We start from the raw sequence: 72,089 nt of genomic DNA, 5'->3' as shown, positions 1-72,089 counted from the left end.
ATGCTTTGAAAAGATAGCTGGACACCAGAGAGGAACAAGAATGGAACCATGGAGACAAGTTAGGAAGCTCTTCCAACCATTTAAATAAGAGATCGGGAAGGTTTAAGCCAGAGGGTGGAGATGAAGGTTGTGAGAAGTCAAAAGTTTCTTAATGTACTTTGAAAGTAGAACCAACGCATTTTGTTGGTGAATTAACTCTGCAATGGGACAGAAAGGAAAGAGAGAGATTGGCCCAGAGATTTGTGGTCTCAGCAACTAGAAATGTGAAGTAGGCATTACTTCGATGAGGAAGTGGTGGAAGGAGCACATTTCATGAGACTAAATCAGGTGTTGTAAACTTTGGGATGTCTGTCATAATCATAATTCTAAGTGTATAGAAGGGTCTGGCATTCAGGGCTGTGCTAAGGTGGGGACTACAATGGTACAGGGGTAATTTGAATCCATTGTCCTGGATGAGGTCACATAAGGAGTTGAGTATCAACAGAGAAGAGGCTTGAGGATAGAACCCTAGCATGGTCCAGTACTAGGAGTTCATAGTGAGTGAAACAGTATAAAAATATCAGTATTACAGATGAGGCAACTAAGTATTAGGGAAGTATTTGGGAAGTATTAATTAATATTTTCCAAATGAACAAGGCTGAAATAATAATATGCTATAACCTATTAGAAAGGCCAGGAATTAGTGTAAGAGAACTAAATTTAGGCAGAAATCAATTCTATTGTGTGTGTGTGTATGTGTGTGTGTATATTATGGATGATCAGACAAACACAGAGAAAGAGTGTAGGTAAAGTGAATAGGAGAAAGCACATATAGTTAAAAAATTAGGAACACAAAATGTTAAAATAAATGATATAGTGGAAACTTCTGAAATAAAGAAAAAAATATTACCTAATTGTTCTGTTAAGAGATAAAGGAAATAAAGCTAAAGAGAAACAGATGCAGACTTGATATATTTAAAGACTAAGAATAAGAAGAAAAAGGAGAGAAGAAAAATTAAATGGATGAGAGAAACCAGAGCAGTGAAATATTATGTCAGGCAATGGTTGGTGGTAGTATCAATGGGTGGGTAAAAAATGAAACAGGGGCACCTGGGTGGCTCAGTCAGTTAAGCATCTGACTCAGGTCATGATTTCATGGTCATGAGATTGAGCCCATGTCGGGCTCTGTGCTGAGAATGGAACTTGCTTGGGATTCTCTCTCTGTCTCTGCCCTTCCGCTATTCATTCTCTCTCTCTCTCTCTCTCTCTCTCTCTCTCTCTCTCTCTCCTCTCTCCTCTCTCCTCTCTCCTCTCTCCTCTCTCTCTCTCTCTCTCTCTCTCTCAAAAATAAATAATATTAAAAAAACTGAAACAGATACAATAATGACACAGATGATAGATTTAGCATACAAGTACAAAAGTTACTATAACTATATTATATATTTTCAAGAAGTCATAGGAAGAATTTACCACATTTAAGTAGAGAGATGGGAGAAATAGGAAAGATCCAAGCAAAACTTCTAGAGAGGAAAAATAGGTTAGAGATTTTCTAAAACTTCACTGTATTGGATTAACAGCAGACTAGAAAATTCAGAGGAAATGTTAGATAACCTGAAGACATAAAAATAGAAACGATCCAATAAAACATGTGCTTATTTATCTTCTGTGAATCTTAGATGATATGTCTATTCAATTATTTTGCCCATTTCTTAGTTGGGCTTATTTTTTTATTGATTTATATCAGTTTTATTTATACACTATGAATACAAGTTCTTTATCACATAAATGATTTAGAAATATTTTCATTCAATCTGTGATTTGTTTTACTATTTTCTCAACTGTGTGTTTTTATGAGAATAATTTTTTAAGTTTTTTGTTTTGTTTTGTTTGTTTTGTTTTGCTTTGCTTTGTTTTTTTATTTATTTATTTATTTTTTTTTGAGAGAGACAAAGCATGCACATGAGCAGGGGAGGGGCAGAGAGAGAAGGGGAGAGAGAATTTCAACGAGGCTCCATATTCAGTGCAGAGCCTGACTACAAGGTCATCGCATGAGCCAAAATCAAGAGCCAGATGCTTAACCAACTGAGTCACCAAGAATGAATTTTGCCCATGAATTTTTACTTTTGATGAGATTCAATTTATCATTTTTTAATAAATCATGCTTTTTGTTTCATATAGGAAAGATCTTTGCCTAATTCAAAGCCACAATGATTTTCTCCTGTTTCTTCTGTGGTTTTAGTGCTTATATTTAGGACTAAGCTCCATTTGAAATTAATTTTTGTGTATGGTATCAGGCCAGGACTGAATTTTAATTTTTGTGTATTCAATTGTCCAGCACCATTTCTCAAAGTTTTTCTTTCTTCATTGAATTTTTTAAATACATTTCACAAAAGCTAACTAACAATAAATATAAAAGTTTATTTCTGGACTTTATTCCTACACAAACACCATACTGTTTTGGTTACTGTAGCTTTATATAATTTGAAATTGGGAAATGTAAGTATTCAAACTTTGTTCTTTGTTTTATTTTTTGGCTCTTCTAGTTCTTTTGCATTTTTATATAAATTTTAAGGCTAACCTGTTGATTTCTACACATAGCCTTCTTATTTCTGATTAAGATTATGTGAATCTATTTATCAATCTGGAGGGAATTTCCTTTTTACTGATATGGGGACATGAAATGTTTCTGCTTTATAGACATTTAGACTTTTATTAATTCCTGTCAGCAATATTTGTTGTTTTCAGTGTATAGTTATTGTCCTTTTGTTGTTGTTGTTGTTAAATTTATTATTAAGTGTATTTTTCTTTGTGGTGCTGTTGAAAATGTAATTGTTTTCTCAATTTTATCTTCTGATCTTTGTTTTTATTGATAGCATAGAGAAAATAACTGATTTTTGTATATTAATCTTTTCCTTTGCATAGTTTCTAAAGCCATGTATGAGTTAGAGTAGCTTTTTGTTGTTGTGATTAGTTTTCTTGGGATTATCTACATGCAGAATTCTGTCATCTGTGAGTGAAGACAATATTACTTATTTATTTCTAATTTAGGTGCTCTTGTTTTTTCACCTTTTCTCAGCATGGGAATACTGTACCTAGTATTAACACTAGAAAAGCCTCCAATATACCAGCAAAACCTTCTATACAGTACTGGATAGATGATGAAAGGGAGTATAATTGTTTTGTTCTTGAATTAGGGGATAAGTTTCCAAATTTAGCAAATAAAAATATAGAACACTCAGTCAAACTTTGATATATCATATAAACAATAAGTTAAAAAAAATGTTAATGTTTGTTTATTTTTGAGAAAGAGAGTGACAGAGCATGAGCAGGATAGGGGCAGAGAGAGGAAGACACAGAATCCAAAGCAGGCTCCAGGCTCTGAACTGTCAGCACAGAGCCTGATGCAGGGCTCAAACTCACAAACTATGAGATCATGACCTGAGCGGAAGTCAGACACTTAACCAAATGAGCCACCCAGGCACCCCAACAATAAGTTTTTTTTAGTATTAGTGTGTCATATGCAATATTTGAGATCTACAAATAGATCATATTTATACGAAAATCCTTGTTGTTTATCTAATATTTAAATCTTATTATCTTCTATTTTATCTGGCACTGCTATGTGAGTAAAACACTGGGAAGTTTTCATTAAATATAATTTTAACTATATACCTTTTGTAGATATCCTTTAACAGTTTAAGGAATTTAATAGCTACAAGTGTTTATCATAAATGTCTGTTGTATTTTGTCAAACAATTTTTTTCATATTTATGAAATGATTAAATGACTTTGTTCTTTATTCTATTAATAAAGAATATTACATTAGTTGATGTTTAGGTGCTAAACTAATCTTAGACTTCTTGGATAATTTCTATTTGGTCATTGTGTATAATTCTTTATATATATTGCTATATTTATTTGCTAATATTTCAGTTAAGATTTCAGAGAGTGGAGCAAAATATTTAGAGTGTTAAGAAAAAAAAATACCAACCTAGAATTCTGTACTCTGCAAAATTATCATTGAAAAATGAAGAAGAAATAGAGACTTTCTCAGACAAACAAAAATATAAGCGTTCATTGCCTGTAGACCTGTCTTGCAAGAAATGTTAAAAGAGTTTCTTTAGAGAGAGAGGAAATAATATAGCTCAGAAATTCAGATCTACATAAGCAAGGAAGAGCATTGAAGAAGGAATGAGTAAAGGTAAAACACAAACTTTTATTAGTTTATTCAAAATAATAACAGCAAAAGTGTAGTGGATTACATATTCTCATGGATATATTTTATGGATATATATGCATACATATGCTTATATATAAGTAAAATGAATGACAGAAATGATACAAGGGATAATAGAAAGGAAATAAGATTATTTTGTTTTCATAAGGTATATACATTACATGTGCAGTGATATAGAAATATTTGAAAGCGACTTTCATTAGCTATAAATGTATATTGAAAATTATATGTATCCACTAAAAGAGTAGATCTAAGAAAGAAGTGAAAATTGAATCATATAAAATGCTCCACAAAAGGCAGAAAAAGGGTAGAAGACAAAAATAGGAACAAAAAAGGACAACAAATAGAAAATGGTAAAAAGTATGGTAGACATTAATCCAGCTATTTCAATAATATTTTTCAATATCAACGATCTAAATGTACCAAGACAGAGATTGTCAGATGAATGAAACAAACAAACAAAAAAACAAGACCCAGGTGTATGTTGTCATTTTAAATACAAATACATACATAGATTAAACACAGATGGATGGAGAAATATAGAAATCTAACACTAATTAAAGAAAGCAAGAATAACTGTATTAATATCAGACAAAGCAGACTTTGAAGCAAGAAAAGTTATCAGGGACAAAAAAAACTATTATATAATGACAACAATTCTCCAAGAAGTCATAACAATCTTTGATCTATATGTACCTAACAACAGAGTATTAGATTATGTGAGGCAAAACTGATAGAACAGCAAGGAGAAATAGATGAATCTATTATCATAGTTGGAGATTTCAACACTCCTGTATTAGAAATGGAGAGATCCAGCAGGAGAGAAAGTCAGTAAGGAAATAGTTGAGCTCAACAACACCATCATCACCTTGATATAATTGGTACTTATAAATTACCTCATGCAACAGCAGAATGCATAATCTTCTCAAGCTCACAGGAAACATTCACCAAGATAGACCATATTCTGGTCCACAGAATATACCTTAACAGATTTAAGAGAATAGAAATCATGCCATGTCTTTTCTCAGATAATAAAGTAATTAGATTAGAAATCAATAACAGAAAAATAACTGGAAAATCCCAAAACACATTGAGATTAAACCACGTATATCTGAATAATACATGAGTCAAAGAAGAAACCTCAAGAGAAACTTAAAAATATTTTGAACTCAGGGCACCTGCATGGCTCAGTCTGTTAAGCATCCAACTCTTGATTTCAGCTCAGGTCATGATCTCACAGTTCATGAGTTCCAGCCCGAATGAATATACTTGGTATGATATGATAATGATGGATACCTGTCATTATACATTTGTCAAAACCTATAGAGTGTACAATACCAAGAATCAACTATAATGTAAGCTATGGATTTGGGTGATTATGATGTGTTAAGGTAGGTTTATCAATTGTAACCCATGTTCCACTGTGGTGGGGAATACTGATACTGGGGGAAGCTATGCATATGGGTGGGTAGGGGGTGTATGGAAAAATCTCTGTATCTTCTTAATTTTGTTGTGAATTTAAAACTGCTCTCAAAAAATCCCTGTAGGAAACTAATTCTCTAAAACTACTCTGAAAAAATAAGTTAAAAGAAAGTCAATATAAAAAAAGTATACATTTGTCAAAGTTCTCACAGGACATTTACCAAGATGGAATATATTCTGTGATCTAAAAACCCTCAGCACATCTAAAAATATTAAAATCAAACAAAGTACATTCTAAAATCACCAGAAATTAAATTAAAGTCAATAGCAGAAGGACAACCATAACATATTAAAATATTTGCCATCCAAATTATAAACTACTAAGTAACCCATGGATTAAAGAAGAAATAAATAAAATGGGAAATTAGAAAGCATTAATTACTTAATTAAAATTAAAACATACTGGGGCGCCTGGGTGGCGCAGTCGGTTAAGCGTCCGACTTCAGCCAGGTCACGATCTCGCGGTCCGGGAGTTCGAGCCCCGCGTCAGGCTCTGGGCTGATGGCTCAGAGCCTGGAGCCTGTTTCTGATTCTGTGTCTCCCTCTCTCTCTGCCCCTCCCCCATTCATGCTCTGTCTCTCTCTGTCCCAAAAATAAATAAACGTTGAAAAAAAATAAAAAAAAAATTAAAACATACTATTTCAAAATGTGTGAGGAGGAATTTAAATAGTGCATGTCACACAAAAACCTATATTAGAAAAGAGGAAAGACCTGAGATCAATGATCTAGATTTGATGGTAAGAATATAAAAATAAGATTAATTTATATTCCAAATTAGCAGAGTACAGGGACCAATAAAGATAAAACCGGAAGTAATTGAAACAGGTGAAAGAAAAGCAATAAATAAAATCAATGAAACAAAAATACAGTTTTTAGAAAATACAAATAAAATTGGAAAACTATCCAGAATGATCAAGAAAAAAAGAAGAGAAGGCATATGTCTAATACCTGCAATGACAGAGGTGAAATTACTTCAGATGCAACAGACAGGAAACTGATAATAAGGGAGCCATATAAAAACTTAATGTCAATAAATTAAACTTCAACTAAATAAACATATTCTTTGAAAGACAAAGCTGCTAAACGTCACAAGAATAAATCATTTTCTTGAAAATACCCGATTAAGAGATGGGCAAAAAATGTGAACTACTTTATCCAAAAAGATATATGAATGGAGAATATGTACATGTAAATATTTTCAAGGTTATCGGTCATTAGGAAAATGCAAATTAAAATTACTGTGAAATACCAAGATGTGAAAAGTGAATGTCTAAAATTAAAATATATATATATGTATATGTCCATCCATATATATTCATCTTACCAAGTATTGATATGATGTATAGCACCTGAAATTTTCTTACACTGCCCTTGGGGAAGTAAAATGACACAACCACTACGGAAAATAGTTTCATGAAATGTTATACATGCACATATTATATGACACAGTATTTCATTTATATGTCACAGCATATGTTCACACAAAAACTGGAAACAGCCTAAATGTCCATTAACAGGTGAATGGATTAAACATTTTTGGTATTACCCACTTTACTCAGCAATTGAAAGTAATACACTACCGACATGGCAACAACATGGATGAATCTCAAAATAATTATAGTGAGTCAAAAAAATAAAAAAAAAGAATGTATACTGTATATAGTCCTTTATATAAAATTCTAGAAGATGAAAACATATCTATAGTAACAGAAAATAAGTCATTGTTTGCTTGGAAACTGGATGAGTGTGTTGCCAGTGTCAGGAAGGAGGGATTAAAAAAAAGACTTAGAAACTTTGGGGGTGTGATGTATTTATGCATCATCTCCATTTTGGTAATTCCGTGGAGATAGACTTTTATAAAATGTATCAAGGGGCTCCTCGGTGGCTCAGTCTGTTAAGTCTCAGACTCTTGATTTCGGCTCAGGTCATGATCTCACGGTTCCTGAGTTTGAGCCCCATGTCAGGCTCTGCTTGGATACTCTCTCTCCCTCTCTCTCTGCCTCCTCCCTCTTGTGTGTGAGCTCTCTCTCAAAAATATATAAATAACCTTAAAAAAAGTATCAAATTGCACCCTTTAATATGGGCAATTTGTTTTATATCAAAAATAGAGCTATAAAATTTGTTAAAAAATTAAAATTGCATTTACTAAGAGAATACTCATTTTTTTCATCATATGTATTTCACATTGTGTTATGTTGTTTCACAAAAATTGCTTATACAGATCTTTATCCCATGGACATTTTCCTTTCATTATCAATACGTATTTGAGAGCTAACTAGTTGCTTATCTATGCCAAGTATCTGGGTACAATAGTATCTTTAGGAAAAAAAAATTATTTTAATATTCAAATTACTATTTAAGTTAAACTTGTTCCTCTCTGTCATGTCCCCATTCTATTACTGAATTTTTGCTTGTTCTAAGATACATAACTGTTTTATCCTGTATTTCAGTTTGTTACTCCAATGTCTCTTTATTTACCTAAATTTGAGCTACTATTTACATATTCTGCCCTGTCCTCCTATCATTGAAGATCTCTCAGCTGTCACTTATGCCCTATCGGTTTAGAAACAAGTGTCTGAGCTCAGACCCCATGGTACCCCTTCTCTCTTGCTGCCTGACTCTGGAATCTGCTTCTTGGTCACTTCTAGATGTTGCTAGACTCCTGTTAGTCTTTCTCGTAAATATGTTGTCATGTCTTGCTAGCTATCCCTCATGCATATTGTTCGAATTCCACCCATTTTGTGGCACTATCCCTTCTAGACACTGCTTTAGGTCTAACTCACAGTCACTAAAAGACAACTCAAGTTCTCAATATCATATGCCCTTCATAGGAAATGTGGAGTTCTAGGTCTCAGAGACTTGTAAGTTGACCAATTTCGTGGATGCTCATTATCTCATGTCACATTAGATAACATGTGACTATTAATAAACTTATTGAAGAGCCTCAAAAATGGATAAAAATGATGTTAAAATGGGTCAAAATAATGTTATTTATTTACTTTATTGGGTTTCTCATCCTTAATTTTGAGTAAAACACAGTAATACAAAAATATAATTAGATCAGTATTGGGGAAGTTTTACTTATATTCCATGAAGAAAAAAATAATAAATGCCCAGTTCTGCAAATACACAGCACAATTTTAAGAACTCAGCCTTCATCTGTTCAAATTTAAATTAAGGCAATAATGCCCTAAAGAAATTGATAGGATGTAAATTCCCTGTGGGAACAGAATGACCAAGAAGCAGATTTTTAGTCTGAATTTCCTCTAGGCATTATTTTCTTAATTGAAACTTGGAATTATGAAGGGTGGTTTTTAAATTGATTATGTAGGTTTCTCATTTTTAACATCAGCATTTCAAAAATTGCAAATGACACCTGCATAGTCAGCACCAGTTTAGATAAATACTGTGGTGTGCTGTAGGTCTGAATAACCCATTCATTTAAATCTCAAAGGGAATGGAGCTAAGTATTGAAAAAGACTATACACAAATACTCTTTTGAGAGCAAATGTTCTTGGTGGTTCATAATTGAGAGATTGGGAAATTATCATAATACTTAAAATGGATCTAGAGCTTATTAAATGTATATAATCAATAAATAGTACTTGCAAAATCCTACCCTTGGGCATGTTGTCTGACAGATATTTATACCATAAAAGGGAAGAAGGGGGTAGACTTTATAAATATCAGTTAAACCTTTAGATAATATATGCTAACATCATCTGATTCACCTGTGTGAAGAATACTATAGTAAACCTTTTGGAAATCTTGTTAAGTTTATATTAAGTTAGATGATTTTATGTAAATTTTATGATAAACAGATTTTTAAAATGCATTATCTCTTTAAGAAGCAGCAGTTGAGTTGGTTTAAAGACATTTTTGAGGCATTTTTAGAAAAAAAGTAAAACTTCAAAGAGTTGGGGCTTAGGCCAGAGGTAATAGTCAAATTAAAAGTATGTAAATCAGTATGTTGGAAAGTAGCATCAAAATGTTTTATATATTTTTAGGGATTTATAAATATTAGCACAATTGTAACAGACATCTTTCCTCTCTTAAGCTGTCCTCATTAAAAAGCTGATACATTAGAGATCCCCACCAGAAGATGTGACTCTCTGTGCCACGAAAGTGTCATAGAGAATATTCTTATAGATACCAACCTTGAAAGCACAAGATGAAGCCCGCTCCCTAAGAAATTAAACATGGGTAGTTAAAGTTTCATTTGATACTCAATTGTCCTGAAATCCTAAGTAACCTATATGCAGGGAAAAATAAATCAGTGACCATACGGACAAATCAGTTAGTTCCAGGGACAAAACTGACTGATAGTTGCCATTTGCCAGTCTCAACTTACCTCTAAGAAAATGACCAGCAGTGTCAGCGGCACCTCATAGTCAAAAAAATGTGGACTGTGAATAGAAATCATTTGGGGCGCCTGGGTGGCACAGTCGGTTAAGCGTCCGACTTCAGCCAGGTCACGATCTCGCGGTCCGTGTGTTCGAGCCCCGCGTCGGGCTCTGGGCTGATGGCTCAGAGCCTGGAGCCTGTTTCCGATTCTGTGTCTCCCTCTCTCTCTGCCCCTCGCCCGTTCATGCTCTGTCTCTCTCTGTCCCAAAAATAAATAAACGTTGAAAAAAAAATTAAAAAAAAAAAAGAAATCATTTAATAAAATGATGGAGACAGAAGGGTTTTGAAGTAAATGGATAATGAGTAACTTCAGCCAACAAACCTCAATAACTCATGTATGATGACAAAACTTTAAAAAAAATTGTAAATTGAAAGGAATTTGGTGGATAAATAGAAAAGCACACAAAAGAAAAAGGAAATTATTAATAAAATCAGAAGAAATGGAATTCACACTTCTTGAAAAAGTGAGGGAAAAATCCTTCCTGTGAGAAGAAAAATGCAAACAATTTTGAGCTGGAAAGGGAAAAAATGAGAGAACTTACGTGAATTCCCTAATTTCCTCAATATAGTAAGATGGTTGTCATTTGTATAGAACAAAGGGTCACATTGTTGGAAATTAGAAAATGAATTAAATAAATTTTGGAAAATATAATAGATAATCCATTATAGAAATCGAGGAATTGATTGGAGTATACATTAAGTATTGCCAATTTTAGTTTTACTTCAATACGTTTAGTGTTGATGGTTTTTAGTTAGTCCTTGATTCTCAACTGCAACCTATTTATCCAGTTTACAAGTTAATGAACCTTGATTATAATCAGCATCAATATCAATATATTCAACTTACTTATAATGGACTCCCTCAAGTGACTCACATTGAACTTTGAAAAATGGACAGATCTGAATACTGAACATCAGGTTACAAATAGGACACCCTATCTGTTCAACCTTTAATATATCAGAGGAGGTATTCAATAGAGCAGTACTTAAAATCTTGTGATTTGAACAATATAGGTTAAAGTTTGACATAGCAATTTAATAAGATGAGGCCAAGGTCACCCCAGGTCAATTTTTGAAGCAAGGTACTAAAGACATACAATGTTCTTGATGAAAAAAAATCACCTTAGACCATTTCTTATATGGCTGAATGCTACATTAGCGTAGTGTTAAACAAAAGGTAAAAAAGTCAAGAAAACTGACTTTGTAAAGCACAAAAATCTTCTTATGGGGGCATTGTAGCGCAGCAACCCTAATGCATTAGAATGAAATTTTAAAGTGCTTATAAAATGAGAGTGTGATCTAAGCAGAAAAGCATGGAGGGTTAATGGGATTTGCTGTAATCTATAGCAAAAGCTAAGATCCTGCAAAGGAGAAGGCTTACCAGTGGTACACAGACGATTTCAGAGCCTGTGATCTACTACTCAGAAGACAGCTGCCTCACAATTGATTTGATTCATCAGTATTTGACAGAGAATTAGCCAATGAACTATTTTGTTCAGAGGATTTGAGAAGACTGAGAGAGCATATAACTGGAGTATTTATGGGATTTTTTTTTCCACACGTAATTTTGATCCAATAACATTTTTTTGAAAGTGTAATCAGTAAAATTAAGAGTGTTTACTCCTACTCCCTCACTTATGCTGCTTTTGTCTGCGTTAAGTTTGGAGCAACAAGACAGTGTAATAGTAAGGGAGTAGGAAGTGTATTTATCAATTGATAACCATCACAAGCTGATTCCTGGGCTCCTTGGGCTCGGCTCGTGTAAGCTAAATCTTTTCTCTCATGTCTGCTGCTATCTGTTCTTTGATGACACCCCGCCACTGGTCATTTCTCACCTGCAGTTCTGTTTTTAACGTGGAAAGACACAATTTCTCCATCTGGTCACTTACAATTGCTTCCTTTGGCATCCAGCTTCTTTTTACTGAGTTCCTTGACCTCTGGGCAGCCTTCTTGGTTGGAATCCAAAAGAACCTCCTGCCAGCTCTGTCTTAAGCACTCCACATGTGATCCATAGAAAACAACAACACATATATCCTTTTTTCCCTTTTCTCCTCCTTCCACACAAAAACAGCATTGGCTGTTGCCAATTCTACAACCTCTCTTTATTGTTAGACGATTGGCCAGCCACAGATTTCATAAGCATAAATCAGAAGCCCCAAGGTATAAACCATTTTCTCAGAGTGTTGCATGTTTCTAAGGCTTCAAGTTATTATTTCTTTACAGGGATGGGAGGGAAGGAGATTCAGAGAACACCAAAGCTTTCCCTAAAAATCTCCTTCTATGTTACATACAGACTATATGTCATAGCATAATATTATATTAGATAATAATATTATCAAATAATATTGTGTCAGTCAAAATAAACAGTTAAAAACAAGGAAACTGAAAAGAATTGGCTACAAGAAAATAAAAGAGCAATGCAAGATCAAATAATAAGTATTTAATTAAATTCCAATTTCATATTAAATTTAGTATTCCATACATCTGAAAAAAAGTACTTGGCACTTGGAAATATCTGCCACATGTTTTCCTGGGATTCAATCAAAACAATTTCAATTTGCATGTAAAGAAAGAGGGCAACTATTTGATGTATTTGAACAATATTTCAGACAATTTTTATAACATTTAAATATATAAGAATTGATAAAGTAACTGATTTGTTGAATAATGATGTAAGAAAGAGGTCAGAGAAAATAAATATTATTTATTTATTTTTTTAATGAAATAGCACTATATTTTTTCTGTATAGGCAGACTTTTTTGTAATTTCAAGTTTTTATTTAAATTACAGTTAGTATACAGTGTAATATTAGTTTCAGCTGTAGAATTCAGTGATTCATCACTTACATACAACACCTAGGAAATAGCACTATATTTTAAAGTTTAGTGTCAAAAAGGAACTTTTCACTTAAATACTTTCTTATCTTAAATGGTATGTCTGGGTTCAATTCTTTTAAAACACTTTGAAATCTTTTTGCTCACTGTACTTCAGATTGGATAATTGCTGTAAATAATCTTTTGATGGTTATTCTTTCTCCTGCCATCTCCATCATGCTTTTTAGCCCAGAGTGTTTTTTATTTCAGATATTATAATTTTCCATTCTGTTGTTTTTGTATTTTCCAATTCTCTGCTAAAATTTTCAGTCCTTACATTCATTGTGAACATGTCTTTCTTTCATTTTTGAGTACAGTTGTAACATAGCCTTTAAGATCCTTATCTGCTAATGGGTGCCTGGGTAACTCAGTTGGTCAAGTGTCTGTCTTCAGCTCAGATCATGGCTTTGGCTCCGGTCAGGATCTCAAGAGTCCTGGATTCCAGCCCCACAGTAGGGCTTTGTGCTTACAGTGCAGATCCTGCTTCAGATTCTCATCTCCCTCTCTCTCTCCCCCTCCCTGCTAGGGCTCCATCTCTCAAAAATAAATAAAGAAAAACAAAGATCCTTATCTGCTAAGCCTATCTATGATATCTTGGGGCTGATCTATGTTGAGTGTTTTTTCTCTTAAGCATAGGTCATATTTTCCTAGCTCTTTGTATATTGAGTTTTTTTGTTTTTTGTTGTTTGTTTGTTTGTTTGTTTCAATTCCATCCTGGGCATGGTAAATGTTGATATTATGGAGACTCTGGATTTTTTTTTTTTAATTTAATTTAATTTAATTTTTTTTTAACGTTTATTTATTTTGGAGAGAGACAGGGAGAGAGACATAGAATCTGAAGCAGGCTTCAGGCTCCAAACTGTCAACACAGAGCCAGACGCGGGGCCCCGAACTGAAGGAACCACGAGATCATGACCTGTGCTGAAGTTGGACACTTCACGGACTGAGCCACCCAGGCACCCTGTTTGTTTTAACAAGGAGTTAACTGCAAACTGCATTCGAACTGCAAACTTTGTCTTTTGGGCAACAGCTCAAATTGTGGTTCATTTTTCTATACTTATCTCAGCTTCTTTGAGTCGTCCAGAGACTTGCATGGTTTATACAGAGAGCATGAAGTTCTGTCTTTCTGGTTCCCTCTCTTCTTGGAGTTTTCTCTCATTTTTTTTTTTTTTTTTTTTAGCTCTAGGCAATACCAATTGTGACTTTTTCTCAAGATGGATAACTCACCCCATGTTATTTCATTTTTCTGAAGTTGGATTACCAATAGAATATACCTCTTTCTGTTCATTGTGCAGGACCTTCAAATAATTAAAAAGATTTTTAAATCAGAGTTTATAGATATTATCTGAGATTTGATATCGTCGTAGCTTATTTCACCATATGAGAACCCATGGTAACAGTTCATTCTTATGAAATATGATTACCTTAGTTAGAGGATTTAATATCTCTATGCCTACACAATGATTGTGAAGGTAATACTCAGACAATAAAAACAAGTATAGTCAACTGAATTTGGAATTGTTTACTTCTTGATATAGTCCAGCATCACTGAGTTGGCTACTATGACTTCTAAAGCTTTATTCACAAAATAGTAATTAATTTTGAATAGTCTGAATTCCCTTCCAATTATCGTTTATAACACTGCCAAATTAGTCCCCCTTCTCAATGCTACGAAATCCACATTCCATAATAAGTTATGTGGCACTATATTAAAAAAAGAAAAGGAGTAAATTTAGGTGTTGTCTTTATATGTTAATATCTTTCTAGTTTGGGCTTTAAATTTTTTAAAAAGCAGCCCCAACCAATGAGTCCCAACTCTGGTATATTTTCCAAGTACTGTTCAACTACCTTTAGAAGCCATGCATCAAAGCTAAAGATGATGTCCTGGTTTGAGAGTTTTGTATAGTAAATAAGTAGAATGTGACAAATTTCTATCTTTTCTAATGCTTAGAGTTATCCCCCAAGATATTGTACATTCAAGGAAAATGCAGATATCTAAGAGAAGAATGTTATGTTTATTAAATATCACAAAACACCTTAGGGATAAGACAAAGGCATCCTGAAAATAGTGTAAAGGAAGAAGAATATAGGTCCAAACCATAAAGGTGATTTTAGTCATCAACTTCAAGTTCTATGAGGCGGGGACTGGTGAACCCTAACTGATTTATCTTTTTAAGCAATCTTAAGATTTAGTAAATAAAAACACTTACAACATAATAAGATAAAGTATAATACTATTGTCAGCAGATAGGAAAAAAAATAAAGTCACTCTTGGGCCATGAAACATGTGGAATACTCCAATGGTAATCCAAAGGCAATATTGGCAAATATCCCACTATAATTGATAGTTTTTTTTATTTTTAATTTTGTTAATGTTTATTTATTTTTGAAAGAGAGAGAGACAGAGTGCGAGCAGAGGAGAGGCAGAGAGAGAGGGAGACACAGAATCTGAAGCAGGCTCAAGGCTATGAGCTGTCAGCACAGAGTCTGACGTGGGGCTCTAACCCACAAACTGTGAGATCATGACCTGAGCTGAACTCAACCGACTAAGCCACCCAGGCACCCCACCTAATTAATTCTTAAAAATATAGTTCTCATCTAGATTTAAAATTTAACAAATGATTTGAATTCTAGTTACATTGCCATTGTAAAAATCAAGTTAGAGTTTTAATAATAACATTAGAAGTATCCAAACAGGCAATTAGGAGGTGAGGTAGGTTCTTTACTAGACAAAGTATATAAGCCAAAAGAGTTGGTTACTAAGGTCTCTTTCTCAGTTCTCACTGACTGTATACCTGATTAAACAATACTGGACCTCTGAACCTAATCAGCATGCATTTCTTAGTTTAAGTGTTTACCCAGACATATTTTTGTTACTGTCAAGTGACTCTTTGATGACAAAGTTGTGATGTGTATGGTTTAAAGAGAAAACATAATGTTAGAAGTTACTATGCACCAAGAAATTTTACTGTGATTTTCCTAAAAAATATTTAACCTATGTTCTGACCTTATTGTCAAAAAGCATTTATTAAAAACCTAACTGGACAAAGTTTTGGGTAAAGACATGTCTGAAAAAAACAACTGTGTAGACAAGTATCTATCCATGGTTTTATTAGGTGAAGGCATATGAAATTTACAGTTTCTGTGGGTCAAAAATAGTTGCCTACCAATGATTTTGGATAGCTCAACCTAATTATAATTAAAAACTAAATATATGTAATACTATGAATTATGTAAGAGAAGTCCTCTTTCTAGCCCACCTTTATAGATGTATTAACTTCATTTTATATGAGCTTTTCATACTACTATTTGGTAGAACCAAGGATTTTCTTAAGTCCTAAAGAATCTACAGAGATCTAAAATATCTGCTTATCCTTCTTCCATGCTTTTCTTCCTGTATGAATGAAATATGACTATATAATTATATGGGAAATTGAAAGTTATAATTAATAGGGGGTTTGAAGAATTTGTGATTTTAGGCTAAATCTTCCTCCCCTTTTTCTCCAAATAACAAAGTCCCTCTCATAAAGTCTCATTTAGTATGGTAAATGCTGCTCCTAATGTCACAATGAACAATATGAAATATCTGGAAAGGCTCATGAAACATACTGTACTCCTAAGGAAACAAGGTGTTCCGTTGAATTTGAGAGGCAGCATGACACATATTGCAGATTATATTCAGACCAGACATATTGTCAAAGTGAATCAAGATCCATTATCCTTGTAAACTATATGATGCCAAATAACTTGATGCAATCTGACATTGGCAACAGCAAGCCTTATCTCCATTCAGTCCAGAAATCTCCCTTGCACTTCCATTCCCCCAAATAATTGCTTTCTTCACAATTCAAATAAATAGGAATACAACAAATTCTATTACTGAGTAATCAGAAAGGAGATAGGCATGAAAGAAACTAGTCTTGGGTTTTAAAACTAATAAATAGCTCCACTGTAAAATAAGAAATCTTATGTCAGAAATAATAATCTTATGTACATGTATAGGAGTACATTGTACATTGTTTTATAACTTCATTTAATATTTGTTATCAAACATTAATTTAGTAATAATCATTTAATAGGATGAGATAATAACATTTTAAAAAATAATAAAATTACAACTGCAATGCCATTAATGCTTTAATTCTCTACCAGAGCACTTGAGAGTGGAAATTTTCAAGCACTGTTTACCTAGGAAAACTTCATCATTCTCTTTGAAATCTGTATTTCTTTAACCAAAACATGTTCTATTTAATTAGATCAATTACACCCAAGTGTTCACTTTATTTGAAACATGGACATGCATTCACAGTAATAGATCAGTGTATAATGATGAAGATGAAATTTTTGCTGACATGATGTTTTCATAGGATAAAACAAGTGAGTCAGTCAGGACTATATTCTAAATTTGATCTTATAACTAAAAATGGACCTGAAAACAGCATTGTAGAATGTCACAGAGAACTTTTTGTATTTATTAGTTCTACTAGAATTTGCTCTCCCACAATAATAAATTCAACTAAAATATATAAACTCAACTTTAAAATAAAGTTCTGGTAAAGTTAGAAATCGTATTAGTCTGCCAGATAGTTTCATAGTAGGATTTATACAAATACCTTCCCCTACTACACAATTTAGGTCAAAATTGAGTTTAAAAAATAATCTTTGGTAAATTGAGAAGAGGTATGAAAATGCAACCAAACTATTCCATTTGGAAATTTTCTAAAGCTTTGTTGTTTTTGCTTAATCAGTAAGATATGTATCACTGGTTATGCTTCTACTTATTACTTAATTGTGTCAGGATAACTGTATCAAATGAATAACTTTGACCAAGGAGAGTTTTAGGCTTTGTGCTCAGCTTCTAGAAGCTAATTTCAAAACCCTGTCTGATAATAATATTATCCTGTCTGATAATAATGTTTTTTTTATTTTTATTTTTTTTAACGTTTATTTATTTTTGAGACAGAGAGAGACAGAGCATGAACGGGGGAGGGGCAGAGAGAGAGGGAGACACAGAATCGGAGCAGGCTCCAGGCTCTGAGCTATCAGCCCAGAGCACGACGCGGGGCTCGAACTCACGGACCGTGAGATTGTGACCTGAGCTGAAGTCAGACGCTTAACCGACTGAGCCACCCAGGCGCCCCTGATAATAATGTTTTTGTTCACGTGGTGGTCTTTGGCCATGTCTAGTAATCTATGCTAACAATGCAGTGGGGGACCTTGGACCACTCAGTATCAACTCAATGTATGCCATGGTTGGAGACCAAGATCAGCCATGTTGGTGATCAATCACATCTATATGATTAAACCCCAATAAAAGTTCTCACTAAAGACCAGATGATTTTTTTTGGTTAACAATACTCCATGCATACTGCCACACATCATGGCTAGGAGAAATCAGTGCTGTCTGCACTCCTTCACTGGGACAGGTCAGCTGGAAGCTCTATGTTTTGATGTCTCCTGGACCCTGCCCTACAGACTCTTTCCTATACTGATTTTAATCTGTATCTTTTCACTACAATAAGCCTTAACTATGAGTAAAATATTTTTCCTTAGTTCTGCAAGTTTTTCTAGCAAATTATTGACTGTAAAAGTGGGTTTGAGGACCTTGAAGCTTGCAATAGGTGTCAGATATGAGAGTGGTCTTGAGATTCCCATTATTCTGGGAATAATAATTTCCTATTTCTTTTTTAGGGGATTGGGAAAAGCTGTCTAACTTCTATCAATCTCAATTTTCTCATATGTGTAATGAGAATAAAAGTGTTTATCATATAAAATACTGTAACAGTTAAGGCTTTTTAAAATTTTATTTATTTTGAGAAAAAGAGAGAGAGCAAGCATGGGAGGGGCAGAGAGAGAGATAGACAATCTCAAGCAGGCCCCACACTGTCAGCATGGAGCCCATTGCAGGGCTTGAACCCAGAAACCGTGAGATCATGACCTGAGCTGAAATCAAGAGTCCGATGCCTAACCAACTGAGCCACCCAGGCACCCCTTCAATTAAGTTTTTATAAATATGTAAATCTCTTATGAAATAAGTCTGGCATGTGGTATGGATTTAGTAAATGTTAGAAATCTAGCTCTTCTTTCTGACTAAAATAATATAATAATTTATTGGGGGGGCTGGATGACTCAGTTGGTTCAGTGACTGGCTTGATCTCAGTTCAGGTCTTGATCTCACAGTCATGAACACAAGTCCCACATTGGGCTCCAACTGGGTGTGAAGCCACTTAAAATAAAAAACAAATAAACAAAACAAAAATATAGTGATTTATTAAACTTCATCATTAGTTCCCTTTGATTTATACAAAATAACATTATTTTTCTTTTCCTAATATTATTTGGTTGTATTCATTTCATCTAAAGTATTTTCTGTCCATGAAGTTGAAAATCAATGTGTGTGTGTGTGTGTGTGTGTGTACTAAATTATATAGGAATATAACTAAAACACTTTTCTTATTTCAAATATTGTTTCTATAACTTTGGGGTAAGTCTATGCATCTGCATAAAGCCTTCTGCTGATTTTTCTTTTGAAAGGTTTTAAAGTTATGTAAAGAAAAAAATATGTATAACTCTGTGCAGTGCTGAGACCTGCCATGATTGTGCTAGGAGTTATTTACAGAAGATCTATTTCTTCTGTTGGGAATACATAGCACAAGTTTTCCTTATTGTTCTGGACATCTCACCCACTAAACCATTCGTTTTCTCTGAGGACAGAAGTAAATAGCACAATTTGTTCTCAAAGACGACTAGCTGTTTCTGAAATGTGAGGAAGCTCATGGTAAATGGGCAGAATGTTAGAAATAAATAAGAAAAATGGGGCAGCAGAAATAAATCTTTTATGATGCCTTCTCTCATTCATTTATATGGAAGCAGTCTTTTGCCACAGCTACAGGTGACAGGAAACAACAGAGATTGTGAGTTTGAAATATTTCTTAGAAAATAATTTTAGCATCAAAGTAATTTCATCATCAGCTTCAAAAGGCACTTACGTAAACCTTTTTTTAAGGTGCAAACTGAAGAGTCATTTACAGAGAACAATGATTTACTTACTTACCAATCCTGGGAATGTTATTTTGCTATTATTGAATTTAATTTTGATGTCTTTTCTTTTTTTTGAAATAAATAATATGTAATTCAGACATCAGAAATGGATAAAAGAAATATTTTTATTTCTAATAATGTATAATGCTTTTCTCCAACTGAGTATGACCACTTCTAAGGTGTAGCTTTATTAGCTGATAAACAACAAATGGTTTTATCATCAATTTCCCAGGGAAATGCTTTATTTTCACCCCAAGTAATTGGAAAAAGATAAGTTTTTTCTACCTACTGAATGATCAGAAATAAGTCAAACGACAGCTATAACAACATAAGATGGAGAGGCAGAATTAGGATAGATCAGTACTTATTTAAACTAAAGAGATTGTGGCAAATAATATTTTCTAAGCTTAGCCACACTTATAAGTATGCCCTCTAACATGCTTTTGTAACATAAAGCCTAATTCCTCTCCCCTTGAATCTGAGATAGTCTTAGTAACTCGCTTCTAAGTAGATAGAATACAGAAGTGACACTTTATGACTTCTGAGGATAGCTCACAAGAGACAATAGAGCTTCCACATGGTTACCTTTTCTTGTGGGGCTCACCCTTGAGTCTCAGCCACCATACTACATAGAAAGACATGTGGGCTATTCGGTAACCTCGGCTGATAAATAGTTTTCAGGCATGTGAGTAAGACACTGATGATTCCAGCCCTCAGTCTCTGAGCCTCTGATGACAAGTGGAACAAAAATGAGCTGTTCCTAGGGAATCCCATTCAAATTGCAGGTTCTTAAGCAAAATAAATGTCAGATATTACATTTGGAACTTTTTTTTTTTTTTTGGTAATCTATCAATACATAATAGGAACACTGAATTTGAGGGAAAAGTTTTGAAACAAGGTTAGTCATGTGTGTTATTCAAATAGTAAAGGCAATATAGTCAGGGTGGAAATTACGATTATCTTTGTTGATGTTTAGTCATGATCTTTCTGCATATTTGGGCATAACCATTATTAATTCTACAAAACCCCATATAAGTAAATAACATATACACAAGTAATTTGAGATAAAGTAGTCACACATCTTATAATTATTAGGTAACCAGGATTTTAAAATAAACTGAGTTAAATATAGCATAGTCCTAATATCTATAAGTATCTAGAATGGTGTGACAACTAAACTTTTATTCCTTTGTGTTTACTGGAGGATTGCTTTATTTTAAAAACTTATTTTGAAAGAAGTAACACACTTAATTGTTTTGTGTTCTTGAAAAAGTGGAAGATAATTTTTTCTATTCTTAATCATGATTATAGTGTTTATTCTAAAGTGCATATCAGTCCTATTGTTGAAGTAATTTCAAACATTTAATGTCTCATTTATTTTACATAAAATATGTAAACCTTAAAGTTATGATGTGTATAACACATAATGTGACAACTTTTTTAGTCTTTTTAAAAAATATTTATACACAAATAAAAATAATCGCCTCTTTTATTAAGGAAAATAAACTTGATTGTGCCTTTTTATAATCATGACATTTATCCCTTACATAAAATTTAAAGAAATATCTAAGAATAGTATAAGAAGTGAGTCCTAAATGAATGGAGATAAACCTTTTTTTACCCATTAATCCATAGACTATCACCTTTTTGTCACCACTTTTTGGTTCATTTCCTCCTCTTGTGATCTTAATAGGATACAGTTGAACAGCAGGGGCTTTTACTAATCTTGTTCTAGCCTACTGAAACAAGGATGAAGAGAGAAAAGTAGTTTGGTACTCTGTACATGCATATTAAAACTTGTACAAAGTTATGTTTCTCAAGCAAGGAGCCCCGAAAGGGCACAGTCCAATTCAATCCAGAGAACCAAACTAAACCGAACCGAACAGCTTGCCTCTATACTGTATCAAAGCTCTCTATCAAAGCTTGTTGTATTTTCTTTTCCTTCTCAATCCAAGAAGACTCATTTTGTAAGACCTTCTGCTTACAAACGAAAATTTTTCATTACATTTTATTCCACTTCAAACAAAATGAACAACTTCAGAAGATTTTACTTATATAGTCTCTTAAGTTCCTTTGGCAAAAATAATTAATAACATTAACAATATCACTGGCCTCAAATTTAGATAAGACCTTCCAATGAGCACAAAATCATTTGATTTTCCTCTTGAATGTCTTCAGACATTTCAGAAATAAGTGAAAAGAATTATTTTTCTTATTTCAAAGATGGAAAAATGAAATAAATAATTGAAATGAATTCTTGGAGGGCACATTGTGATACAGCAGTAAAATAAAAAGTTTTATTGACAGAGTTGTGTGTTAACAGCTTATTAAGAATGAACTGCTCATTTTCCATCCTAGCTTCCTCCCTGTCTCTCTCTTCCCTCCCTTTTTTCACAGATCTTAAATGAATACCTACTATGTGAATACAGTGGGAATATCAAAATGATCTATCCATGATCTATGATTTCAAACTGATGACTTGGAAGATCAATCTTACAGTAAATTAAGTGTTATACTAACAGGTGTCAGTGAAGTACTATGACACATGTAATAAAAACTGGCTAATTTTACGAGATGCTAGAAGAAGAGAAAGAAGCAAAGAATCAGAGAAGAGTGAGTAGAAGCCATGAAAAGAAGTTGATCCTCATTATTTGCTAAGTCCATATTTGCAAATTTTCCTGCTCACTAAAATTTATCTGTAATCCCAAAATCAATATGATGATTTTGTGGTCACTTAAGAACATGTGCGGAGTGACAAAAAATTAAGATGATTAGCACCCATGTTTCCAGCCAAGGTCAAACTAAGTAATATTCTACCTTCTTGTTGTAACTCTTATACTGAAAACATTTCCTTTTCAAGGTCTATTTAGAGCCACAATTTCTACATTTTTTTGGTGATTTGACTTTTTAAAATGTCCCCTAAGCATAATAGTGAAGCATCTTCTAATGTACCTAAGTGCAAGAAGGCTTTGATGTACTTCTAGTGAAAACATGTATATTGATAAGCTTCATCCAGGGATAATTTATAGTCCTGTGTAAGTATATTAAATAAGGTATCTTTAAACAGAAACACATATAAAACAGGGCTATGTATTGATTAGTTAATGAAAATGTTATGAGCCAAGGCTCACTGGAAACTAACCCTGCATTTCCTCTGAGAACAACTGCTCAGTATTCACTAATTCAGTGTTTGCAAAGACATCATAGAATACAACTACTATGCATAACAAGAATCCACTGTGGAATCCCAAGCAATGATTAGAGAAGAAAAGAAAGGCATTCCCAACAAAGCAAATAATCTCTACAGATCTTTTAAGTATGAAAGAGTGATTTATATTCAAGGGAATTCAAGACACCACTTGGTTATTTTCTGTGGAGCTCACTATTCTGTTAGTCTGGGAAAAATGTCTCTCTTATGTGGATCCTGTAGTTTCTCTTTTCATAGATCTTTTCAAATTATATTATCAGTTATTTCTAGGTCTGATATGTTTAGTCTGATATGACACTCTTATCATGGGGACAATGAGTTAGACAAGGAATCAACATCCCAGGCAAAGAGAGCCAACTAACTACAGGTTCAACATGAGAGAGATAAATGATATTCCATATTCCATAGTAACTTACTGACCCAATCAACTCTTAGTCTCTTGGGAAAATTGAATGTAAGACCCTCAGAGAGGAAGTGACAAAACAGGGACAAAGTAAGAGAATTTAAGAATAAAGAAGTAAAGTCGTGATCGTGGGGAGTCAAGGGAGTAGGGAATAACCACCTTCACTAACATAGTGCAATGTTAGAGTTCTGCTTTGTTTCTTCCAACAGTTGCTTGTCACAAACAAATATTACATTATATACTTACTTGATTTTCTTTTGCTAGAATTAAAATTTTAGACAGGAAATGCATCTATTTTATTCAGTGAAGTATTACCAGTGCCGAGAATGGAGCCTGGCACATAGTTGGAACTCAGAATATATAAACTGAATAAATGCCTTTGAATGTTAGATAATGATAAACTCATATTGAAAATTAGAAGTCATGCCACACTGGAATGAATATAACAATTTGTATTTCAATATTTTCTGTGATTTCTACTTAATATTAGTTCTATGAGTGAACTATATTCATTAATTTCTTTTCTGCCTGTGTCTCCATTTAATGTAAATTATTCTAATGATATTTAAATTGTGACAGATGTGCCCTTAAGGAATGTATTGCCTAAGGATAAAGAATATATTCTAGACATTTTTAAATAAACATATCAACAGATCTGAGGAAATGTTTTATTATATATTTTTTTATTTTTAAAGTTTTTATTTAAATTCTAGTTCGGGGCGCCTGGGTGGCGCAGTCGGTTGAGCGTCCGACTTCAGCCAGGTCACGATCTCGCGGTCCGTGAGTTCGAGCCCCGCGTCGGGCTCTGGGCTGATGGCTCAGAGCCTGGAGCCTGTTTCCGATTCTGTGTCTCCCTCTCTCTCTGCCCCTCCCCCATTCATGCTCTGTCTCTCTCTGTCACAAAAATAAATAAAAACGTTGAAAAAAAATTTTAAATTCTAGTTGGTTAACATACAGTGTAATGATTAGTTTCAGGAATAGAATTTAGTGATTTATCACTTACATACAACACCCAGTGCTCATCATAAGTGCCCTCCTTAATACCTATCACCCACTTAACCCACCTCCCCTCCAGCAACCCCCAGTTTGTTCTCTATAGTTAAGAGTCTGGGGAAAAGTTTTAGTGTAATGTTTATCACAGTGTATGTATTAAAACCTAAAACCTTTCTATCAAAAAAGCATTGGAAAATAGGTATTATTTTATTGTATTGTAGCTTTAAAAAATATCTCTTTTTGGGGGGCCTGGGTGGCTCAGTTGGTTGAGCATCTGACTCTTGATTTCTGCTCAGGTCATGATCTCATGGTTTGTGGGTTGGATTCTCTCTCCCTCTCTCTCTGCCCCTCCCCTGTTCATTCTCTTTCTCTCAAAAGAAATAAATACATATAAAAAAAATCTCTTTTTAAATTTAGTGTTAAGTTATATACATATAAACATTATGTACATAGATATATTCAATATAAATTATATTATATATCATAATAATGTATATTAGGTAGATAGATAGACATAATTTCAGAAATAAACAAAGGCTAAATATCTAAGTCATTCTACTAGTAAAATTTAATATTTCCATTTGATTTAATGATTTGTAGGCTAAAATTTTGAAGATTAGTGATGATTTTTGTTCAATTTTACAAATACAAATATAAATAATTACACAAAATTATAGTAATTTATAGTAGTTAGTCCTTTGCACAAAGATTATGAAATTAAGAAAAATGTATACTAACAACTTATCATATAAATCTATAATTGTGTGTGTTTCTGTGTGAGCCTTTATTGTATAAGGCCAAGAAGCTCCACCACATCATAGTAGTGATGTGGGGAACACAGGAAAAGGAAATGTGGATAGAATTAAATTTCTTTATAATCTGCAGCCTGTTGACAAATACTTGAGACAGGCAGAATATGACACTCCTCTAGGAACTCTTGAATGTCTTAATGTTAATGCTTTGCTAAAAGGAAAAACAACCCTAGCTTGACAACCGCTAGTGCCTCCAGAATCCTGTGTCTTCTTTAAAATATGAAAGTCCTTTTGGAAAGTTCTTTTGTCTTGATCTCCCCCAATTCCAAAACATATAATCAGTCATTCTTCACATCCCCAATGCAGCGCTTCCTGTCCCCCTCTCCTCCACCCAGTCCTTGGGTCCTGCCCCAGTGTTATAATAAGAACACATTTTGTACTGAAAATGTCTCAAAAATTCTCTCTTGGCCAAACCTTAGCACTTCAAACCACATCAGTATTAATCAAGAAAATGAAAGGATATGCACTGAGTCTTCAGAGTTACAATTAAGGACGGGTTGTGTAATTTATGGTCCATCTGTTATTGGTGAAGATTGGCATCAATACACACATACATCAAAAATAAAAAGCTGGGCACCTGGGTGGCCCAATCAGTTAGGCATTCAACTTTTGATTTTGGCTCAAAGGATGATCTTGCAGTTTGTGAGATGGAGCCCCACATTGGGCTCTATGCTATAAGCACAGAACCTGCTTGGGATTCTCTCTCTCCCTCCCTCTCTGCCCCTCCCCTGACTGCACTGTCTCTCTCAAAATAAACTTAAAAAAAAAAAAAAAAAGAATTAAAGGCTATATCTTTCAAAGATATCACAATATTCACAGTACAAGAACTTCTAAAAAGAAACATAGGTGCCATTGTCTACAGTCAAGAAACCATGTCTATTATTTTGCAGCACAGATGAGTGTTTTGTATATTTTTCAGTCTCAACACAGATTTTTTTTTCTCTCACTTTGCAAAATTGAAATGTCCATTGAGGAAATATTTTCTTGAAGGTATATATTTTCCACCAAAGTAATAAGCTCTTCTTTCCTGGTCACGGGAAGTGTGCTAGATGTTCTGGACTCTTCCCTTTAATACTGATTTCCGGTGGGAAGTAATTCTCTTTTTCGCCAGTTATTTATCAATGATTAATAAGTTAAAGGTCCTGAACTCCACTATAGTTGGGCCATTTTAGGTCAGACCAATCATTGTAATCAATTTGAGGAAATATACCTTAACTAAGAGCTGATTCACATCCATGGTTCAAAGAACTTCTCAGGATAGGCTTTACAGCATTTGGCAAGAATGGGGAATCCAGTCCCAAGACTAATATGATAGAAAGCACATATTTTTTTTTCCACAAGGAGCCTTTCATTTTTAAATTTATAATACATTTATTTTATGTGCATGTATGCATGAAATAGTCTCACTTATGACACATATAGAAAGAGAAAAACAATATGGAATAATAATACACATTGCTCAGAACAGAAAATTAAGTTTGATGTATTCGTAATGGGTTCACTATTTAAATCTCCTTTAACAGACAATTCTGCTTTTCCTAGATACTGGATTCCTTTAAAAACCAAGCCAATAAGAAGTTTATTGGGGAAAATGTCACCTATTGCTTTAAAAAATAGTGAGCCAACAGACAAGAGTTCCAGATATATATATATATATATATATATATACATATATATGAAGAAAAACCTTAAATAACAAAAATAATTATTTTATAAATAAATCATTTGAGTTTCAAAATTCAGTTTATGTAGCTAAATCTAAGGAAGATGAGATACCTCCAAGTAATATTTCATGCTTTAGTTTGAATAGTTATACTACCTTATTTTATTGGAACAGTGATTTTGTCGCCTGTAGCACAATGTATTTTGCTTTACTGAGAAAAAAAGTCTACTAGTTACAATAATAAAGTGTGAAACATATTTTTGATTGTGAAACATATTTTTATTTCAGAGATGTCAAGTTATGAAAACACTTAGAATTAAAGACATGTAGTTTCATCAGTTTTAGGGGGAAGCTATGCCAAAATATTATACAAAGAGATAAATGCACTCCCCTACTAATAAAAAAACAAACAAACAAACAAGCAATCCATAACCCATGTCAGAATGTATCTCAGAAAATAGTTTTTTCTGATTAAATTTTCAGAATATTTATATGTAAGCATAAAATATGGATATTGTATTTCAACAGAAAATCAAGATATTTCAAATAAAACTGGTATTAGCTTTATAGGATAATTTTAAAAGAATAATTATTATTTAAATTTTTAAATCTTTAATCTTATTAAATTTCTATCTTTGGTGGTATTGAAAACTAGATGGTAAAGATAATTAAAGATAAAACAGTCAATATCCTGAACAATGATGAGGGACATATTTTAATAGTAGAGTATTGCAACATAAAAGAATCAACATTCAATTAACATTCAGATTCTTAACACAGCTTTAATGAAAATGGAAAGGAAGAAAACAATTCATTCTCCAAATAACATTATTCTATGGATATTGTAGTTCTCTTAATTTCCCCCCCCCCTCCGGAGTTGAGCAATCTCCATGATATGCTCATCAAATCAAACATTAATTTAATTTATTTCAGTGCACGTTATTTGCACAAATTTATTTCTTTTATTTGCTTTCATTTAGGTAGTGATTGTCTAATCAAAATATTTTGTAAAAGGCTGAGAGTCTCTTAATAATCATCATGGAAATAATCAATTATGCCATTTATACCATAAAAAGTACATTATTTCTCAAAAACTGCTTTAAAGCTAGTTAGCACCATACAATGAGACTCATGGAGAATTACTTTAATAATTTTGCTACTAAATGAATGCATCAAAATCAGAAGTTAAATAATACTCACTTTGCTCATTGCAGAAAAGGTACAATAATACAAATCTGTAAGCAAACTGGTATAATTAGATAGGAAGAAAGAGCTGGTAGAAAGGAAATGAGATATCTACACACTTCCTTTCTATGAAATATCTTAAGCTGACTTCAAAAGACTGAAGAAGGGAATGAAAGCAGTGTTAAATAAATATTGGTCCTGTTGATCCCCACTTACTCCCAATTATCCCCTTATCGAATCTTACTTTATTATAGCTATTAATGAAAAACATAAGAATTGACTTTGTTAGTACAACATTGTGTTAACAATTTTTTGTCACCCTCTTCCTTTTAGAAGAAACACCATTACTGATATAGAAAATTTCCAGTTGCAACTTTGGAAACATTTTAAATTTTGACTTGTGCAATTCATTTTTTAACTTGGTTTAAAAGATATTCATAACAAAATTGTGATTTTCTATGGTCAAGAAATGTTCTATAATTGTCTTGAGAACAGATATCAAATATACTAAAAGAATAGCAAAATGTGACCAACCTTTACCTTCCTTTACCTTCTGTAAGTGCCCATAGTAAAGTAAGGACTCTAAGTGCTTACTACTCTTTCCTCCCCTCATATCATGCCTTTTTTTTCTTTAAAAAAATTTTTTTTATTTATTATTGAGGCCAAGTGGTGAATAAGCTAGAAGATCAGAAGGTCCCTGAGGAAGGAGCAGGCACTGGCACATGCAAGTCAACTTCCAGAATGCACATTATCGTTCCTCAGATCCACCACACAGATCCAAAGAGGTCTTTACGCAGTGGTGGAACTTTTAAGTCATGGAGCACTGAGAAGTATAGGGAAGACAATAGAGCATCCTGAATAGGCTTGGCCTATGGAGGAGCAGAAGAATTCCATTCTCTACGGTATCAGAGTTCCTGCAGTGCCTACTTATGCACAGAGAGCAGGCTGTGGGCAAAAGTAGCTGTGCTGGCCTTATGACGCTGTGATGTATTTCTAGCTTACTGTGATCTCAAACACTTGTCCTTGTAATGATAGGAAAATTGACAAGGACTGTTTCCATGGAAAGGCAGAAACCAGGGATGAGTTGGGGCCTGTTGATGACTTGGCATGGGCAATGGTCTCATTGTAGGTAAAGTCTGTAATATTAATAATAGTTTAACATATTTATTAGTTTGGGTTTGCAAACCAGCTGAAAAAATCCAACACCTGGTCTAATATAATATATATGTCATCACTTTGGAAGCAAAAGAAACTTGAAAAAAATCCTTTCAACTTTCTGTGGTGCCCCATTTTCATTTACTTTTTTGAAAATATTTGATTTGCAAGGGATAAAATGCATGAGTTGGGTTTTAGTTTATAGCCTAGAACACAGGGTGAGGGAGTGAGACTTAGACTGGGGTTAAAAGCAAGAAAAGCAAAGTCAAAAGAAAAACGAAAAGCAAAGCAAAGAAAGCAAACCAAAAAGCTTGTCATTTTTTTTTTTGTCACTAGCCCAAGGAAAGTGTGTATAGCTTGTCAATCTAAATTCAAGTGTTGTCTGTCTAACGTAGGTAGATCTCCCCATTCCTACAAGATTCAAACTCAAAAGATTGATAGTTCTCTAGCATCATTGTTGTTATTACTTTAGAAATATACTTCTTGTATGCATTTTTGCATCAGAACTTTTGGGAATAAATCCTGAATAACATTTGAAAGGTGGAGAGAAAAACAAAATTGGAAGTTCCTACAAAGAGAGAAAAGTTCTCCCATCAGGTCCTAAGATTGCATTCTCCCAATATCAGGTTCAGGGTGTTGACCTTTGATACTTTACTATCAAGCTATGGGTATTAGTGGATATCTAGCAAATATTATGAAGTAGATGTTAATCTGCTAGAATTATAAGGAGATATGGACAGCTTCAGAGATATCCTGGTTCAGGGTCACCAATCTTTATTTCTACATTCTCTTATTAGTATTGTTTTCAGGAAACTCTGCATCATCACCAGCAAGATTTATACTGGTTTATGCCTCTATTGCCTTTACAGCTTCTTTTCTGAAAAATAATAGTTTGGCAAAAGTTTCAGAAATACAGCTTGGTCCACCTGGTTTAAAGTGTCCACCAATGAACCAATTATCATTGGTGAAGTTCAGAGTAATAATCAGCCAGACATGGGCAACAGACTGTGTTTTGGTCCGAAATAGCAATGAAAAAAAAATTCAAATGTAACATAGATTAGTTATGCTTGTATACATTCCCTTAATAAGGGTAAGGGATTATGGTAAATTTCATCTTTACATACAGAGAGATACAGAGAAAAAAATTTTGGAAACTATGCCAAGTAAGTGTTATAAATTCTTGACCAAAAGAAGAAATGCAATATTGAGACCGTTTTTCTGTATCTAAAGAATTTCCAGTCCTTCCTATCTTGTCTCAGCTTCATCCAACATTGGAATCTGACAGAGCAGAATGACTATGACCAAGTAGTAAATGATGTGGCACACAGCAAAGGAAATGGAGTGGTTAAAGGGATTGAGGGACTATCGGGGGAAAATAAGGGACAAAAGGGTTCTCAATAGAAATTCCCCTGCCAGTTACAAGAGGTGGTCTTTTGGTAATGCCTAAAGAGATGTGTAATATTTAAGAAAGCTGGATCTGGAAGCAAGCTTCTTGAGTTCAAGTTCCAATTTTGCCACTCATCATCTCTGCCACTTTGGATAACTTAACTTCTTCTGGCTTTGGTTTCCTTACCTGCAAATGGAGCCTCTACTTTGTTTGATCGCTGTGAGCAATAATTGTGGTAAAAGATAAAATGCTTTAAGAACAGTTTCTAGCTTTCTATCAATCAGAGAAGGTTGACTTTTTAACAATTCCAAAATTCCAATGGCTATCAGTAACTTAATAGTTAAAGTTTATTTCTCAATTTTACTTCAATTCGATGCAGATGGAGTAAGTGACTTTGAGAAAGTGGCTCTGTACCTCATAGGACTCACTGACTCAGGGTTCTTCTACTGTGTTGCCTTTCCCACTTCAGTGTCATGAAAATCCACATGCAGACGAGGAAAAAGACTGAGCACAGCACAAGACATTTTTTACAGGTTATCTGGCATTAGCCACTTTAATTCTAGTTAGATTTCATTTGCCAGAACCCAGGAAAAGGTGGCATTAACTTTAAGGGAGGCAGAAAAACCATGTCTTGCTGTGAGTGTTGAAGGAAGAAGAAAACACAATATTGATTCTCACTTACAGGCTCAGCCACACCCATTACCAGTCCTTTACAAATATTATTTTTTTTCTGTTAGAACCAAGGTCCTAAGATCATTCATTTGAATATGACCCATGACCAACTTTTATCATCTGTAGACTATACACGGCCTTAAACTTTCAAATCAAGTCTGGAAATTAAGAACAATTTTGCATGTTCTGGATTTCTTGATCTGACTGTGTAACAGTAAAGGTAAATTGTTATGAATTGTATTGCCCATATCTTATACCTTTATGGGTTGAATGGAGGAAATATACTTAAGATTGTGTGGCAGCTAATAAGGAAAACAAATATTCAGACTTCAGAGAGTGCTAAGTCTGAGTATAAAAATATGGAGATCTTGAATAATGGTAGCAGTGTGTACAGGCAGAAGTAATCTCTACTAAATGAAATATAGAGAAAAAAGAGACCCTATGAAGCCTTGATAATGAGCATCTGTGTATTTATAAACAATTTAATAAAACTCTGCTACTAGTTAGTGCTAAGGATTTTTATTGAGAGCATTCACTGACTTTGACCAAGTAACCGAGAGAAAATATCTTTCACAGATGCACATAAGGGAAGCAAAAATAATATAAAAACAGGGAGGGGGACAAAACATAAGAGACTCTTAAATATGGAGAACAAATAGTTCCAGGGTTACTAGAGGGCTTGTGGGAGAGGGGATGGGCTAAATGGGTAAGGGGCACTAAGGAATCTACTCCTGAAATCATTGTTGCGCTATATGCTAACTAATTTGGATGTAATTTAAAAAATTAAATTAAAAAGTTTTTTTAAAAATTTAAAAAATTTGCATTGAGGGGCGCCATGCTCAGTTAATTGAGCATCTGACTCTTGATTTTGGGTCAGGTCATGATCCCAGTGTCGCTGAGAAATGAGCCTGCTTAGGATTCTCTCTCTCTGTCTCTCTCTCTCCCTCTCTTCTGCTGCCCCTCTCCCCCACTCATGCTCTTTCTCTCTCTCTCAAATAAAAAAAAAAATGCATTGAAATTATAAAGCACAAATATAAGTAATTTTAACAATCCAAAGTGTAGAGAATATTTCAAATAGAGTTTGTTTGGACACACTCTACTGGTATTTATATGGAAAGTCTGTATTTTATATTATTAATAATAAGTATGGCCTCTATGGTATTTATCCTCTCTGCCCTGTCATCTAAAGCCATATTTTTTGCAAGGAGTAGTATTGGCTGATAAAGTGCAAATTCACAGATTTTGCCACATTTTCAAGAATGTAACCTTAATAAGGCTGGATTGGGCAAAAGTCTACTTTAAGTTATTTTCATTTGTTTCTTCTCTTTGGCTATTGTGATATGGATCTGTCTCATTATGTAAGAGTGAACCTATGTAAGACTTGGTTTTAGGCTTGCATACAAGTGAGCAATGTAGGCTGTTTTCCTTGAGTGTCAGTTAAATAAGATTAAGTTATGCTGTTTTAAAAATAATGAAAAAAATACAGAATAGTTTTGTCATTTATGTTCACTCCAGGACCCAAGCTAAAATAGGAATTGTCTCTTAAACACTGTCAATCTTGGGGCACCTGGGTGGTTCAGTCAGTTAAGCGTCTGACTTCTGCTCAGGTCATGATCTCGCAGTTCCTGAGTCCGAGCCCCTTATGGGGCTGTGCTGATAGCTCAGAAACTGGAGCCTGCTTTGATTCTTTGTCTCCCTCTCTCTCTTCCTCTCCCCTGATCACACTCTATCTCTCTCTCTCTCTCAAAAATAAACATTTTAAACAATTAAAAAACAAAACAAAACATTCTCAATCTTGAGAAAAGAAAGGAGACTCTGGCAAGCTATGTGTTGGCCTTTAACATTTCTGCATTGAAGTAATATAGGTCATCCCTGCTTACCTTTTCTTAACGAAAGCAAGTTACATGTCCAAGCTTGATATTAAAGGGTGGATATAATCTTCCTTTAAAATGGTGAAGAAGGGGCACCTAGGTAGTTCAGTCAGCTGAGCATCCGACTTCAGCTTAGGTCATGATCTCACGGTTGGTGGGTTCAAGCCCTGCACTGGGCTCTGTGCTGACAGCTCAGAGCTTGAAGCCTGCTTCAGATTCTGCATCTCCCTCTCTCTGCCCCTCCCCAGCTCGCACTCTGTCTCTCAAAAATAAATAAAAAATGTTAAGCAATAAATAAATAAATAATAAAATGGTGAGGAAAATGATTTTGAACAATATAATCAGGACATCAGCAAGATGGTGAAATTGGAGGGCCCATTTTCATATGTCCCATAGCAACAATAATTTGGCAGCCGCCCAGAGATAAAGGTGGCTTGTGGGATCTTTGGGATTCAAGTAGGAAGTTATGAAGCCCTGATGGAGCCCAAGACTGAGGAGGGCTGTTTTAAGAAAGCAGACCTATGCCCAAGTGGCAAGCTCACTAATGGTGGTTGGAGCTACAGACCCAGAGGCAGCCCTATCTACCTATAGAGTTGGCTATAGTCCCATATGGCCTTGGTCTTACTACCACCACTATCTGTCATGGAACTCAGGAGATGTCATGTCTGTTAGTGCTTTGAGTAATACGCCTGCTGACCTCGGTCATCTCTTGGATCCTGAAGCAACTGTGAGCCAACATGAAGAGCCATTGCCTTAGTGTCTCTCCTTTTATTTCCTTTATTTATTTCTTTATTAATTATTATTATTATTATTAGAGAGAGAGAGAGAGAGAGAGAGCAAGGGAAAGGGGCAGAGGGAGAGAGAGACAGAATCCTAAGCAGGTTCCATGCCCAGCATGGAGCCCCATGCTGGGCTCGATCCCACAACCCTGGTATCATGACCTGAGCTGAAATTAAGGGTGGGATGCACAACAGACTGAGTCACCCAGGTGTCCCCAGTCTCTTTTTAATTGAACCATTTTGTGCAATAGAAAAGTTTTATTGAGCACAAGCTTAATTGACTCAAACATCTTTTCCATGAATTAAATTGGCTTTCCTTGCTCAAATATCTCAGTTTTATCTGTTATAGGATAGAGTGAAGAATCTTCCATATTCCAACTTTGTATATTTCTGTAATTTTTAGAATCCTTTTAATTTTCTTTTATCTTATTTTCCTTTTATTCTCTCTTGCAATTATTTTCTGAGTTCATTTCTTTCTTGTAATACCTTGTCAAATGATACCCATAGCAACTTAGAAGTACTCTTTACATCTTATTTCCCAGCCTCCCCAACTATAGGTCAAAGCTCATTCAAGAATGTCACCTGCCTTCCAAGTTATCACAAGTGATACTTTTTATAAAATGTTTCACCACAAAATAATATAAATTACTACCCTTCCAGCCTCCAATCACAGTTTCTTCATCATCCCATATGAAGCCTAAAGCCAAAGATGTATATGTGTTTATTATGGACCACTCTCTGTACTAATTAGTACACATATATAATAAACTTATACTTTTTTATAATACATAGTCTCCCCCAGACTACATAAAAACAGTTTTTACATAGTCCTACATAAAACTATAATTCTATACATGGCTGGCTTGTATTTTTGTTTATTTATTTGTTTTTCACAGTCATATGTCTCTCAGAGTTCATGAACACCAGGTGGTCAACGACATGGCTTAATATGATCTTAGTCCCAAACCAGAATTCCCAAGCAGATTCAGATGCCAGTGAATTCTGTCAATGTTTCTTGAGGGAATATTTAAACCGGTAGATATAATAAAGAAAAACAAATGCAGTTTGAAAAACAATCACTCACTTTGATCCTGAAACCTTAAAATTAATGTTGGAAATATTTTAATTACATTTTTATATTGAGGTATTAATTTTGACAGAATACTTTAAAAACCTTATGTGAAATATTTTTAGTTTCAAATGCACTTAATTTGTTTCCTCACTACTTATTAAAATGACACTATGGCCCCACATTTCCCTCTCTTGATACTTAGTAGAAAATGTTTACCCTATCTATTTTCATCGTGTCCAGTGACAGAAGAAAAATACTAGTATTAATTAAAACTTAATTTTGTCAGGATTCCTAGAGTTAGGTATCATTATTACCATTCTAGTTGGACAGATGAATAAATCAAAGTACAGAATGTTTCAGTATCTTGTATATGGATAAGGAAGAGAATTCTTTGTCCAGAATTCTGGAGGCAAACTCTTAACTAATCTGTTGCATTGGACTATCTTTTAATATATAATATTAAATACCTATTATTTTTTATAATCATTAGAAAACTAGATAAATATTACTACAGGTGACTATCACACATAGTCAATAGATATTAAATTTTATATCAACTAAATAGTTCAACATTTGACTGTATAACTCAATTCTTGTTTAATAAATGTACATTACACAAGTGGATGAATCAGTGATTACATTCTAAGCCTGAAAATACATTGAGCATGTTTAACATTTTTTAATTTAATAGATAATAAATATCCTTATATGTTGAGAATAACTTTTTTGTCAATATGTTGCTTGTTTGCATTAAAATAAAGGAGCCATTTAAAAAATGAAAAATAGAATTTGTTCTGAGTGAGAAAAATAACTGAAAAATACTATTGTTTTAAAATTAATTTAAAGGTGTTTTGGAATTTCCATAGCTAATAGCTTCAAAATAGTTATATATCCTTTTTTTTGTCTTCTGAGGATTTAATTCTTTAACTAAATTTATTGTCTTGTTTTTTTTTTTTTTTTTTTTACAAGTCTCATCTAGTTATCTGACTAATAATGGCTTTTCTTCAGATTGAGAAGTATCTGTGGGTGGCAACAGCGAATAGGAGGTTGATATGAGGACCTAAAAGACTTGAAGAGACTCTGCTTTGTTTTGAATCATTCATATGTGGTGCCACACTATTCAGAAATTAATGTTATTCCATAAATGAATAATGATTTAAATGTACTCAGTAATTGTAAATGCACAAGCATTTTTCCTGTCATAAAATAATAAAAAAAATGATGTGGTTTTGGCTAGTCTTGGGTTCTTTTTTAAAGTTATTCAAAATAGGTACCGACAAAGAAGCAAAAAACCTATTTCTAATATACAATACATCATGCAGATTAAATGGAAATACTCATATTTTCCAAACCTGATGTCCTGAGATTATTAAAAAGAACATTTTTAATATTAGGGTCTGTAAAAATGTTATTCTCTGGGGAAGACCACTGTTAAATATGATAAAATTGATTATGTTAAATGTAATATGTAATTCATACAATAAATTATTTTAAAGGCGCAAAATTAGTCTTTTCCATTGTTCAATAAAAGACAAAAAGGCAAATGGAAAGTCAAATTACACTTGATTGAGATCAAGTGTAATTTAAGAGAGAAACATGGTGCAGATGCTGTGATATTGACACTTATTTATTTATCAAACATTTATGCAATATCTATTTTTTGCCAGTCCATACAGAGTATTGATAATACAGAAATAAAATCACCATCATCATCGTCATCATCACTGTCATCATCATCTATCATTGAGGAATTTATCAGAGGGTGTGACAAATTTAAAAACATGGTACAACGAGATATGCACCATGATAAAGGTGTATGTAAGCTACCACAAGAGCATACAGGAGCTATGACTAGCCTAAGTTTTGGAGGTAAAGGGGCTATTGGACTATTGTAACTTTGTATGTGCATGTTAATCCATCGAGTCTTCTGATTTATTTAAATATGTCCATCTCTACCACATACGGTTTTTAGGAGACTGTCAGTTACTGTATTGCTTTACCACCTAGGAGTAAGCCAATAATTTAAGAGTGCCAAGAAGCATTCTTCAACTCTAAGGAGATTCAATTTGGGTCTGGGATTGTCAGGCCTATCTGACTCTTCCCTGGCATTGTGATTGAGACACGGGCACTGGGAAAGAATTGACATTACTAAGCCAGGATGATGTAATTGTAGGTTTGCCAGCAGCTGTATTGCCCATGCTAGGAGAAGAATAAACCAAACAGACCAGAGAAGACAAGAGGTTCAGAGGAGGAAGCTTCTGATGACAATTTTAATTCCCTAAATTAATTCATGGAAGTAACCAGGCAGAAGCGAGCTGTGTCAAAAAATTAGAGAGACAAGTTTCTTAAAACTTGAGCTCAGATTCCAGCCGCAATCTGTTTTTTAAAACTAGTTAATGTTTCTACTTATAATTGAAAGTGTCTTATTATTATTACAGATGGGGATAAAAAGATGGAACTTTCTTAGAGATAGAGATATTTAAGCTAAAAAATTGAAGGATGCCGACATGTGTATGCTTGATAACTGAACATAGGTGAACAGTTTGTATAAATTATTAAATAAGAAAGAGTAACGCATATTGAGAATATTATGCATGTTGAGGCATTCTATAAAAGATAGGCAAGGTCTAGTTTTTGAAATAGATTTGATGATATGTTGAGGATTTGAAATTTATGTTGAAATTATTAGAAAGATCTTAAAGGATTTGAGGAGGGGACTTAAATTATGAGAACTGTTTTTTTACAATGATCTCACTGGAGCACTGTAGAGAAAAGCATTAGCGGCAGGAACGCTACTCAGAATTATGTTGTACTTCATACGAGAAATAGCAAAGGCTTAAATGAGAGCATTTGCCAAAATTTTTTAGTAGGTAGAATCTACAGTATTGGTTCTAGCACCAGATGTGAAGAGCGAGAAGACCTTAACTTAATAATGACTAGCAATTTTCTGACATGGGGAATACAGTGGCTGATGGTGTCATTCATTGAGATAAGGGCATCAAGAAGAAAAAATATATATACAGAATAAATAAATTGTATATTCCGAGTGATATACCTATCAGTTTAGCTGAAACGTGTTATTTCAATTATTCTTTTAGCCACCTACCATAGCAATCCCTATGCAGTCCCCATCTAAATATATTTGGTATTTCTCAAACATACCCGGCAGCTATCACATGTTTTCGGCCATTTTTCTTCTGAAATCTCCCCCTTTGGCCTCTTCCAGTGAATATTCCTGTCAATGTCAAGTGTGGTTTCCACACTTTGGGAATACAGCAATATCTCAAGATATACAGATACTGTGACTTCTGTCATATATAACTTTCTCCAGTCATCCCTTTTGCTTCCTCTGGACTATGCTGAATCTTTCTACAATTGCCAAACTGCACTGAACACTTCTGTTAATGCCAATGTTCTGGATTCTCTCAGTATCGATTAAACTAGCATTTTTTGTACAAAAGCCACGTTCTATTTGACTCAGAAGTGAAAAGGCAGAGCTTTCTCCCTTGAGAACCTTATTCTTCCACCTGAGCACAAAGTATTGCTCACAGCACCAGTGACTTAGAGAGGTTTAGTAAAAAGGCTTTTTCCATTTTACTTACCATTCGTACCAAACCTGGGCCTGGGCTATACCCAGTAGTGAATAACAGTCACCAAGTTGCTTCCTTGTGATATTAGGCACTGTTATTTAATTGGCTTATTTGCTTGGATTTCTCTGCTTAGAGACTTATTCTTACAGAGAAATCTCAATCCATGGACTCACTTTACCAATTTGCCAGAGATGCTCACAAACTCTCCAATTTTACTATTAAATCCTTAGACTCCTGAGTGTGTGACTGACTTGAACATGTTTACATATTCCACAGTATCATACAAAGTGCTTTTCTCCAAGATACTGAAATGAATTCCTAACCAATGAGTTAAAGACAGCATTAATACTTCCCATTAGACAAATTCTTAGATCATTAAAGATAGGACTATGAATTTGTGGGTTGACATGTTCTATAAAATCATAAATAGTACTTTTCCCAGAAGAGATCTAAATAAATTCAGTTTTTCTCTGCTTTGCTACAATAATCATGTTGCCTTGAAATATTTGAGAAGGGAATTTGTATAAATATCTTCTTTAAAAGATTTCAGTTAGGGGCGCCTGCGTGGCGCAGTCGGTTAAGCGTCCGACTTCAGCCAGGTCACGATCTCGCGGTCCGTGAGTTCGAGCCCCGCGTGGGGCTCTGGGCTGATGGCTCAGAGCCTGGAGACTGTTTCCGATTCTGTGTCTCCCTCTCTCTCTCCGCCCCTCCCCTGTTCATGCTCTGTCTCTCTCTGTCCCAAAAATAAATAAACTTTGAAAAAAAAATAAAAAAAAAAAGATTTCAGTTATATTTTTAAACATCAAATTCAACTACAAAGTAAGAAGATTTCATTTTGAAAATTTCTGAGGATGATAGGAATGAGGTAGTCCTATGTAGTCTGCTCAAGTTGACTCAATATTGATTCACATACTGTATTCAAGGTATTCTTCAGTGCACTGGAGGTGCAGCAAGTGAGAAAGAATGCCAAAGCCTGTCTTGGGGCTTACCTCCTGGCGGACTTCATGTGACACATTCTACAAACACAGCAAACCTAGGGTTCAAAGAAAATCAGCTCATGTTTAAATGTTGTAAAACGTTGTTTAAACTGCAGTTTGTGAAATGACCAATTCCTTCCTGCCCTTTCAGCATTACAAATGAAGTGTTTATTTACAGAGATAGGCTCAATAAGGCACGCCCAAACAGGACTTTCATTGTTTTCTCCGGTATCTAGTTATGCACTTCCCAGGATAAACTCGATTATAGGTCCATTGCTTCGTTGTCACGCATAGGTAAGTGAAAATTGTGTCACTCTAATATTTTTTTAAAAAAACAAAAATATTCTCATCTAATTGAAATGACAATATAGACCTGTCTTCAGTATAGACCTGTTTCTATAGCTTGTTCTTCCACTCTTTTCTGCCCATTCACAGGCTGTATGTGGCAGCTCTGGAGCTTGAACAGGTAGTAGGAAAGAGAAAAACCCTATGTGACTGGAACAATCATTTGCTCTTGGTGCTCTGAAGATAAAGTGTATTCTAATATTCTAAATGCTTATTCTTTATTTCCTGAGGTGCTTTTGAGAGTTTTAGTTTATACTTCCTCTAAGACTGGGAATCTTTCAACTATAGTTTCCTTGAGGTGAGAGATCTCTCCCTTTGTAACAAACAAGATACGAATTGGACATGGTCATATTTCTGCGTCTCCCACTTCAATGGCTTCCTGTTACTGTTAGATAAAATAAAAATCCCTCACTGCTGCCTGGAAACAGCAGTGTTATCTGCCCTGAGCATCCCTCCCCCTACAACGGCTATCACCTTGGCTCAGACTGCCTTTTTCCAGCCTAGTAATGTTCCATGTGTGGTTCCCTTTGCCTGCTATAATTTCCCTCTGTATTTTCCCGTCATTCAGTTGTCAGTTTAAACTTTTTTTTAATGTTTAATTATTTTGAGAGAGAGAGAGACAGAGCGTGAGCATGGGAGGGACAGAGAGAGAGGGCGACATTTGAAGCATGCTCCAGACTCTGATCTATCAGCACAGAGCCTGATGTGGGACTCAAACTTACAAGTCGTGAGATCATGACCTGGGCCGAAGTCAGACGCTTAGCCTACTGAGCCACCCAGGCACCCCTCAATTGTCAGTTTAAATACTAGCAAGTTAGAGAAGACTTTTTATGAAAACATCATCTACGTCAGCCTAACCCTTTTTTATTTCACCACATTAATTTGCAAATGTATTTCGTTTATTTATTTGCTTGTTTGTTTTTTTTAGCTCTCTTTACCACACTAGAAGATTCAACACTCATGAGATTTGTGTCCATTTGTTGCTTAGCAATTGCTTGTTAATAGGAATTCATCATTGATGTTTAGGAAGAATATTTTGTTGTGCGTAGTAGAAAATAGTGCAGTATGTAAGTGAAATATTAACCTGTAATTAACATTTCACATGTTGCCAAGTAATGCATGTGTTCTCTGGAAACGGAGCTTACAAATATAGTTGTGATTTTAATATGCCACAATTACTCTTATCCATGTTCAGTATATACCAAAATAAAAGGCTATCATATTTTTCAGTTTCTTGTGATTCTAAAGTAAAGCTCTCGTATCAAATATATGCGTTATGATTGCAACACTTAAGTTTAATTAAATTTAAGTTAAATTTAGTTGTTAACACTTTATTTAAGATGACACTTCTGACTATTACTTTATAAATCAGTGTTCCAAGCAAAAACATTCAAACTATGAAAAGGCAAGTTAGATTACTTTTTTATTAACATGTTATATCTCTCTCAACATCTATTTTACTTTGTAAACATAAAAAGTCCTGTCTTCCAAAAGTAACTGCCATTAAAAAATTTTAAAAGAAAGTATTATACAATTAGTTCATCTGCATAGAAAAATTGACATAGAGACATTTTAAGTAAAACAAAATAAAAATGAACACAAATAGACATTGTCCTAACCCTCGAATGTAATAAAGACTATGTTAAGAATTCAATTATATTAATATTTAATTAATGCATTGATATATTTTACTTATGAATTTAGTGGCTTATTGAAATGATTTATTAAAATAATCAATTCACAAGTGCTCTGCTTTTTACTTTAACTTTATGGCTAGAGTCACTTGATTTCATCCCTCTCTTTCAAGTATCTTTCCACATAATTAAAACCTTCATTCTATATATAAAAGAAGGATTTTCTACTCTCTCAGGAGAAAGAAGGACTATTTCCCTCTTTTAAAAGAAGGACTTGGGAATGGAATTTATAAATATCTTGAAAAAAATGTAGAGTTAACACAAACAAAGCAGAGATGAGTTGGCAGGAACAAACATGTTCATCAGTTAGAGTTTAAAAGAAAACAAAGTTTTCAAATTCTAAAGGAAAATATTCTGATGTTTTAAAAAGTATAATTGGCAAAAGTTTTGGAATGACTTAAGATAAGTAGCTTTCAGTTAATCACATTAATCAGCTTGAAGAAAATTTAAAGAAACCTCAGAGTCAAGTATGGCAGGCAGGTTACTCTCTGAAAAATTCAGATTTTCAAAAGAAAACTCTAGAATGAGGCACATAGCCAATGCCCACTCTAATATTTATTTACTTATTAAAATTTTTTTAATGTTTATTTATTTTTTTTGAGAGAGAGAGAGAGACAGAGTGTGAGTGGGGGAGGGGCAGAAAGAGAGGGAGACACAGAATCCAAAGCAGGCTCTGCACAGACCTGGAGATCATGACTTGAGCGGAAGTCGGACACTTAACCGAGTCACTCAGGCCCCCAAGCCAATGCCCAATCTAAATAGAAAGGATTATTTGTGTATGAATCATGTCAAAAAGACTAATGTTCAGAATTAACTGAGGCAAAAAATTTACAAGGTGAGAAATAACTTACATTTGCTTAAATTTCTGAATATCTGAATGAGGATATGCATATTAGATAAATAAAGTCTCTTTATATATTTAATTAATAATTTTGATGGCTATATAGCTGTGATGGTAAGTTTTATGTGTCAACTTGATAGGCTACAAGATGTCCAGGTTAAACATTATTTCTAAGTGTAACTGTGAGGTTTTTTCTGGATAAGATCAGCATTTCAATCAGTAGATCTGCAAAGTAGCTTGCCCCCAATGTGACTGGGCATCATCCAGTCCACTGAGGACCTAAATACAAAAGGTAGAGGAAAGGAATTTTTTTTCCTGTCTTGTTGTTTGAGTGGACACATCTCAGTTCATCTACTCTGGCCCCCAAACTGGGCTTTACACTGTTTTACAAATTTGTGTAAAAAAGCAGAAATACCCTTTTCCCTCTTAATAACATTGCATTATTTTTATCCCTACTTTTTTTTTTTTCAAATTTTTATTTAAATTCTAGTTAGCCTATGGGGCGCCTGGGTGGCTCAGTCGGTTAGGCGGCTGACTTCAGCTCAGGTCATGATTTTGAGGTTCATGAGTTCAAGCCCTACATCAGGGTCTGTGCTGACAGCTCAGAGCCTGGAGCCTGCTTTGGTTTCAGTGTCTCCCACTCTTTGCCCCCACCCTCTCTCTCTCTCTCAAAAATAAGTAAACACTAAAAAAAAAAATTAAATTCTGGTTAGCCTATAGTGTAATCTTGTTTTCAGAAGTAGAATTTATTGATTCATTACTTACATATACACCCAGTGCTCAACACAGCAAGTGCCCTCCTTAATACCTATTAGCCACTTAGCCCAACCCCCACCCACCTCCCTCCATCAACCTTCAGTTTGTTCTCTGTCATAAAGAGTCTCCTATGGTTTGTTTCCATCTATTTCTCTTTTTTTTTTTTTTACCACCTTCCCATATGTTCATCTGTTTTGTTTCTTAAATTCCACATTTGAGTGAAATCATATGGTATTTGTCTTTCTATAACTGACTTATTCAGCTTAGCATAATACATTCTAGCTCCATCCATGTATTGCACATGGCAAGATTCCATTCCTTTTGGTGGTTGAGTAGTATTGCATTGTATATATATTCCACTTCTTTACTCATTCATTAGTTGATGGACATTTGGGCTCTTTCCATACTTTTGCTTTTGTTGATAATGTTGCTATAAACACCAGGGTCCATGAACTGCTTCAAATCAGCATTTTTGTATCCTTTGAGTAAATACCTAGTAGTGCAATTGGTGGGCTGTGGGGTAATTCTCTTTTTAACTTTTTGAGGAACCTCTATACTGTTTTTCTAGAGTAGCTGTGCCAGTTTGCATTCCTACCAGAAGTGCAAAAGTGTTCCCCTTTTCTGGATCCTTGCCAACATCTGTTGTTTCCTGAGTTTTTAATTTCAGCCATTTTGACAGGTGTGAGGTGGGATCTCATCATGGGTTTGATTTGTATTTCCCTGATGTAGAGTAATGCTATACATCTTTTCATGTGTGTGTTAACCATCTGGATGTCTTCTTGGGAAAAGTGTCTATTCATGTCGTCTGCCAATTTCTTTACTGGCTTATTTGTTTTTTGAGGGTTGAGTTTGATCAATTCTTTATAGATTTTGGATACTAACCCTTTATCTGATATGACATTTGCAAATATCTTCTCCTATTCCCTTGTTTGCCTTTTGGTTTTGGTGAGTGTTTCCTTCATTGTGCAGAAGCTTTTTATTTTGATGAGGTCCCAATAGTTCATTTATGCTTTTGTTTCCCTTGCCTCCAGAGACATGTCTAGTAGGAAGTTGCTATGCCCAAGGTTGCTACCTATGTTTTCCTCAGAATTTTGATTGTTTCAGGTCTTTCAACAATTTTGAATTGATTTTTGTGGATGGTGTAAGAAAATGGCCCAGTTTCAGCCTTCTGCATGTTGCCATCCAGTTTTCCCAGCACCACTTCTTTTTTTTTTTTTTTTGAGTTTACTGTTATTTTATTTTATTTATTTTTTTTATATATGAAATTTATTGTCAAATTGGTTTCCATACAACACCCAGTGCTCATCCCAAAAGGTGCCCTCCTCAATACCCATCACTCACCCTCCCCTCCCTCCCACCCCCCATCAACCCTCAGTTTGTTCTCAGTTCTCAACAGTCTCTTATGCTTTGGCTCTCTCCCACTCTAACTTCTTTTTTTTTTTTTTTTCCTTCCCCTCCCCCACAAATCAGGAGACTATAGATGCTGGAGAGGATGTGGAGAAACGGGAACCAGCACCACTTCTTAAGAGACTGTCTTTTTTCCATTGGATGCTCTTTCCTGCTTTGTTGAAGATTAGTTGACCATATGGTTGTGGGTCTGAGTTTTCTATTTGGTTCCATTGATCTATGAGTCTGTTTTGACAGTACCATTGTGTCTTAACTACAGTTTATAATAAGACTTGAGTTCTGGAATTGTGATGCCCTAGTCTCACTTTTATTTCTTTATTTCTTTTTAATAGAATTTATTGTCAAGTTAACTAACATACAGTGTATACAGTGTGCTCTTGGTTTCGGGGGTAGATTCCCATGATTCATTGCTTACATACAACACCAGGTGTTCATCCCAATGAGTGCCCTTTTCAACGCCCATGACCCATTTTCCCCTCACCCCCTTCCCCATCAACTCTCAGTTTGTTCTCTGTATTTAAGAAACTCTTATGGTTTGCCTCCCTCCCTCTCTGTAACCATATTTTCCCCTTCCTTACCCCATGGTCTTCTGTTAAGTTTCTCAAGTTCCACATATGAGTGAAAATGTATGATATCTGTCTTTCTCTGATTGACTTATTTCACTTAGCATAATGCCCTCCAGTGCTTTTCTTTTGTGGGATTACTTTGGCTATTTAGAGTCTTTTATGGTTCCATACACATCTTAGGACTGTTTGTTCTAGCTCTGTGCAAATCTGTAGATTGCCTTGGGAAATACAGACATTTTAACATATCCCTACTTTGAAACTAATATGGTTCCTTTGTTCTTGGAGACTTGAAGAGGATCAATCACTTTCATGATTATAGGCAGAGTATTCTAAGGTAATATTAGTTAAAGCACATTTCCTATCTGTAATTCAGTTTTTCCATTGGGAAACACTTTTGAAATAAACAGGGACGTTGTTAAGGTGAGGTCATTTGGAAATGGAGTAAGTTCAGAACCTCTCAATTAAACATTAAGAGTCTCTTAGAAACTAATATTAAAGAAAAATACCATCTTCTACACCCCCATTTTCTCATTTATTAAAGCCAGCTACCATATGACAATTGGTATTTTCTAATTTTGATTCCCACTTTTCCTTTATTCAGTATTTAGACAATTTAGAATATGTTATTTATTAGATTATAAGGGATGAAGTCAATAATAAAGATTGTCAATTAATCTCAGAATCCACAGTGCAAGTGTGAAATAACAGAAGATATCCAGAGGACACAAGGAGAATATGCAGACATTTCCTGGTTGCAGATGACTTTTACACTGATGACTTGACTAATTTATCCCATCTCAATTTATTATATGCTTCATATCCTTCTCATGATGCATGTTACCATATCATTTTTTTTCCTTTTTTTCCCATTTTTCATTTGTAAGCCTTTATTTTTTTCTAACTTTACTGAGAAGTAATTGACAGATAAAATTATAAGGTATTTAAAGGGTACATGTGGTGATTTATGTGTGTGTGTGTATATATATGTATATATACATAATAAAAATATATATTTCTAATATATATATATGAAAAGATTCCTCCCGCTAAGTTAATTAGCATATTCATCAACTTGTATATTGCCTTTTTTTAGTGAAAATATTTAAGTTCTACTCTCTTAGTAAATTTTAGATTTCAATATTTTGTTATCGACTACAGTTACCATGTTATTCATTAGATCCTCAGATCTTATTCATCTTATAGCTGAAAGTTTGTTCCTTTTCAGCAAACTCTCTTTATTTCTCCCACTCCAGTCCCTGACAACAACTTTTCTACTCTATGAGTTCAATTTTTTGTGTGTGTTTTGGATTCCACATATAGGTGATACCATGTACTTTATCTTTTCTGGATTATTTCACTTAACGTAATATCCTCCAGATTCATTCCTGCGATACAGAAGGTAGGATGTCTTTTTTTTTAATGTTGAATAATATTTTGTCTATATATTAAATTTCGTTATACATATATCCATTCAAACACTTAGGTTGCTGCCATACCTTGGCTATTGTGAATAATGCTGCAGTGAACAGGGGAGTCCAGATATCTCTTCAACAAAACGGCTCTGTTTTCTTCAGGCATATATCCAAAAGTGGAATTGCTGTTACGTATTGTTATTATTTCATTCCATTTTTATTATTTTGAGGGACTTCCATACTGTTTTCCATTGTGGTTAAAACAATTTACATTTTCACCAAAGTGTATGAAATTAATAAAGTACATAATTATATTTTTTTGTGTGGTCTTTCTGTTTAGTATTGCTGTTCTTCATTTGTATTATACTGTTATCTTAAAGAGTATAGCTTCTGTCACATCTATATAGTTAGCATATATCCTCAGTGACAAATAAATACTTTTAAGTGAATATAATTATGTACTTCATTAATTTTATATAAAAATATTTTACATAAAAAGTATAGGTTGCTATGATAGGGCTTAAAAGAAAAATGTACTTTAGACTCACAGATCAGAGAAAATCTTTCTGAAGAATTTATAACTTAAAAAAAAAATTTAAATGTTTATTATTGAGAGAGAGGCAGAGTGAAAATAGGGGAGGGGCAGAGAGAGAGAGGGAGACACAGAATCTGAAGCAGGCTCCACGCTTCAAGATGTCAGCCTGGAGCCCAACACAGGGCTTAAACTCACAAACTGTGAGATCATGACCTGAACCAAAGTTGGACACTTAACCAACTGAGCCACCCAAGGCCCCAGAAATTTATAACATTTTAAATGACTTGACAAATAACCCAAAATTTTCAGACAACAGTAGCAGGGTGGTGAAGGAAGAGAGCATTCCAGACAAGAGGAACAGAAAAACATGTGAAAAACTCCTCTGTAGGGAAAGATGTTCATCTTTTCAGAAAAGCCAGAGTAGATGCTGTGAGGCACTATCTAGATTTCCCCTTCAGGATGGAAGTGCAGGTTCCTGCCTCTTGTCACAGTTTAGTAACACTCTGAAAGGCCTTTCAAGCTCTAGAGTGCCCACCGGGACAAACTTGGGCTTTGTTTTTAAATGTATCCTTGTTCAGCTCCAATAAAACTCCTAAGCACATGTATCTCTCTCTCAGAGTCTATTTCCAAGAAACCTGACCCAAGATAGGAAAAAGTTCATTTTTACCATATGACAGAAAGGGTTAGAGCAGTTTCTTATGTGGACACAGACAGTTAGGCAAAGCCCATGTTAAGATAATGCATTTTGTTCTAGTGGAACAGAAGAGGCCATTTTAAAGGTTTTTTGAACATCGGACTTAGCAAATATGATTTAAAATAATGACTCTGGACAATGTAGGGAAATAAAATGGGAAAAGCTTTCTTCCCACATATGGATGTAAAATAAAGGAATTGGAATGCTTTTCCTCTCATAATGATATTGTAGTTTTAACACAGTGTGATCCTTCATACTTAGAATTCTCAGTTATTGCCTTTATCAGAACAAGAATAAAATTATTTCATAAATGAGTTTTTCAGTTCCTTGGAAAAAGTTTCAAGTTTTCTAACTGTGAATTCTCAAGAGCTATTATCATGATTTTGAATACATAGTAAATGCTCGATACTGAAGTTAAAATAAAAGTTGCCTTGGGCACAAGAGTAGCAAGAAAGGCGTTGGCTCTCTCCAGGATGCCTCATCTGTCCTCATCATTTCTGAGTGTTCACTGCAGCTGCCTGTAGTCAGTTCCTTAGCCTTGGCAAACATAAGGATTGGATGTATCAACACACTAAGAATAGACTTGTCTCATGAGAGCTGGCTCATATTAACCAAGCCCCCAGAGACAGATGTTTAATGCCTGAACTCAAAGGTAGATCAGCACATTTTCTCTCCTTGAGCAAGCTATACTAAAGGCCCAAATATGACTAAGATGCTATCTGTACATGTGCTAGTCTAAAAGTCAAATTACAATCAGAAATGTGTTTGGTAAGCACAGAATCAGAAAAAAGGAAAGTCACTGTGATCTGCATGGGTAAAAGCGTCATTCTACTAAGACAACCTGATTCATTCACATCCAAAATAAGGATTTTCCTGCTTATTAAGACAGCAAGTATCTTGGTGCTTAAATAAGAATGTGCGAAATATGACTTTCTGATGTTTCCAGATTCAAGCAAAGTCCTCATTAAAGAAATATACTTTGGGGCGCCTGGGTGGCGCAGTCGGTTAAGCGTCCGACTTCAGCCAGGTCACGATCTCGCGGTCCGTGAGTTCGAGCCCCGCGTCAGGCTCTGGGCTGATGGCTCGGAGCCTGGAGCCTGTTTCCGATTCTGTGTCTCCCTCTCTCTCTGCCCCTCCCCCGTTCATGCTCTGTCTCCCTCTGTCCCCAAAAAAATAAATAAACGTTGAAAAAAAAAAACATTTAAAATGAAATATACTTTTTCTTAATTATGTTAATTACTTTAATGAGGTTTTAGTCAATTCTTGCTAGAGTACTTTCATACTTTTAGAATGATTTTCTCCTGTCTCAGACATAACTGTATGATAATTTAATAATTTAGCTCATGATGTTTATGTTATTTTTGTTATTTCAGGGAAAGGAAGTGTATTACTTAGGTAGAAGCTAATTTTTTGTCATATTTTACTACCATATAGTGATTCAATTCCAATACTTAAGAGTGACAGTTCTATTCTATAGCAGGCAATACCTTTTGAAATCCTTGTGTTAGGAGCTAATATTGGGTAACAGTATTAATTACTCAGATGGAAAAAGAGGGAGGGAAAGAGCTTCTCTATAGAGTAGCACATTATTTATTGAACATTAACTTGCTGAATTTATTATTGGTTAGGAAAGCACAGAAGTATCTATGCAAAGGCTTAGAGAGATAGGTAGATTAAAAACATGGGTTCCCGAAAAACTCTTAAAAATTATGCAGTTGATCCTTTTGGCTTCTAAAATTCCTTTTATTGCAAAAGTGAGAAAAATGATCGGGCTGTAGTACACTATATCTATTTATGCAAGATAATTAAGTTTTTGAATATAGATCTTCTGTAACCAAGTTGAAAATAAAGTAGAATTCCATCCTGTAAGCTTAGACAAATGTTTTATTCTCAATAAGGTCAGTAATGAATTTGGACACGTTCAATATTTCAGTGATAAATTTTAATTTTGTCCAGAGATTAAAGAAAGACGTCCCTAGTGAAAGCAAAGCAGCTAGAAGCATAGCAGTATGGTGGAGGAAAATAAATAGGACAAGAAAGACTAGTTCTATAATGACTGGGTGACCTGGAGTCATCTAGTATTTCTGATTAGCAGATTCCCTGATATAAAAGAATGATAATAAAATGTACACGAGCCAAACACTTTGCTTATGGTGGCTTATGGTGCTTAAGTATCCTTATTCAACTTCTTCTGCCTAAACCTTTCCTTCCTTCACTTCTTTTCAGCTCCTAAACTCCTAAGCACATGTCTCTCTCTCTCAGAGTCTATTTCTAAGAAACCTGACCTAAGATAGAAAAAAGTTCATTTTTACCATACAACAGTCAGAAAGGGTTAAAGCAGTGTGATATGTGGGCACAGACAGGCAAAGCCCATGCTAAGATCATGCATTTTGTGAAAAATGAAATAATGTATATGAAAATAAAGCCCAATACCAATGTTAATGGAATGCATTATTTTTATACATTTTATAACATATATATTTTACATGATCATAGTGACAAAAATAATTACTAATATAATAATAACATTCACAATAGTATTACTCGTAATAACGATGATACATTCAGGACATCTAGAGTATCACAACTCCAAAACTATTTTTCATTAAATAGGAAAATGAGATAAAACTAGGATAAATAGAAAGTAATTCTTTCCTTTTTTTAATTTTAATGTGTGTTTAATTTTGAGAGAGCGAGAGCACGTGCACAAGCAAGGGAGGAACAGAGAGACAGGGAGACAGAGGATCCGAAGCAGGGTCCACAATGACAGCAGAGAAACCGATTCGGGGCTCAGACTCACGAACGTGGAGATTATGACCTGAGTCGAAGTCAGACACTTAACCGACAGCCACCCAGGCCTCCCCATATTGACTTTTTCTTCATTGTCAAAACAAATATTTGAAAAATAAGCCTCTTGCTTCTTGATGTTTTCAAAATTAGGCTCTATGTGGACAAGCATATTTATAATAAAAGTGAAGAATATTTATGTTTTATTATTTTTGTCATTTGTCTTGGTTTTATTTATGTTCATTTTGTTTTAAGATTAAAATTCAAGAGCAGAGTGCAACACTGGATCTGGCACCAATTTAACAAGATTAAAGCTTCAGGAGAATGGACAGTGAGGTCCAGAGAGATGGAGGGGTCTTGGATTTGATTGACGATGCTTGGCAACAGACAAGCTGCCGCATGGGGACGTTGCAATACTTCTGAATGAGCTTCCTGAACCTGAACAAGACAACAGCTGCACCACAGAATCTGTTAAAGAACAGGAAATGAACTGACATAGCTTTATAGTATCTCCATGAGAACATTCCACCCCCCAACCCCCCACCATAGGAAACTAACCCTTGGCTCCTTTCCCATAGATGGGTATTTTTATTTTTTTAATGTTTATTTATTTTTGAGAGAGAGAGAGAGAGAGAGGAAAGAGGGGAGGGCAGAGAGAGACGGAGACAAAGAATCTGAAGCAGGCTCCAGGCTCTGAGCTGTCAGCAGAGATCCCAGTTCTTGGCTCGAGCTCAGGAACCATGAGATGAACTCAGACGCTCAACTGACTGAGCCACCCAGGTGCCCCCTTGGATGGATATTTTTTAAATGCATGAATACAAAATATTTTCTTTGTCTCCTAATTCAAATCTTCAATTGATAAATCTACACCAAAAATGTACACCCCTTCAGTTTGTGGCAGCAAAGTGCAATGTGAACATACTCACCAGAATGAGAAACTTAAATGGAGGTTTCTCCAGAATGCAGAGTATTTGGCCCTTTGAACCTAAAATTTTTCATTCACTAGCTTGTGTTTGAATGTGACTGGTTAAACATTTGCCTTTACCTCTGATTTTTGCTTTATTATCAGAGTTTAATGCTTTCCAACTACTGATATGTGTCCTTTGACACCGGTGATTGAAGATAGGAGAGGGCAGGGCAAAACCAGATGCCAGGAGATTGTTGACTTCTCAAGTGCTGCTACTGTGAGAGGCATTTTGAGTGGCCGTGCATAGCACATGCAGGTCTACTGGGTATATGGATGACCCATTCACTGATTGCTGGGATTCCTAAGATTTCCCACAGTATTTTCAAACTTTGGATAAATTCATGGGTTAAAAATTATTTGGCAGTTACCTCTGCTTTCCCAGTGGTTATTGGTGCCACTGGATAGGACCTTTGGCTATCTGGACCACTGGTTTTACCCAATCACAAGATTTTGTATTTTTCAAAGCCTTTCAGATATAATGGAAACACCGCAAAGTCAGCATTTAGTTAAGCATTTGTATAAGGACTTGTATTTTGAAAAGCACATTCATAGGCATTTATCTCCTGGAATAATTTGCCTCCATTAGGTGATAGCTCTTGCTTTCTTATCTAGGTTGTGAACTCTGGAAAGAGGTCCTGTATTATCTTTCTGTAACTGTCATTAAAAAACAAAAAACAAAAAACAAAACTAGAAACAGTGTAAAATAAATAAATAAAATAAAATTCAAGAGCAAATACCTTTTCTTTTTTGGCCTTCCATTTTCTGTAGGCACAGGCACCCTGATGTCAACTTTAATACAAATGTAGAAGAGCTTTGTTTTATATAGCTTTGCTGCCAAATGTAGTGGATACAAAGCCTTTCCTTCTTGGTTCACTGCTTATGTATAATGCAAATCCTGTGATAGCTCAGCAAGATATCGTAAAGCATAAATGTCAGATTGATTCAATTGATAGTATCCGTAATGTTGGAATTTTCTTGCATTTGAAAGCATAGATGATGAGATGTTCAAAACATGGCTGAGTCAAGCAAACTCCCATAGAAATGGTTCCGTCAACAGTGCCATGTGATTATTCCTCTGGTGTCACCTCATATAACCACTGCCAAAATAACCTTTATAAACACATTTCATTCTGCCACTCTGCTGCTTAAGGAGCTACAATTGCTCTATACTGCTTACCACTTCAAGGTACAAATTCATATTTCTTTATTTATTGACTCAACAAATAATGATTGAGTTCCTACTATAGGGTGAAACCATTACAGGGGCTGGAAATACGGTGGTGAATAACACAGACATGCTCAGTAACCTTGCAGTCTATTTATCTAATTCTCTAAATTCTGCATCTAGTTTACCTAACTCAAGTCTATTATAGTTATCCCATTGCTTCTTTGTATATCCTCACTGTCCTCCACTTACAGAATGTAGGTTTCTTCAGTTCTTTGACTTTCAACTTGTTTTTTTGTTTTTTTTTGTTTTTTTTTTTTTTAGTTTTATTGAGGTTGAAGAAAAGGAAAAATTCTTTCTTGGCCCTTCAAAGTCTTCCAGCTGGACTAATAATTAAATTTACATGAGACAGATTAACATGAGGGAAAAAAAATCACAATTAGTTATTACATGAGCACAGAAACCCAATAATGAAATTGAGAATTAAAGAAATTACCAAGTCAGGCAGCTTTATAGTTTTTAGACAAAGATACAATAAATCTGTGAGGAATTGACAGGGAAAATATAACTCAACTTTGTGAGCTTCGATTAGCAAGGGATTCTTTTTTTTTTTAAGTTTATTTATTGAGAGAGAGAGAGAGAGAGAGAGAGAGAGAGAAATCCCAAGCAGCCTCTGCACCAGCAGTGTGGAGCCGGATGCAGGGATCAAACTCACAAAACATGAGATCATGACCTGAGCCGAAACCATGAGTTGGATGCTTAACCAACTTAGCCACCCAAGTGCCCCAAAGCAAGGAATTCTAAACAGAATTTGGGCTGGGATAGAAAATTAGTAAAAAGTAAGGGTTGTTTATAAGGCCTTCTGGCCCTGAATTTCCTATCTCTGGGGACAAGGATGTCTCTGTACATGTATCTCACGGTACAGGAGAAATACCTTTCACAAACGGAGTTTATTTCCTGCTTTCAGGGGGATGGATGGGGGTCTTAGTGTCCTTACACAGGCTGTCTTTTAAGCAACTTTTATTTAAAATAATCAATACACCAAGGTGGCACATTTTTTTTTTTATATATATGAAATTTATTGTCAAAAGTATGCCCCAAGGTGGCACATTTTGAGGCATACTCAGGGCAGCACATTTTGGCCTTTCACCCCTACAAGGTATACTTGACAAAATTGTAAGATATTTAATAAGTACATCATGATTATTTACTATATGTATACATTGTGAAAGGAATCGCTCCATCAAGTTAATTATGCCTCCATCACCTCAGGTATTTATGTTTGTTTTTGTGAGAAAGAACACTTCCATTCTACTGTCTTGGCAAATTTCAATTATACAATACAGTGTTACCAACTATAGTCACCATGTAATACATTAGATCCTCAGACCTCATTCACCTTATAGTTGAAAGTGTACCCTTTTACTAACCTTTCCAAATTTCCCCCCACTGCGCCCCACCCAGTCTCTGGCAGCCACTTTTCTACTCTCTGTTTCTGTGACTTTGATTTTTTTCTTTCTAGATTCCATATGTAAGGGGTACGATGTGGTATTTGTCTTTCTCTGTCTGGCTTATTTCACTTAGCTTAACACTCTTGTGGTGGATCCACGTTGTTGCAAACAGCAGGGTATCTTCCTTTCACAAGACTAAATGATATGTCATGGGAAGTTGGGGGTTTTGTTCCTGTTGTTAATCTTAAGAGTTTTGGTTTGCTTGTTTCTAGAGTGGTGAGGATGCATCTCAGCTTTGTTAAAGCACACATGAACTTGGTTATTTTGTTTCATTTATAAACATTTCTTTAGCACAAAAATTGCCCAGTGTACACTTCTTCTGCTCTAGCCTATATGCATGCGGATTTTTGTTTTTAACTAGGGTATGTAAATGTGTAAATATTCTTAATAAGACTGACTAGAGGAAATAATTTCTTTTTCAGAGTTTTGAATATGTCATTTGGCATTTGGAAGAAAACAAGCAATTGTTTTGAAAAATGAAGTTCTGACCTAGTTCTGATATTTATGTTTTAGGAAAATTATTAAAGTACATTTCCACACAAAAATGAACATTTGCTTCTAGACAACTTCAAAATATCCTTGAATTCCTAATGATGAAGTGAATTTTAAAAGAGTTCTGGTGAATTCTGAATACAGTGCTATACTGAAGAGACTACATTTTCCAGTGTGATTAATGACCATTTTATAATCTTCATTGCATTTCTTTCTTTATGAGTAACATCTATTTCAAAATATGGCATAACTGGAACTTTCCTATTGAATTCAGTCACTAGCCAGATATTAGCTACAAAAGAAAGTAGAAAAGAGGCAAGAAAATAAAGAATGTTGTGGAGTTAATTTCCCATAGAATTCTTTATCGGTTGAAGATTGCCAGCCTAAAAGACATACTAACTTTCCTAATGCCATGGTTCAAGGGTTTTATTCCATTGTGCTTTTAAAAACTTTCCTTGGAGCATTTATAGTACATTCCATCTTCAAAATAGTTTAAAACTGTCAACTAGCTAGTCTTCACAACACCCTTTGAGGCAGGTAACCATTATTATTCCCATTTTATACTTGGGAAAAAAGGGTAAAATGGTTAAAAAAGAATAGTGACTCAGACAAAACCCTGAAGCAGAATTCTAGTCTATTACATAGACCTACCCTCAATCAAAGTTTTCTTTTAATAGCTACCTTATAATCATGTAAGTTCAGTTAATTCAAGTATTCAGTGAGTAGTAGCTGAGCAACATCTTGATACAACACAATTTCTCGATAAGTCTGATCTCACAGCCACAAAGTAATTACAAACTAATACATATAAGCACGTTTGTACACAAGCACAGAGACGTGCGTGTGTGTGTGCATGTGTGTGTATGTGCACGTGTGTCTGAAAGATATCAGTCGTGCAAAAAGTACACAAATAAGGATCATCTCTAGCAGTGTGTTGTAAGCTGCATAAACAAGATGCAAGGTTTCATGAGAGAGATCCCTTCTGTCTAAAGATGATCAATGAAATTCTCAATGAGCTCGTATCATTCAAATAACCTCTCATATTTTGTAAAAATCTTCACCTTTTATCTTCAGTCCTACAATTCTAGATGTCTAAATTACTTCTCTCAAGTATTCCAACTGCTGTTAAAGTCAACATCCCCTCAATTCTTTCTATATATCTCCAAAAAAGCTTCTGACATCCGAACTTGATTATGTAATTTTCCTTGTTTAAAATTCTTCAAAGGCTCATCAACACAGAATCTCTATGAGACACATACTCTTTTTTTTTTTAATGTTTATTTATTTTTGAGAGAGAGAGAGAGAGAGAGAGAGAGAGAGAGAGAAGAGTGGGGCAGGGCAGGGGTGGAGAGAGAGCAACACAGAGGATCCAAAGCAAGTTCTGTGCTGACTGCAGACAGCCCGATGAAGGCCTCAAACCCACAAATGGTGAGATCATGACATGAGCTGAAATGGGATGCTTAACTAACCGAACCACCTGGCGCCCAAAAGACATACTCTCCTTAAGTAGACTTCGTGATATTTGTTATCAGTCAAATTTAGTAAAATGGACCTTGAGGGGTAAAATCTAACTTATTTTCATTGAAGCAAGCTCTCCTTATTCTTTTACTTTGTCTCCAGGCTCACTGGTCTTTGCCCACCTAATAGCAATGGAGCCTTTGCACTGGGCTTTTACATACCTTTATGATTCACTGGCCATGTTCTACTAAAACCATTTTTTACCAGTACTTCCCTACTAAGCTGTCAGACACAGAATATAGTACTGTTCCTTCAAGTAGTAACTTAATAAATACCTATTTAATGTTACTAAAAGAATGAATCACCCAGTTGAACATAGCAGTACTGTGTACTGAAAAGTGTAGTGAATGTCTCAAGTAAATGTCCTTAGAGATGACAAGTTCATGACATAATTAGAACACAGCACATAATTCTGTTTGGCAGGAGCACCAGATTTGAGTAAAGGAGAGTAAGTACAGGGCAAGAGAGGTTATTTGGGATCAGATCATGGAGAATTTTGCATACTAATATCTGTACCCTGTTTCCTGCTTTTCCTATCACTCATTCTCTTTTTAATTTTGTTCTAAACATTCTTTACCCCATTTTTTGAATCCAGTAAAACATCTGTTATTCCTTATAATTCTATCTGTCTATAGAGATCAGGTCATTCTAGTATTGTCACAAAATTACTTCTTAACAGATCTATATTAACTGATTCTCATTAATTTATCCCATACACATAGACTATTAGATTAATCTCTCCATAGTACCTCTTATCTTATCATTTTTTATTCTAAAGAACCTAATGATTCTCTATTGTCTGCACAATACAAGCTGGGTTAATTGATTTCTACTTTTCCTTTATCTACATTTGTCTGGATGAAAAAGAACTGCAAAATAGTATTGAATTGGGAGAAATGTAATGCAGTAATATTTTAAAATCTTTTTAAGGTACATTTATTCCTTATGTCAATCTAGTTGAAGACATTTGGTGAGGAGGGCAGAATTTGTAAAGAAAAAAGCATATTACAAACCAAAGTTTTGCAAGATTTATTAAGGGAATATTTAACTTCCTAAACTTCTTTTGGATCAAGGCTCATTATTAGGAATATATGGTCTTTCCATTCTTCTTGGCACAATATGAGTGTTTTCAGTTAACCAATCATACTACTTTAATCTAAATTTCAGAAGACAATTTATGAAGATAAATACTTTTTCTGGATATAAAACCTTTAATAGGTGTTAATCACTTCCTGTTCCCTTATACGTAATGAAGTTTCTTTTTTTTCTTTTCTGCTATCAACAGCTTATCTTTTGTCATTCAGCAGTTTGAATATAATTGTCATGAAGTGGATCACTGTGTTTATGTTATGTTTTTGAGATGCTTGGACCTGTAGGTCAATTTTTTTCCTCCATTTAAAAATGAACTTTTAACTTTAGATGAATTTTAGCTTGAAAAAAACATTGGGGAAGATAGTACAGAGAATTCTCAAATAGCCCTATAGAGGTCAAGGGCAGGCCGCTCCAAAATGTGCAACCTTGACATATTATTGTAAATAAAAGTTACTTAAGAAACTGTCAATGCAAGAACACTCAGAGCTTCCTCTATCCCTGTGAAAACAGGAAATAGAAAACTCTCATATGAAAAATACACCACATGTCCTAATAAGTAAAAAAGAGATCCTTATCACCAGAGGTAGAAACTTTAAAGCCAAGAAAGCTGTGAAAACAAACCTTATTTTTTTTCAAATCTACTACCTCGGCCTAAATTATGCCTAAAATTTCCTACTAATTAAAGCTCCCAAACACCTATTTTCTTTTTCCTGTCCATTTCTCAAAAATTTATTGTCTCATTGTCTAAAAACTCCCTACCTTGCTCATTTCCTTAGCATTATTGAACCTCTGTGTGCACAAAATAAAGCACTGGGTTTTTTTCTTCTGTTAATCTGTCTCATTTAAATGTAATTATTAGTCCAGTTGGAAGACCCTGAAGGATAGAGGAACAATTTTTCTTTGCCTACAGTCCACACTCAGTATTCCTTATTATTAGAATCTTATAGAGGTATGGTGCATTTGTCACAGATAATGAGCCAATATTGACACATTATTATTAACTAAGGTCCAAATTTTATTTAAATTTCCTCAGTGCTTCTTTAATGTTCTCTGGTTATCTCAAGGTCCCATTCAAGATATCTACATTTAGTAGTCCTGTCTCCTTTGAGCCTCTTGGTTTAACAATTTCTTAGGCTTTTCTTATTTTTGATCTCTGACATTTTCAAGTTATTGATCAGCTCTTTTGCAAAATGTCCTTCAACTGAGATTTGTCTGATGTTTTTCCCATGATTTGACTGGAATAACGTATCTTGAGGAAAAAGATCACAGAGATAAATTATCATTTTTATCACATCATATTAAAGGTATAGATTATCAATATGATTTACTACTGTTGATATTAACCTTGATGACCTGGCTTTAGGTAATGTTTGCAAAGTTTCTTCACCATAAAGTTTCTTTTTCCCCCTTCCTTTCCACACTTTGAAAGAAAGTCGCTATAGGTAGTGGGCACTTAAGGCATAAAGAGTTATTTTCCACTTCCTCAAGGGAAGTTTACAGAAATTTTTTGTAATGATGTGAGTTTACAGAAATTATTTGTAATGATGTGATTTCAAAATCAAATTTAGGAAGTTTTTAGTCATGGTTTATTCCAATCTTTTCTTCAGTCCCTTTGTCTGTTTCCTGTCCTTCATGGACTCTCATTACATCTGTGATGTAATGCTTCAGATTGTTACATGGTCTCTGAAGCTTTGTTGATTTTACTTCAATCTGTTGTCTCTGTTTTATGAACTAATTTCTATTGATCATCCTACAAGTACACTGATTTTTCTTCTGCAATATCATGTCTACTGCTGAGTCAGTTTCTGAATTTTTCACTTTTGTTTTTGTTCTTTTTAACCCTAGAATTCCCATTTGGTTTTCTTTGCAGTTTTTTTTTTTCTCTGTTGAAATTCACTATTTGTTGAGTTGTTATCCTTATGATTTGCTTTAATTCTTTAAGTGTATTATAATAACTTCTTTGAGGTCTTTGACTACTCAATCCAATATCCATGTCTTTACAGAATCAGTTTCTACTGTCTGCATTTATTCTTCAGTATGGGTCACATTTTTCTATTTCCTTGCATGTCTTATCATTTGAATCACCTTCATTCCATTGAAAACTGGAAATATTATATGGCATAATGCACATAATATATCTGTATTCTGTTTTATATTTCTTATTTTTTTACCTAGACTGGAACTTCAGAATGGGTCTTCTTCATGATGTATAGTTGCTGATGTCTCTGCTCAGGGTTATTTTTCCTCTTTTCCTCTCCTCCTCCTCGTCTTCCTCCTCCTCCTCCTCCTCCTCCTCCTCCTTTTTCTTCTTTTTCATATTATTATTACTTTTTAGCCTGGCTTACTAGTGGCTGCATAGACTAGCGGTAAATGGTTTGTGCAGAGTTTATGCTCAAATATTATCATCCCTTCTGCGGCTCTCATTTCTAGAATCTTCTTGCTAAGTTTTTTGTCAGTCTTCTGTTTACCCCAACTGAGACTGCTATCTTAGGGCAGCAAAACTGTTTTTTCCACATTCTAATGTTCTACCAAGTTTGTCCCTTAGACCTGACAACACCACAAGGATTTGTGTCCCACCACAAATCACCTTCCCTCTTCTAGAAGGTTCTGCTCTCTTTCCTCTCTTATCCTTGTCCCTGCAGCCTCCAGCTTTGTGATCCAACCAACTGCAGTCTCGGTGGGAGGAACCTCACACAAGTTGGCACAGAGCACTGTTCTTTCCCAAATCTCTAATACTTTTCAAAGAATAGACTCCTTTCAATTGGTTATCTGCCTTTAGCAATTTGCAAAACCTGAAAGGATACTTTTGGCAAGTTTATTCAGTTTTGTATTGTGTGTGTGTGAGCGTGCACATATGTGTTTAAGGACTCACCAGCTTCTTCACACTGTCTTAATGGAAGTCCTTCTCCAATACTCAGACCTGAGGTCACTGCTCACAGGACCACTGCTCCTTCCAGTGACTCCTTTTCATGGATTAAAAAGATACTTTATTTTACACAATGAAGGAAAACACCAACAAAATGACAAGGCAACTTACTGAATGAGAGAAGATATTTGTAAATGATATCTCCAAAATATATAAAGAATTTATACACCACAAAACACCAAATAATCCAATCAAAATGTTCAGAAGATCTGAATAGACATTTTTCAAAAGAAGACATACAAATGGCCAACAGATACATGAAAAGATCCTCAATGTCACTCATCATCAGGGAAATACACATCAAAATCATAATAAGATATCACCTCACACCTGGCAGAAGGGCTAAAGTCAAAAACACAAGAATAACAAGGTTTGAAGAGGATATGGAGAAAAAGGAACCCTTGTGCACTGTTGATAGGAATGCAAATTGGTGTAGTCACTATAGAAAATAGTGTGGAGGTTCCTCAAAAAAATTAAAAACAGGGGCGCCTGGGTGGTGCAGTCGGTTAAGCGTCCGACTTCAGCCGGGTCACGATCTCGCGGTCCGTGAGTTCGAGCCCCGCGTCGGGCTCTGGGCTGATGGCTCAGAGCCTGGAGCCTGTTTCCGATTCTGTGTCTCCCTCTCTCTCTGCCCCTCCCCCGTTCATGCTCTGTCTCTCTCTGTCCCAAAAATAAATAAACGTTGAAAAAAAATTAAAAAAAAAAATTAAAAACAGAACTACCATATAATCCATTAATTCCATTACTGGGTATTTACCCAAAGAAAATTTTTAAAAATTAAAAAAATGGTAACTAGATAGATACTTTCGAAGTGAAAGATGTGCTACCATAAACAATAGCAATGTGGATGGGCAGGAAGAGAGATGGATAAAAAGGGAAAAAAGTTATTTTATGAATATTTTATCTTCAGAATCTGTTGTGCTAGACACTAAAGATTATTTTCTTAGAACTAATAAAACTTTTCTAAAGTATATAAAAGATAAAAGACATCCAATATAACTTAACTATAGCTACAGTTCATGCAAAAGAATTGTATAATTTTATATTAATAACACATTACAGGAATTTTTCCCAGATCACATCTTATTTTAAATGACCTATTTGAAGTAACATCCTGGTTTTCTGTTAATTAGATGAGTTGCTTATATACAAGTATCAAGTCTCAGTCATTAAGCAATTTATGTTAACCTCACATTCAATATACCATTTAAATAAATCCTTACTCTCGAGTAGTGGATAAAATAAGTAAATATCTAGCACAACAATGTCTCTAACTAGGTAAGAATATGATAAAAGCATAAAATTCGAATTATGTATTTCTTTTCTTTTTTTTTTAATTTTTTTTTTCAACATTTATTTATTTTTGGGACAGAGAGAGACAGAGCATGAACAGGGGAGGGGCAGAGAGAGAGGGAGACACAGAATCAGAAACAGGCTCCAGGCTCTGAGCCATCAGCCCAGAGCCTGTCGCGGGGCTCGAACTCACGAACCGCGAGATCGTGACCTGGCTGAAGTCGGACACTTAACCGACTGCGCCACCCAGGCGCCCCTCGAATTATGTATTTCTAAATGACAAGGTAGAATGACTTTAACATGAGATTTTCTCATTTATAAATTTTTTTCCTAGAGCCATGGCACTTAAACAGTGCTAGAAACCCCAGAACTTAACTTTTTATATATTTTTAGTTTCTAGATGGAAAGCATGAAAAAATACTTTCACAGAATATAATAAGAAGTTTTAGCAAAAATGTTGCTAGCATATACAGTCTTTTAGCATTTTATATGACATGCATATTACAGTGTATGCTAACATTTTATGAAAAGTTCCATAAGTTTCCAATAGTTAATTATTTATGAACTTATTTGTTTGGGTAAAATGTCTCATATTACCCTAATAATATTATGTCAACAATGAAAGCAAACTAGGAGAGATGTATGAATATATCTGGTTTGTGTCAGTATATGAAAGAAAAATATTTACTATTCCACAAATTTTATGTTAAATTAATAACCAATATCAACCTCAATAACTAATGACTAAGTTAACAGCTGTTTAATTTTTAATCATAAATCTTAAAATTACAACTAATTTATACCACATTTTTCATACTCTGAAATCCAAGAAAAATAGGATAAACCATTTACAATGTTTCATCGGTGCTATATTTAGTATTTTGTCTACTTTAAAATCAAGAGAGGCTTTTACAATTTAAGGCATCTTAAAGTTATAACTCATGGCTCTGGAATCCGGAAAGTCTGGCATGTGCAGACCTGCAGCTTAGGCTAGTTAATCACATTGTTCATAGAGGTGAAATAGATAGAAAGCCTACTAAATTCTTCCTTGATCTGTAGAAGCAGAAAAGCTTTAGGTGAAATGAACGAAAGTCTAGCCTGAATCATGAAAACAGAAAGTCAGGGCCCCTCAATCAGTTCTCAGACTTGAACCAGTTTATAGATCTAGACTCCTTGTATGAGGGGAGACAAGCTTCCCTTGAGGAAGGACCCCAGTATACTACAGAGCATTTATAACAGCACTCTTTCTCTCAGCCTTCTACAAAGGGACCTATGGCCTTGGACCAGGGTAATTCTACATTAGGGAAAAAAAATAATTTGACCTTTAGGGGTAATTTGGATACTGGCTCTGGTCTGACACTGATTTCGGGAGATCTAATGTCACTGCAGACCTCCAATCAGAGTAGGAGCTTATGGAAGTCATGTGATCAATGGAGTTTAGCTCAGGTCTATCTCGTAGTAGACTCAGTGGGTCTCTGAACCCATTCTGTGGTTATTTCCTCAATTCTAGAATGCATAATTGGCATGGGCATATTTAACAGTTAGCAAAATTCCTATACTGGTTCCCTGACCTGTGGAGTAAAGGCTATTATAATGGGAAAGGCTGAATGGAGTCATTATAACTACCTCTACCTAGGGAAATAATAAATCAAATGCAACACCATCTCCCTGATGGGATTGCAGGGATTAGTGCCACCATCAAGTACTTGAAAATTGCAGGGGTGGTGATTCCCACCACATTCCTATTCACCTCACCTATTTGGCCTGTGCAGAAGACAGATGGATCCTGGAGAATGACAGTAGACTATCATAAGCTTAACCAGGTGGTGACTCCAATTGCAGCTGTTATACCAGATGTGATTTCATTGATTGAGAAAATTAATACATCCCTTGGTGCCTGGGTATGTAGTTAATGATATGTCTCTTTTTCCCCATACCTGTCCATAAGGTCCACCAGAATAGTTTGCTTGCAGTTGGCAAGCCCAGAAATTTATCTTCACTATACTACTTCAGGAATGTATCAACGCTTGACCTCTGTGTCATAATTTAATTTGTGGTATTTTGATTGTTTTTCTATGTTGATTTGACCTGGTAAAAGAGAGGTAGCAACTACTCTAAACATTGGTAAGACATATGCATGTCAGAGGGTGAGATATAAATGCAACTAAAATTCAAAGGCCTTCTACTGCAGTGAGATTGCTACGGGTCCAGTGGTGTGGGACATGTTGGAGATACCATTTCTTAATGTGAAGGAAATCTGTTGCATCCAATCCATCCACAACCAAGAAAGAGGCAGTACTATACCTAGTGGGCCTGTTTGGATTTGGGGGACAACATGTTACTCAGTTTGGTGAGTGACCGAGCTCATCTACTGAGCAACTGAAAAGCTGCTAGTTTTTTTTTTTTTTTTAATTTTTTTTAACGCTTATTTATTTTTGACACAGAGAGAGACAGAGCATGAACGGGGAAGGGGCAGAGAGAGAGGGAGACACAGAATTGGAAGCAGGCTCCAGGCTCTGAGCCATCAGCCCAGAGCCCGATGCGGGGCTCGAATTCATGGACCGCGAGATCGTGACCTGAGCTGAAGTCGGACGCTTAACCGGCTGAGCCACCCAGGCGCCCCAAAAGCTGTTAGTTTTGAATGGAACCCAGAGAAGACACAGCTCTACAACAGGTTCAGGATGCTGTGCATGCAGCTCTGTCACTTGTGCCATATGACCCAATGGTGTTTGAGGTATCAGTGACAGATAGAGATGCTTCTTGGAAACTTTGGAAGGTCCCTATAGGTGAATCTTAGTATGAGCCTTTAGGATTGTAGAGCAAGGCCTTACCGTCATCTTCAGATAAATACTCCTTTGAGAAACAGCTCTTGGCCTCTACTAGGATTTAGTATAGACTGAATGCTTGACTATACACCAAGCTACTATGAAACCTGAGCTACTCATCATAAACAGGGTGTTATCTGACTACACAAGGCCATAAAGTTGAGCATGCACAGTAAAAGTCTATGACCAAAATGAAATGATATATACATAATCAGGTTGAGTAGGCTTTGAAGGCATAAGTAAGTGACATGAAAAAAATGGCCCAGATGGCCATAGTCCCCACTCCTTTACACTTCTATCTCATTCTCAGCCTGTGCTTACAGCTCATGGGGAGTTCCCTATGATCAGGTGACAGAGGGAGAGAAGACTTAGGTATGGATTAAAGATGGTTCTGCATGATATACAAACGCCACCTGAAAATGGATAGCTACAGCACTACAGCCCCTTTCTGGGACAGTTGTAAAAGACAGTAGTGAAGGGAAATCCTCCTAGTGAATGGAATTTCAGGCAGTATGCCTGATTATTCACTATGCTTAGAAGGAGAAATGGCCAAACATGCTATCAGTTCATGGGCTGTGGCTGATTGATGGTTTAGCTGGATGGTCAGGGAATTGGAAAGAACATGAAAATTGATGATAAAGAAAATCAGGGAAAGAAGTATGTGAATCATCTTCTCTGAATGGGCAAATAAATGTTAAGATGTGTGAGCTACATGTGAATGCTCACACAAGGGTGACCTCAGCAGGGGACGATTTTAACAATCAATTGAATAGCATACTTTGACTATGGATACCAGTCTCTTTTCCCAGTCACTCCTGTTATCATTCAGTTGGTTCATGAAAAAATAGCCATCGTGACAGGGATGGAGGTTATGCATGTGCTTAGCAACATGGACTTCTATTCACCAACTATGACTTGGCCCCTGAAATGGTACCATTTCCTGAGGTGATTAGCCAACTACCTGGTGGCAGGGTGATTACATTGGAATAGACAGTTACTCTGGATATGGAATTGCTTTCCCCACAGTTAATGCTTTTATCAAACTACCATCTGTAAACTTACAGGGTACCTTATCCACCATTATAATATTCCACATAATATTGCTCTGAATAAGGAATTCACTTTATAGGAAATTAAGTACACCAATGGGCCTGTTCTCATGGAATCCCCCCATGTTCCTCACCATTCTGAAGCAGCTGGATTGGTAGGCTAACTGGCCTTATGAAGACTCAGTTACAGCACCAGCTAGGTTGCAATGCCATGTAGGGCTGAGACAAGGTTTTCCAGAAGGCTTATGTCCTCTGACCCAACATCCATTATATGGAGCTATTTCTCTAATAGCCGTGATTTCCAGATCCAGGGATCAAGGGCTAGAAATGGGAGTGGCACCACTCACTATTACCCCTAGTTACCCACCAAAATTGTAATATATTTGGTTATTGAGATTTGCCCTATTCCTGCTGAGTGTGGCAGGCAATATATAGAATATATGTATTGTGATCTAAGGTTAAAAAAACCGCATGAATTAAGAAAACATCTCACTAAAGGTTTTGAATAAAAGGTTCTGAAGTTGTTGAAACAGAGTAACTAGAATAGAATAGTTCTGATTTTTTTGATTTCCTTTTTTTCTATTACAATAGGTTATCTCCTATTCAAAAATGTACCCATACAATTAAAATTTATACATGGTTAACTGTAAAAAAAATAGCTACTTTATGGTAATTGCCATTGTAGTTGATTCTCTAAGACCCATTTCATCTGAATGATTAATCGAAGTCATTTGTGGTGATTTTTCTCTTTCTTTTTGCTACTACTTGGCTTAGGAATAGCAATGTAAACCATTTCTTGACACTCATATTGAAACAAAGCACACTTGATTGTCTTCTGGGAAATTTTTCTTTGCTCCAAAATAAGAGATACAAGAAAAAGAGGACCCTGCTCTTTTTCCACCTGAAAATTGTTAAGCTGTATATAATGCCTATCTGATTAACAAGTTAAAAGAGCACTAGGCTTAATTAAGGACAAAGGAAAACAATAAAAATGCACAATTGAGAAATGGAGTCTATACCTCTGATGACATCACTAGTTAATCAGTTAAGCCAGCTTTGGATCACAGCCATAACCCCAGACTTCTCGTCAAGAGATACAATAGATTATTATATTTTTAAGCCAACTAGATTCATGGTTTTGCTTACTTGTAAGTGAAATTATATAAACTTACATACCTATTTTAGTATCTATCTTATTTGTATAAATTTTGCTGTGTCCCATATAGTATGGGACTATGTATGGTTCACTATATTATATACCAAAAATAAAGACTGAGTAAATTAAATATAATAAATATGCTTGCAAATTGGAAAAATACATTTTCAATGAAGCTTCACATTTGGATTTTGCCTTATTAGCATATATAAATTAATACATCAGATTTTTAAAAGTAAATCACTGGAAATTGTGATTGCCAAAAAAAGGTAGGTTGTTTTAGGTCATGTAGAACTAATTCAGTGGCGAAGAATCAAGACAACTGGGCTCTTTTAAGGCAATAATTATTTAATATTAGTATTATAAATGCTTTTATAAAAATAAGTATTGAGTTCCTGTAAAGTATCTGAACACATTATATGTCAGATTTTTGAAAAAGTAATTTTAACAGCACATACTCCAGACCTTATCAAAATTGTTGCAATCGTTTAGTAGAGTTGTCAATTAGACAACTCATAAGCATACAGAAACGAGTAACTGTATATAACATTGAAGTGGGCAGGGTAATGACAAAGAGATTTTAGAGAATGCAGGGTCTATTTAAAGGGATCAGCTTCAGGGCACCTGGGTGGCTCAGCCAGTTAAGCATCAGACTCTTGGTTTTGGCTCATGTCATGATCTCACGGCTTGTGCAATTGAGCTGCATGTGGTGGTCCATGCTGACCATGTGGAGCCTGCTTTGGATTCTCTCTCTCTCTCTCTCTCTCTCTACCCCACTATCTTTCAAAATAAAAAAAAATAAACTTTAAAATAGATGGATAGATAGATGATAGATAGATAGATAGATAGATAGATGATAGACAGGTATAGATAGATCAACTTCTATAAAGTTTAAGTAGAGATTCCAGTTTTCCCAAAGACTTCCTGTAGACTGCTACTTTGGTGGCCTCCAATTAATCACACTTTCTATTATTCATGCCATTGTGAAATCACCTTCCATAACTCCAGAATTTGCCATGTGAGTAGCTTTGCCCAATGGGATATTTCTTAGTGTGCCACAAGCAGAGAGAGTATTGATAACTGATAAATTCTTACACTTAGGGGCAGGTCTCTTACAGTGTTTTTTGGAAGCCCACCATCATGAGATGAAGCAGCCCAAACAGCCAAATGAAGAGGCCCACACACAGAAACAAAGACACCCAGTCAGTAGCCTCCTGCAGAGCAACCACACTCACCTCTAGTCTTGGCCTCTCAGCCTGTATCTTACCTGTGAGAATAACTGTCTATTCAACCACAGAATTTTCAGACATAATAAATTGTTCTAATTCACTAAAATTTGGGGTGGTTTAATACACAGAAAAACATAACTGAGACCTTCCTTAGTTCGGATTTTATGTGATGTCTTAAAAAAAACCTTTATTTTCACAATATGAATAATAAGCAGGATAAATATAAAATGTATAACTTCTTATCTAGTTAAAGCTTCCTATTTTACCAAAGAAACTATTGTCCAGGAGGTCAAGCAGTAAGTTCTCAAAATTAGTGTTAGAAGGGAGCCTTGGGTGGCTCAGTCAGGTAAGCCTCCAACTTCGGCTCAGGTCATGGTCTGGCAGTTTGTGGGTTCAAGCCCCGCTTAAGGCTCTGTGCTGACAGCTTGCAGCCTGGAGCCTGCTCTAGATTCTGTGTCCTCCCCTCTCTCTGCCTCTTCCTGACTCATGCTCTGTTTGTCTCTCTCCCTCTCTCTCTCTCTCTCTCTCTGAAAAATAGACATTAAAAAAAATTAGTGCTAGAGCTGGCTATCTCAGTGTTAACAAACATGTGAGTGCTTAGGGGATGTTTGATACTATATTTAGACTAGATGGATTCACCATCTATTGAGTTCCTGTAAAGTATCTGAACACATTACATGTCAGATTTTTGAAAAAGTATTTAAAATTTTCAAGATTTTTGAAAATCCATGACCAAGCCAGTCATGGATTGGTCTTCCAAGAAAGTCCAGTGAAGTTGAAAAACATATAAACAATTACTGTACACTGTAATATATACCATACTAAACCATTTTCAGTATTCTTTCCACTATCCAACTCTACCCAGTTAATAGAATGGTTTTCTCAGCTTGTTGAATAATAAGAAGAGGAAAGATGGCTGGTGAGATGCTGGAGTCAGGCCTAGAGTAGCAGAAGGATGAATTATTGAAATTATTTTATGTAACATTAAAAAAAAACACAATTAGTAATTTAAAATCCATCCCTTCCACTTCATGAGGTATACCATAATTGTGTTCCTTAAATCCCCCCCCCAAAAAACTTCTATATGTGTGAATGTTTAAAAAAAAAAAAAAAAAAAAAACTCCATTCAGAATACCAATTCTAAAGCATACCCCAACATCTTACCATATGTACGTTTCATTTTCAACATCCTTCTTGTCAACTAAATGTAAATAATTCTAAAGTCTTCTCCCCCTCACTGGATAGTGAGCGGTGGCTTAGAATAGTGTGACAGTCAGCAAAAACCGTTATAAAAGCTTCTGTTATGAGACACAAGAGGAGATTAAAGCGCAGCCCTGTCAGTCTGCAGAAAAAGAACATGTTGCTCATGGCTGGTTATTCTCTTTTCAGAGAGCTGAACTTGGCAGTAAAATCAGTAGAGGTAAATGGCAGAGGCTTGGGACTGGCAGGGCCTCGAGCCCCTGCGGAGTGGCTGTCTGAGATGACATAACAATAACCGCAGGATCTGCGGGGGCACTTCGCGCACACGGGCTTCAGTGGAGAAACTAATCAAGTGCTAAGAGTCAAGTTTACGTTTTCAAAATATAGGTGCTTGGCTGCTCAGAAGCGTGAAGGGGATGATTAGAGGCAGGATATTTAATAAAATGTTTAGAGATGTGTAACTGAGGGCAAATAGCATGAGAGAGGGAAAAAACACTTTCACAGACAAACCATTCAACTTTTATTACTGAAACTGATTACAGAGTGATAAGGGAGATAATGTTCTCTCTCTCTTTCACTAGAAGATGTCCGGTGATCATTAGGCCTTTTATTCTTTACTTTAGTTATTGTCTAAGACATTTTTAGTATTTCTTATTTTAACTTTTTTTCATATTTGTTACTTTTTTTTCAATTAGTTTATTTGGAATAGGCTACATATAAATATTTAGATGTAGAATAACTTAAAGAATTATGTCATCATGGCTTCTGGCCACCAAATAACACTTCCCAACTAAAGGTATCTATACAATAACATGGAGTCTACAGAACATGTAGTATATTCATATTCTATTCTGTGTGCTACACATATTCATCTGTGTGCTACAGAACAGGGTACAAAACTGGCTTTTGCTCTACTTATTATCATTATATTTTATTTGTGAAAGAGTTAATACTTACACTTTCATATATCTTGTGACTTATGTAATATGTCATTTTAAAGATAATTTACTCATATCCTGAGTTACATATAATTAATTTTGAATTTGGCATGAGCCATAAAATTTTAATATAACCTCATTTACCTTTCAATGTTTGGCCTGACATATCACGGTATCTCACTTCTCGGTTGTAAAATGTATAAAGAGAATAATGCAGCATGACCAAGTGGGGTTTATCCCAGCTAGTCTAACATTTGGAAACTAATTAATGAATTTTTCCATGTTATCAGACAAAACAAGAAAAAAACACATGAGAATATCAATAGGTCCAGAGAAAAACATTTGAGAAAATTAAAATTCACTTGTAATAAAAATCTCTCCACAAACTCAAAGTAGAAGGAATCTTTCTCAATATGATAAAAGGAAAGTACAAAACATCATATGTCATGGTGAAAGATTAAATACTTTCCCCCTAAGATTATGAACAAAGCAATGATTTCCATTCTGCCACTTCTATTGAACAAGCTAGCTGGGGCAAGAGACATGAATACAAGGCATCTATGTTGGAAAGGATGAACTGAAATTGCTTATTTATAGATGGCTTAGTCATTAATGCAGAAAATCTGAAAGAATCTACAAATAAAGCTACTAGGACTAATAAGTGAATTTAGCAATGTTGCAGGATATAAGACCAATTACAAAACAATTATATTTCTATACACTAGCAGTAAACAATTGGAAATGGAAGTTTTAGAGTATTATTATTAAAAATACCATTTATAATAGCATCAAAAATATTAATTAATTAGGGATCAATCTGGCAAAAGATATTATATAACTATACACCAAAATCATAAAACATCGGTAAGAAAAAATATGGAAGACCTAAAGAAAGAAAGAAATACATCTTGTTCATGGGGAAAAGACTCAACACTTCTAAGTTGTCTATATCCTAAATGAATGGATATATTGATTCAATATCATCCCTACTAAAACCACAGTGGCCTCTTTTATGGGAATAGAGAAGAAAATTCTAAAATTGATGTGGATATTAAAAGGCTGACTGAAAAGAAAAGCAAATGTTGAGGACATATACTCCCTGATTTTAACATGTATTATAAAGCGATATAATGTAAACACTGCAATAATGGTATAAATACAGATAAATAGAGCAAAGAAACAAAGGAGTCCTGAAATTACACCACACCTGTAATGGCCTACTGATTGTTTAAAAAAATTTCTTTTAAGGTTTATTCACTTTTCAAAGACAGAGAGAGACAAAGCATGAGTGGGGGAGGACAGAGAGAGAGGGAGACAGAACACAGAATAGGAAGCAAGCTCCAGGCTCTGAGCTGTTAGCACAGAGTCTGACGTGGGACTCAAACTCACGGAGTATGACATCATGACCTGAGCCGAAGTCAGACGCTTAACCAACTAAACCACCCAGGCATCCCCCTACTGATTGTTTTTAAATCCTCCAAGCACTTTAACCAGGAAAGGATAATCTTCTAAACAAGAAGTGGTAGAAAAATTGCATAGTGATATCTTTTAAAAAGGAAAAAAAAAAAGCCTCTATTCCTAATCTCACATAGTATACATAAATTAACTCAAAATTAATCCTGAATATAAATGTAAGAGCTTAAATTACAAGATAAATATATCAGCAAAAATCTTAGTGCCTTGGGTTTCACAAAGACATATAACAAACAATGTACAAAATATAAAAGAAAAAGTCAGTAAATTGTACTTTATCAAAATTATTCTTCATATTACACTGCTATGATAATCAAAAGGCAAGCCATAGACCTGGGAAAAAAACACTTGTAATATATGTACATATAAAATCTATCTGGAAAAAGACTTGTGTCTAAAATATGTAAAGAACTTTTCCAATTTAATAATGAAGAA

At 34.9% G+C, this 72,089-nt stretch overlaps 1 long non-coding RNA gene and 1 pseudogene across 1 annotated transcript; both read left to right on the top strand.

Annotated features, from left to right (window-relative positions):
* The first annotated feature begins 22,424 nt into the window (after positions 1 to 22,424).
* On the top strand, positions 22,425 to 36,446 carry LOC121033351 (uncharacterized). The gene is made up of 2 exons (XR_005791849.1): positions 22,425 to 22,629; positions 36,186 to 36,446. It is a non-coding gene; the product is annotated as an uncharacterized LOC121033351 (long non-coding RNA).
* A 14,586-nt stretch (positions 36,447 to 51,032) lies between these two features.
* LOC121034208 (anaphase-promoting complex subunit 13-like) lies at positions 51,033 to 51,369 on the top strand (annotated as a pseudogene).
* The last annotated feature ends 20,720 nt before the right edge of the window (positions 51,370 to 72,089 follow it).

This window comes from Herpailurus yagouaroundi, unplaced genomic scaffold (assembly GCF_014898765.1).
Source record: "Herpailurus yagouaroundi ecotype Mexico unplaced genomic scaffold, PumYag 159, whole genome shotgun sequence".
NCBI classification, from domain to species: Eukaryota; Metazoa; Chordata; class Mammalia; order Carnivora; family Felidae; genus Herpailurus; species Herpailurus yagouaroundi.
The sequence above is the reverse complement of the archived record's forward strand: the minus strand, read 5'-3'. Positions and strand labels throughout refer to the sequence as shown.